This window comes from Homo sapiens, chromosome 2 (assembly GCF_000001405.40).
Source record: "Homo sapiens chromosome 2, GRCh38.p14 Primary Assembly".
In the NCBI taxonomy this organism is placed as follows: domain Eukaryota; kingdom Metazoa; phylum Chordata; class Mammalia; order Primates; family Hominidae; genus Homo; species Homo sapiens.
In genome coordinates, this window is record NC_000002.12 from 166,568,664 (window position 1) to 166,640,752 (window position 72,089).

The following is a 72,089-nucleotide window of genomic DNA, read 5'->3' on the forward strand; positions in this document are numbered from 1 at the left end:
GATAGTGGTGATGTTAATGTACTCAATGCCACTGAACTACACACATTAAAATAATAAGTTTTGCATTATGTATATTTTACTACAATAAAAAAGTTTCCAATAAAAAAGGAACTCTCAACATTTTATTTTTTATTACTAGATAAATGTGAAATTTATGTTTGTTAACATCATAAAACATTTAGAAAAGTATAAATCAGAATATGTGGCTCATTTTTAATGTAACATTGGTTCATTAATTAAATTTATTGTAAATATTCCAGATTTCACTGAAATTTAAATTAAAACCACATTACTGGAGTTTAAGACATATGTGTGGCTGCATTTCTTTTACAAGAGCTATCATTTTTCTTTTCCTTTGTATTATAAAGATTCCAATATGATTTATGTTATTTGTAACAATAGCTAAGAATATTGTATTCTCTTGCAGAAGTCTAAAAAAAAGCTTAAATAAAATTAACATATGTCTTAAGTGTTTGTTCTTCAATCTACCCACGGACTGTCATCGACAAGTTATTAAATGAAAAAGAAAAATAACTCCAGGCAAAAGAAGTGGGATTCTTGAGACAATGGTGAGAAAAAGATCATAAAATATATTGATAAACTTAATTAAAGGACTCTAAAATAAAAAATATGTGTGTACATATTTGGGACAAATATGTATTTGTTTGGGACAAAATGTGAGAGTTCAAAAAAGATTAAAGTTTGTTAAGATCCCTTTCTTCAGAAAAGAAATGTATATGCAGATTTACTTTAGAATGTATTACTATTACTGTATATTAATTAAATTTGGCTGTTTATTATTGGTAACTATTAGAAGAACAGAAAAAAATCTAACCTATATCTTTGCATATGTTAGAAATATATCAATTTTTAAATATTCTTGTATAAAATATGTATTATTCATGTATATGTTTATGTTAAAATACAAAATATTATCCAGAAACATGCACACCAAACTCACCATAGGTTGTCTCTGAAGTGGGTGCTATCAGAAAGGGTTGGTGATAGGGCTTGAAGAGAATGCTTCCTCTTACACAGTAGGGCCTTCAGTCACCTCGTTATTTTAGAATAGGGTAAAGTACCATGAACACTTCTTTCCAGCCTGTAGGTGAGGTGGGGAAAGGAAGGAGTTAAAGGGAGGATAGCAAAAAGCCATTAGACTTGCACCTCCTGGATTTTCATCTCCAGGTTTCCACTGTTTGTTGCAGGTCAGGGGAGACAGGGTTACATCAAGCAAAATTAGGTAAGTTGAGAGCAGGGGCTAGCCTATTACTCCAGGTTGATCTATCAAGTCTCAGGTGAGACTCTTTCGAGAGTTGCCTAGTACTAGCTTGGAGCATGATAATAACAAAAGGAACTTGGTAGGCCTTCTTAACTGGGCTGCAGCTGATCTTGACGTTTTTACTTTCCTACTTGGCTCTCCATTCCCATGTGGTGTGAGCTCTGACTTACATGCAGTGGGGCTGCCGTGACAAATCAACGTGACCCCAGAGCTGAGGCTGGGACAAAGGATACAGCTTCTGTTGGGGAAGTAAAATGAGACAACAAATCAGAAAAATACTTTGGCATTTAAAATAAAAATTAAACACATGCCTACCATATCATCCAAATCATTAGGTATCTGCCCCAAACAAATGAAAGCATACATCAACAGAAAGACACATACAGAATATTAATAGCAACTTTATTTGTAATAGCCAAACTTGAAAACAGCCCAAATGTCTATTAATCAATGAATAGTTAAACAAACTGTAGAATATTAACAATAACGAGAAAAATTATTGGACATTCATCCACTTAAATGGGTCTTAAAACAATAGTGACAAGTGTAAGAAACCAGATTTTAAAAAAGAGTGCAAATATATTCTTAAATTTATATATAATTCTAGAAATTGAAAAACAATCTATAGTGAGAGAAGGAAAATAAATGTTTTCCTGTGAAATTGGTGGGAAATGTCATGAGGGATGGATCTCAAAGGGCAAAAGGAAACTTGGAGATAGAAGAATTTATTATTTTGACTATGGTAATAGTAACTTGGGGTTGTACAAATGTCACAACTTTATCAAATTTTATAGTTAAATATGTACAGTTTATTATACATCAATTATATCTTCATAAGGCTGCAAAAGTATTTTTAATGAGCCAAACCCTCAGCAAAAGATAACTGAAATTTTGAGCACTGCAGATATAAGAAAGTACACTACACTTCTAGCCTCCAATGAGAAAATGTATTCCCTTTGTTTTTCTTTTATAATTCTTTTCTTGGGTGAACCTAAGTACCATCATAATGTGTATACCATCTATATTTAAAATACAACATAATTATGCTAATACAAAAATTAATCATATCAAACATTAATCAGTGGCAATAACTAGAGTTGATGAGTATTTGAAGAAATGGCTACTCTCATCCAATGCTGATGGTAATAACCTAGTAGAAAAAATAATGACAACACTGATCACAATTCTAGAATTCTACATTGTTGTTAACTGACTTTTGAGGTTAGACTTATGAAATTATTTTTATTTTTTATTTTTTTGAGAGGGAGTCTCATTCTTGTTGATCAGGCTGGAGTGCAATGGCACGATCTTGGCTCACTGCAACCTCCACCTATCGGGTTCAAGTGATTTTCCTGCCTCAGCCTCCCAAGCAGCTGGGAATACAGGTGCCCGCCACCAAGCTAGGCTATTTTTTTGTATTTTTAGTAGAGATGGGGTTTCACCAGGTTGGCCAGGCTGATCTCGAATTTCTGACCTCAGGTGATCCACCCACCTCGGCCTCCCAAAATGCTGGGATTACAGGCATGAGCCACTGCGCCCAGCCAACTAATGAAATAATTGTAGATGTTCATTGTAATTAAATACAAGAATGTCCATATCATTTTGTACACACTAGTAAAATGCTGGGGGAAAATTCCATAACATAGATGGTCATTTATATGGCATTTTAAATAAATTACATACACAGTGAAATAATATACAGACAGAAAAAATAGTATTGTAGAAAAATATATAATTATTGTCCATTTCTGTGAATGTTTCCTAACACTAGTAAAAAGTATACATAAAAGTATATTTTTTCAGACTTGTTCATAATTATAAAATTTAGATACACCCTACATTTACAAGAATAGTAAAAGAAATATTGTTACAGTCAGACCATGGAATGCCAAGTCACAACTAAAAGAAAAGCAGTTTATCATCTACATTTGTACCGACTTGGAAAGATGCCCATGATGTAAAACAATACCCACACACAAACACATGAGCACATCATTCCCAAAATATTATGTATGATCCTATGATTCTATTTTACAAATGTGTGTGTATGTATCAAAGTAAGGGAAAGAGAAAGGAGACGGCTCCTATACTCACAGAAGTACATGTTGTAAACTGTTAATATTATCCCTGGGACTGGCTAGGTTTGGGCAAGTTTAGAGAGGTGTAAGAAATTTCACTTTTAACTTCACTCATTTAGGTTAAGTTTGAAAACTTTTATAAAATACATGTTATTTATGATTTAAAACACAAGGAAATTAATTGGTAAAGAAGATAGCACTAGTCATGCTATTTTTTATATAGAAAATCCACTAAACTAAATATAACATTATGGTTTTGTTTTTGTTTTGTTTTTTTGGGGGGAGTGGGAGATCCTATGTTTCCCAGGCTGGTATCAAACTCCTAGGCTTAAGTAATCTTCCTGCCTTAGCCTTCTGAGTAGCTGGGATTATAGGTGCCCACCACCATGCCCAGAAAAACATTATGTATTGTATGACTTCATTTCTGAAAATTATATTTGCATATATCTTACTCATCTTTTACTAGATTATCATACATTAACACAATCTCTATGAGTAGCAATAATTGTGTTTGATGACTGGTCAAGGTGGTTTTAATTTCAGAACCCAGTAGGAAAGTGAGCCCACATGTGGGATATGTTCCTCTCTTGGTAGACGAGTATGCAGAATTGCTGGTAGAAACAAGTAAGGCTCTTCAAGCTTCTGCTCAAAACCAGCATGAATCTTTTCTGCTCATATTTTATTAGTCAAAACAGGTCAGTCGCCAAGCCTGACAATGGAGCAAGAAAGTGCTCTCTGCCCATAGTTAGAAACTTTAAGTAACAGGGCAATTAATGAAAAAACAGAATCATCTTATTGGAAGGCATATATTAAACACTTCAAACAATAAAACAACATACCACAGTTTAAAAAATATTGTGAAAAGAACTAGCATAAAATGTTGGCATAGGCTATCTATCTCTGGATCATGAAATAGATCATATTTCAGTTTTTTATTTTGTTCACCTTTATTTGTTAAAATTTTCTACAATTAGCATGCATTTTTCTTGAGACAAGTCAGTTTCCCTGACTACCTCAATGAAATTAACTTCCCACTAACACCTCATTCTCTATGCCCTTCACATGCTTTATTTCTCTTCATAGTACTTACATCATCTGACATGCTCATTTTTTTCAGTCATGTGTTTGTTTATTCTATACTTTTCCAGCTAGAATTTAAGCTGCATGAATGTGGAGAATTTCTCTGCTTTGTTCATTTCTCCACTCAGAGTAGTTTCTGGCATATAACAGACACTCAATAAATATTTCCAAATCAAAGAAAAATAGTAATAAAGGCAATTTCAAAGTTGAAATAATCAGTTGGGAGGCAAACTCTTTTGGATGTTGAATTGATTTAAGGAAATGAATGATTGTGAATTATTCTGGTTTTTTTTTCCCTTTTGAATCTTAAAGTACAGAAGAAGCTTCCTCAATACAAATCCTCTCTCTCTTTCTCTGTTTTTGTTTGTCTGTTATTCAGAGGATTACTCTTCTCTTACAGTCAGTTGCTGGCTGACACTTCCCTGCAAGCCTTTTGTCCCATCCCCCTCCTCTTTCCGTCCTGTCACTTGATTACTTTCCTTTGCTCTGATGTGAGTCAGGAAATAGCATCCAGTATAGGAGATCCTACCAAAAGGGAGGACAGTCAACAACACATCCATTGCTCATTCTTCTCCTCCTCTTCTCCTGGGAACCGTGAGGTAATCCCGGAAGGAATGCTGGGGAAAGAATTTGAGAAAGAGTAAATACAAAACTTGCTATTAAAAAAAAATTGAACTTAAGCAAAAAGGAATTTGTTTTTATTGAACTATGTGAAAAGAAGGTAAGCTCAAAGTATAAGATTCCTAGTTGGGAACAGCTAAAATACCCATGGGCTCTGCATCAGGGCTGTGTCCCAACTTAATAGAAGTTATCCCGAGATAACCAGTGGTTCTGGGCTGCACTAAAAGCAAGTGCACATGGAAAACCCAGGGTCCCCACACCTAGTAAACATATAAAATCTGTCCATAGGATATGAATTCACACAAAATTAGACTCTCAGGATATCAGAGAATTGTAAAGATGACTCTACACATTAATCATGAAAATGTAGGGGAACTCTATGTCTCTAGATAAACTGGGTCTCTTATTTATAAATCTCCCACGAGGCTATTGAAAACATGAAACTACTAAACAAAGCATGACAGTGAAATAGAAGAGTTCATTTAAGCCTTTTATAACTATTACTTTTTTCTTTCGGTACAGAATATCTTTTGTTAAACTATATCATATTCACATTCATAACTTCAAAACAGTATGCTGCTATAAAATAAGCCACATAGAATAGTACTCATAATTATTAAGTGTAAGAAATGACTCAAATGTCATAGTTCCAATACCTGTAATAATTTGGGAAAGAATAAACAACTAATAAATGTATAATTATTGAAGTAAAAATGTGGTCACTTGCATATCTATTTAATAATTTTCATAACTTTTCTTAATTCTGATTATAAATTATCAAGTGAGGCAAGCAACAATCTAGAAATCTTAAGTATTTATGTCAGAGTTGAAAAAGATAGAAGGAACACCACCACAAAGGAAAAGAAAACCTTAGAAGATCAATTTTTTGTTATGGTATACAGATTAAGATTCTAGATAGGTGACCAGACTGTATCTCCACTTACACTAGTACATTTCTGGTCAATCCTTTGGAAAAATATTAAGTAATTAAAGGACAGATTGTGGTGGTGGTAGCTAATAAATATGTATTAAATAAGTGCATTTATGGCCCGGCGCAGTGGCTCACGCCTGTAATCCCAGCACTTTGGGAGGCCAAGGCGGGTGAATCACCTGAGGTCAGGAGTTTGAGACCAGCCTGGCCAATATGGTGAAACCCCATCTTTATTAAAAATATGGGGGTGGTGGTGCATGTCTGTAATTCCAGCAACTCAGGAGGCTGAGGCAGGAGAATTGCTTGAACCCAGAAGGCAGAGGTTGCAGTGAGCCAAGATTGCACCACTGCACTCCAGGCCTGGGCAACAGAGTGAGACTCCATCTCAAAAAAAAAAAAAAAGTGCATTTATAATTGATATATGTATTTACCTATTTAAATAATCTAACTTTCCAGATGTCTTTACATAACAATATATACAATAGAATTGGTATTTATATGGCAAAGAGTTACACAATTTTGATATATAGAATCTTCTTGCTATATTTCTTTATAATTTTACTATATATAACCTTAGCCATGTGTTGGGCAGCATGAATGTGCAGCATTTGCATTATATTTACCACAATATGTACTTGATCTATCATTTTGTTTTTCTAATATATTAACAATTGAGATAAATCTATAAAATTAAATTTTTCTTGGTCTGAAGACACGTAATCAATTCACAGGAACGTCTTAAGAGTATGTATTTTGATTCACTGCAACAACCATTTTAGAGCTTTCAATACCAATAAACTACCAACTAATGCACTGTGGTATTATTAGAACTTGAATGCTGCAAGAGAAATTTAAGACTAAGCTGTTTTTCCAGAAAAATCAGTTGAGAAAAAAAAGCAAATTGGAGGATTTCTTGTTTGTTTTTTTGCTTGCTGAAATGTTGCTTAACAGAACATTATATGAAAACAATTACCATGTCTTTCTTTCTAGTCAGCCATGTGGAGTATGGGCTCTGAAACCAGACTGATGGGTTTCATCTTGACACTAATTCTCAACAGAGGACAGCTTTGGTCAGTTGCCTACCTTTTCTGTTCTTCAGTTTCTGGTTTGTTAAAATGGAGATAACTAGAACACTTTTTTTTTTAATGGAGTCTCACTCTATTGCCCAGGCTGGAGTACAGTGGTGCTACCTTGGCTCACTGCAACCTCCGCCTCCCGGGTTCAAGCGATTCTCCTGCCTCAGCCTCCCAAGCAGCTGGGACTACAGGGGCTTGCCACGACGCCAGGCTAATATTTTTGTATTTTCAGTAGAGACAGGGGTTTCACCATATTCGTCAGGCTGGTCTCAAACGATCTCCTGACCTCAGGTGATCTGCCTGCCTCGGCCTCCCAAAGAGCTGGGATTACAGGCGTGAGCCACGGCGCCCGGCTAACTACAGCATTTAACTCAATAACATGATGGGAGGAGCAGAAACCTTAGAACACTAACCAGCACATAGTGAACACTAATTTTTAGCCATTTTTAGGTAAGAATAGTAAGGAAAACAATTATCACAACACGGAAGATCTATTGCATGAAATGGACTCAAAGACTCGAAAGGGTACTGAGATGTCTGCAAATTATCCAGAAAAGAGATTCATAGAAATCCTTAAGGCAATTTAACATGTCTAAGAAAACTCTTTTAAACAGCTTTACTGTTATATATTTTTTTCAGTACTTTAAAACTGTCATTTCACTGTCTCTTGTGCTCTATCGATTATAAGTCAGAGGTCATTTAAACAAACTCTTATTCTATAATGTGTTGTATACTGTATTGTTTTTCAGCTGCTTTCAAGATTTTCTCCTTATTTTTCTTTTACTCTGGTAAGTTAAACTCTAGTGTACTTAGGTATAGTTTTATTACTATTTACCTCTTTTAGGCTGATTTAACTTCTTCCATCTGTACATTTCCACCTTTTACCAAATTTAGGGAAACTTTGGCCACTATTTCTTGGAAAATATTTTCTACCCAATTTTCTTCCTCCTTCTTCTAAGATTCAAAATGCATGTATGCCAGACCTTTTGATATTTCCCCATGAGACACCAAAGACCTGTTCATATTTTCTTCAATTTTTTTCTCCCTGTTTTTAAATTAAATTTTTCAAAATTTGTTTTTATTGATATATAATGCTTTCAGAGTACATGTGGTAATTTAATACATTCACAATTTGTAAAGCTCAAATCAGTGTAATTAGCATGTTTATCACCTTAAATATTTGTTTTTTCTTTACGGTAGAAACACTCAAATTATTCTTTTCTAGCTATTTTGAAATACACAATCAATTATTGTAAACTATAGCCACCCTACTGATCTATCATACTGTATGTTCTATTTCTTCTTTCAAACTGTATATTTTATCCATTAGTCAACCTCTCTTCATCCCCTACTTCCTGGCTTCCGGTAACCACCAATCTACTTTCTATTCTCATTAGATCCACTTTTTAAGCTCCCACATATGAGTGAGAAAGTGCAATATTTGTCTTTCTGTGCTTGGCTTATTTCACTTAACATAATGCCCTCCAGTTCCATCCATGTTGCTGCAAATGACAGGATTTTATTCTTTTTTTAACTTCTTAATTATACTTAATTATGAATATATACCACTCTTTAAACCATTCATCTATTGATAGGCACTTAGATTGATTCCATATCTTGACTATGGGGAATAGTGCTGTAACAAACATGGGAGTGCAGCTATCTCTTTGACATAGCAATTGTATTTCCTTTGGCTAAATCCCAGTAGTGGGATTGCTGGATCATATGATAGTTCTATTTTTAGTTTTTTGAGGAACCTCCAAACTATTCTCCATGGTGATTGTACCAATTTACGTTCCCATCAATAGTGTACTGGGCTCCTCTTCCTCCACATCCTCGCCAAAATATTTTACTCCCTGTCTTTTTGATAACAATGATTCTAACTGGAGTGAGATGATATCTCAAGGTGACTTTGATTTGCATTTTCCTGATGATAAGTGATATCGAGCATTTTGTCATATACCCACTGGCCACTTGTATGTCTTCTTTTGAGGAATGTCTATTGAAGTCTTTTGCCCATTTTTAAATCAAATTGTTTGTTTTCTGGATATTGAGTTGTTTGAGTTCATCATATTTTCTGATTATGAATCCCTTGTCAGATGAACACTTGGCAAATATTTTCTCCCATTCTATGGGATGTCTATTCAATTGGTTGATTGTTTCCTTTAATTTGCAGAAGCTTCCTAATTTGATGTAATTGATGTAATACCAATCGTCTATTTTTGCTTTGGTTGCCTCTGCTTTTGAGGTCTTACAAAAATCTTTGCCTACATCAATGTCCCGTAGCATTTCCTCAATATTTTCTTCTAGTAGTTTCATAGTCTTAGGTCTTAGATCCAAGTCTTTAATCCATTTTGATTTGACTTTTGTATATGGGTGAGGCAGAGGGGTCTAGTTTCATTCTTTTGCATATGGTTATCCAGTTTTCCCAGCATCATCTATTGAAAAGACTCTTTTCCCCACTAAATATTCTTGTTGTCTTTGTCAGAAATGAGTTTCCTGTAAATGCATGGATTTATATCTGGGTCTTCTATTTTGTTCCACTGATTCCTCTGTCTGTTTTTAATGTTGTTACTACACTGATTTGGCTACTTTTGCTTTGTAGCATATTTTGAAGAACTAGCATGTCCCTCTAGTTTAGTTGGGTGGTTTTGTTTTGCTCAGGATTTCTATGGCAAGTTAGGTCTTTCGTGGTTCCACATAAATTTTAGAATCTTTTTTTCCATTTCTGTGAAAAGCATCATTGGCATTTTGATAGAGACTGGATTTAATCTATAAGTTGCTTTGAGTAGCATTGTCATTTAATAATATTAATATTTTCAATTCAAGAGTATGGAATACCTTTCAATAATTTTTTGTTTTCTTCAATTTCTTTCACCTGTGTTTTATAGTTTTGCTTGTATAGATCTTTCACTCCTTCAGGTAAATTAATTCCTAGCTATTTTATATTATTTGTAACAGTTGTAAATTAATTTGCTCTCTTTCTTTTTAGATTGTTCACTGTTGGCATATACAAATGCTATTGATTCTTGTATGTTGATTTTTTTATCCTGAAACTTTACTGAGTTTGTTAATGAGTTTTAACAGGTTTTTTTTGGTGGCATCTTTAGGTTTTGCTAAATATAAATGTTATCTGTGAACAAAGCTAGTTTGACTTCTTTCTTTCCAATTTAGATACCCTTTATTTCTCTTGATTAATTGTTCTGGCTAGGATTTCCAGTATTATGCAAAATAAAAGTTGTGAAAATGGGCATCCTTTTCTTATTCTAGATCTTAGGGGACAAGCTTTCCATTTTACCCTGTTCAATAGATATTAGCTGTAGGTTTGTTGTATATGGTTATCATTATTTTGAGGTGTGTTCCTTCTATACTCAGTTTGTTGAGGGTTTTTATCATAAAGAAATGTTGAGTTTTATCAAAAGATTTTTCATCATCTACAGAAATGACCATATACTTTCTATTCTTGGTTTTGTTAATGTGATGTATGTTTATTGATTTGCATATTTTGAAACATCCTTGCATCCGTGGGATGAATCCACTTCATCATAATGAATTATCTTTTTAATGGATTGTTGAATTTGGTCTCATGGTATTTTTTTAAAATTTTTGCATCTATGTTTACCAAAGATATTGACCTATAGTTCTTTTCTTATTGTCTTCTTGTCTGATTTTTGTATGAGGATAATGCTGGCCTTGTAAATATGTTTGGAAGTACTCTATCCTGTTCAATTTTTAAAAATAGTTTGAGTAGAATTGGTATTAGTTCTCCTGTAAATGTTTGGTAAAACTTGGTAGTAAAGGCATCAGATCCGAGGCTTTTCTTTGATGGAAGAGTTTTTATTACAGCATCAATCTCATTAATCATTATTGGTTGGATGAAATATTATATTTTTTCATGGTTTAATCCTGGTAGGTAATATGTGTCCAGGAACATATTCATTTCTTCTAGTTTTTTCAACTTATTGGTATATAGTTGTTCATAATAGTCTGTAATGATTTGTATTTTTGTGATATCAGTTGCTATGTCTCCTTTTTCATCTCTGATTTATTTGGGTTTTCTTTTTTTCTCAGCCTAATTAAAGATTCATTGATTTTGTTTATCTTTTAAAAAACTAACTTTTTTTTCACTGATTTTCCATACTGTTTTAGTCTAAGTTTCATTTATTTCTGCTCTCATCTTTATCATTTATTTCCTTCTACTAATTTGGGATTTGGTTTATTCTGGGTTTTCTAATTCCTTGGAGTGTATCATTGGGTTATTTAAAATCTTTCTACTTTGTTTTCAATAGGTGCTTGATATGATTAGGCTGTGTCCTCACCCAAATCTAATCTTGAATTGCAGCTCCTATAATTCCCACGTGTTGTGGGAGGGACTGCAGGGGAGATAAGTGAACCATTGGGGTAGGTTTTTCTTTCTTGTGCTATTCTCATGACAGTGAATTAGTCTCACAGAGCTGATTTTTTTTTTTTTTTTTTGAGTCTCGCTCTGTCACCTAGGCTGTAGTGTAATGGTATGATCTCGGCTCACTGCAACCTTTGCCTCTTGGGTTCAAGTGATTCTCTTGCCTCAGCCTCCCAAGTGGCTGCAATTACAGGCACCTGCCATCATGCCTGGCTAATTTTTGTAGCTACAGGGTTTTACCATGCTGGCCAGGCTAGTCTTGAACTCCTGATCTCAGGTGATCTGCCCATCTTGGACTCCCTAAGTGCTGGGATTACAGGCATGACCCACCACACCTGGCTAATCTGATGGTTTTATAAAGGGAAGTACCCCTGCATAGGGTCTCTCTTGCCTGCTGCCATGTAAGATGATGTGATTTGCTGCTCATTCGCCTTCCACCATGATTGTGAGGCCTCCACAGCCATGTGGAACTGTGAGTCCATTAAATCTCTTTTTCTTTATAAATTACCTGGTCTTGAGTTTTATTTTCTTCATAATTTTTAATTTTCTTTATAAATTACCTGGCCATCAACAAGCATAAATATATTCAAAAGTATTGAAATCATGCAAAGTATTTTTCCAGTTACTTTGGAATTAAATCTGAAATTAATAGTAAAAGGACATTTTAGGAAAATCACAAATAAGTGGAAATTAACAAAATACTCATAAATAACTGATGAGTTGGGCCAGGTACGGTGGCTCACGCCTGTAATCCCAGCACTTTGGGAGGCCGAGGTGGGCAGATCACGAGTTCTGGAGTTTGAGACCACCCTGGCCAACATGGTGAAACCCCATGTCTACTAAAAGTACAAAAATTAGCTGGGTGTGGTGGCGCATGCCTCTAGTCCCAGCTACTTGGGAGGCTGAGGCAGGAGAATCACTTGAACCCGGGAGGTGGAGATTGCAGTGAGCCAAGATCGTGCCACTGCACTCCAGTCTGGGAGACAGAGTGAGACTTCAAAAAAAAAAAAAAAAAAAAAAAAGGTTTAATAACTGATGAGTCAAAGAGAATACTAAAAGGAAGTTTAGAAACTAACTGGAGATGGGAGGGGTTCCAAGATGGCCAAATAGGAACAGCTCCAGTCTGCAGCTCCCAGCAGGATCGACGCAGAAGACGGGTGATTTCTGCATTTCCAACTTAGGTACCTGGTTCATTTCACTGGGACTGGTTAGACAGTGGGTGCAGGCCATGGAGGGCAAGCTGAAACAGGGCGGGGCATCGCCTCACCCAAGAAGCACTAGGGGTCAGAGGATTTCCCTTTCCTAGCCAAGGGAAGCCATGACAGACTGTACCTGGGAAAAATGGGATACTCCCCCCTCCAAATACTGCGCTTTTCCAAAGGTCTTAGCAAATGGCAGACCAGGAGTTACTATCCCATGCCTGGCTCAGTGGGTCCCACACCCACAGAGCCTTACTCACTGCTAGCACAGCAGTCTGAGATCTAACTGCGAGGCAACAGCCTGGTGGGGGGAGGGGCATCTGCCATTGCTGAGGCTTGAGTAGGTAAACAAAGCTGCCTGGAAGCTAGAACTGGGCAGAGCCCACCGCAGCTCAGCTAGGCCTGCTGCCTCTGTAGACTCCACCTGTGGGGGCAGGGCATAGCTGAACAAAAGGCAGCAGAATCTTCTGCAGACTTAAACGTCCCTGTCCAACAGCTCTGAAAAGAGCAGTCATTCTCCCAGCACAGTACGTGAGCTCTGAGAATGGACAGACTGCCTCCTCAAGTGGGTCCCTGATCCCTGTGTAGCCTAACTGGGAGACACCTCCCAGTAGGGGATGACTTACACCTCATACAGGCGAGTGCCCCTCTGGGACAAAGCTTCCAGAGGAAGAATCAGGGAGTAATATTTGCTGTTCTGCAATATTTGCTGTTCTGCAGCTTCCGCTGATGATGCCCAGGCAAACAGGGTCTGGAGTGGAACCCCAGCAAACTCCAACAGACTGGCAGCTGAGGGACCTGACTGTTAGAAGGAAAACTAACAAACAGAAAAGAATAGCATCAACATCAACAAAAGGGACATCCACACCAAAACCCCATCTGTAGGTCACTAACATCAAAAAGACCAAAGGTAGCTAAAACAATAAAGATGGGGAGAAACTACAGTAGAAAAGCTGAAAATTCTAAAAACCAGAGCGCCTCTTCTCCTCCAAAGGATCGCAGCTCCTTGCCAGCAATGGAACAAAACTGGACAGAGAATGACATTGACAAGTTGACAGAAGTAGGCTTCAGAAAGTCAGTAATAACAAACTTCTCCAAGCTAAAGGAGGATGTTTCGAACCCATTGCAAGGAAGATAAAAACCTTGAAAAAAGATTAGATGAATGGCTAACTAGAACAAACAGTGTAGAGAAGACCTTAAATGACCTGATGGAGCTGAAAACCATGGCACAAGAATTTGTGATCCATGCACAAGCTTCTATAGCCAATGTGATCAAGTGGAAGAAAGGGTATCAGTGATTGAAAATCAAATTAATGAAATAAAGTGAGAAGAAAAGTTTAGAGAAAAAAGAGTAAAAAGAAAGGAACAAAGCCTCCAAGAAATATGGGACTATGTGAAAAGACCAAATCTACATTTGACTGGTGTACCTGAAAGTGACAGGGAGAATGGAACCAAGTTGGAAAACACTCTGCAGAATACTATCCAGGAGAACTTCCCCAACCTAGCAAGGCAGGCCAACATTCAAATTCAGGAAATACAGAGAACACCACAAAGATTCTCCTCGAGAAGAGCAACCCCAAGACACATAATTGTCAGATTCACCAAGGTGGAAATGAAGGAAAAAATGCTAAGGGCAGCCAGAGAGAAAGTTTGGGTTACCCAGAAAGGGAAGCCCATCAGATTAACAGTGGATATCTCAGCAAAAACTCTCCAAGCCAGAAGAGACTGGGGGCCAATATTCAACATTCTTAAAGAAAAGAATTTTCAACCCAGAATTTCATATCCAGCCAAACTAAGCTTCATAAGTGAAGGAGAAATAAAATCCTTTACAGACAAGAAAATGCTGAGAGATTTTGTCACCCCAGGCCTGCCTTACAAGAGCTCCAGAAGGAAACACTAGACATGGAAAGGAACAATCAGTACCAGTGATGGCAAAAACACGCCAAATTGTAAAGACCATCAATGCTATGAAGAAACTGCATCAATTAATGGGCAAAATAACTAGCCAAAATCATAATGACAGGATCAAACTCACACATAACAATATTAACCTTAAATGTAAATGGGCTAAATGCCCCAATTAAAAGACACAGACTGGCAAATTGGAAGACTGGCAAATTGGATAATGAGTCAAGACCCATCAGTGTGCTGTATTCAGGGGACCCATCTTATGTGAAGAGACACACACAGGCTCAAAATCAAGGGATGAAGGGAGATCTACCAAGAAAATGGAAAGCAAAAAAAAGCATGGGTTGCAATCCCAGTTTCTGATAAAACAGACTTTAAACCAACAAAGATCAAAAGAGACAAAGAAGGCCATTACATAATGGTAAAGGGATCAATTCAACAAGAAGTGCTAACTATCCTAAATATATATGCACCCAATACAGGAGCACCCAGATTCATAAAGCAAGTCCTTAGAGACCTACAAAGAGGCTTAGACTCCCACACAATAATAATGGGAGACTTTAACACCCCACTGTCAACATTAGATCAACGAGACAGAAAGTTAACAAGGCTATCCAGGAATTGAACTCAGCTCTGCACCAAGCGGACCTAATAGACATCTACAGAACTCTCCACCACAAATCAACAGAATATACATTCTTCTCAGCACCACATCACACTTATTCCAAAATTGACCACATAGTTGGAAGTAAAGCACTCCCCAGCAAATGTAAAAGAACAGAAATTATAACCAACTGTCTCTCAGACCACAGTGCAATCAAACTAGAACTCAGGATTAAGAAACCCACTCAAAACCACTCAACTACATGGAAACTGAACAACCTGCTCCTGAATGACTACTGAGTACATAATGAAATGAAGGCAGAAATAAAGATGTTCTTTAAAACCAATGAGAACAAAGACACAACATACCAGAATCTGCGGTGTGTAGAGGGAAATTTATAGCACTAAATGACCACAAGGGAAAGCAGGAAAGATCTAAAATTCACACCCTAACATCACAATGAAAAGAACTAGAGAAGCAAAAGCAAACAAATTCAAACTCTAGCAGAAGGCAAGAAATAACTAAGATCAGAGCAGAACTGAAGGAGATAGAGACACAAAAAAAACCTTCAAAAAATCAATGAATCCAGGAACTGGTTTTTTGAAAGGATCAACAAAATTGATAGACTGCTAGCAAGACTAATAAAGAAGAAAATAGAGAGGATCAAATAGATGCCTTAAAAAATGATAAAGGGGATATCACCACCGATCCCACAGAAATACAAACTACCGTTGGAGAATACTATAAACACCTCTACACAAATAAGCTAGAAAATATAGAAAAAATGGATAAATTCCTGGACACATATACCCATCTAAGAATAAACCAGGAAGAAGCTGAATCTCTGAATAGACCAATAACACGCTCTGAAATTCAGGCAATAATTAAGAGCATACCAACCAAAAAAAGTCCAGGACCAGATGGATTTACAGCTGAATTCTACCAAAGGTACAAAGAGGAGTTGGTACCATTCCTTCTGAAACTATTCCAATCAATAGAAAAAGATGGAATCCTCCCTAACTCATTTTATGAGGCCAGCAACATCCTGATACCAAAACCTGGCAGAGACACAACAAAAAAAGAGAATTTTAGACCAACATCCCCGAAGAACATCGATGCAAAAATCCTTAATAAAATACTGGCAAACAGAAGCCAGCAGCACATCAAAAAGCTTATCCACCATGATAGAGTCGGCTTCATCCCTGGGATGCAAGGCTGGTTCAACATACGCAAATCAATAAGTGTAATCCAGCATATAAACAGAACCAAAGATAAAAACCACATGATTATCTCAATAGATGCAGAAAAGGCCTTTGACAAAATTCAACAGCCCTTCATGCAAAAAACTTTCAATAAACTAGGTATTGATGGAACGTATCTGAAAATAATACCAGCTATTTATGACAAACCCACAGCCAATATCATATTGAATGGGCAAAACCTGGAAGCATTCCCTTTGAAAACTGGCACAAGACAGGGGTGCCCTCTCTCACAACTCCTATTCAACACAGTGTTGGAAGTGCTGGCCAGGGCAATCAGGCAAGAGAAAGAAAGGGTATTCAATTAGGAAAAGAGGAAGTCAAATTGTCTCTGCTTGCAGATGACATGATTGTATATTTAGAAAACCTCATAGTCTCAGCCCAAAATCTCTTTAAGCTGATAAGTAACTTCAGCAATGTCTCAGGATACGAAGTCAATGTGGAAAAATCACAAGCATTCCTATATACCAATAACAGACAGAGAGCCAAATCATGAGTGAACTCTCATTCACAATTGCTACAAAGAGAAAAAATGCCAAAGAATCCAACTTACAAGGGATGTGAAGGAACTCTTCATGGAGAACTACAAACCTCTTCCTCAAGGAAATAAAAGGGGTCACAAACAAATGGAAGAACATTCCATGCTCATGGATAGGAAGAATCAATATCGTGAAAATGGCCATACTCCCCAAGGTTATTTATAGATTCAATGCCATTCCCATCAAGCTAACAATGTCTTTCTTCACAGAATTGGAAAACACTACTTTAAAGTTCATATGGAACGAAAAAAGAGCCCACATTGCCAAAGCAATCCTAAGCACAAGGAACAAAGCTGGAGGCATCATGCTACCTGACTTCAAATTATACTACAAGGCCACAGTAACCAAAACAGCATGGTACTGGTACCAAAACAGATATATAGACCAATGGATCAGCACAGAGGCCTCAGAAATAACACCACACATCTACAACCATCTGATCTTTGACAAACCTGACAAAAACAAGAAATGGGGAAAGGATTCCCTATTTAATAAATGGTGCTGGGAAAACTGACTAGCCATATGTAGAAAGCTGAAACTGGATCCCTTCCTTACACCTTATACAAAAATTAATTCGAGATGGGTTAAAGACTTAAATATTAGACCTAAAACCATAAAAACCCTAGAAGGAAACCTAGGCAATACCTTTCAGGACACAGGCATGGGCAAGGACTTCATGATTAAAACACCAAAAACAATGGCAACAAAAGCCAAAATAGACCAATGGGATCTAATTAAAGTAAAGAGCTTCTGCACAGCAAAAGAAACTACCAACAGAGTGAAGAGGCAACCTACAGAATGGGAGAAAATTTTTGCAATCTACACATCTGACAAAGGGCTAATATCCAGAATCTACAAAGAACTTAAACAAATTTACAAGAAAAAATCAAACAACCCCATCAAAAAGTGGGCACAGGATATGAACAGACACTTCTCAAAAGAAGACATTTATGCAGCCAACAGACACATGAAAAAATGCTCATCATCACTGGTCATCAGAGAAATGCAAATCAAAACCACAATGAGCTACCATCTCACACCAATTAGAATGGCGATCATTAAAAAGTCAGAAAACAACAGATGCTGGAGAGGATGTGGAGAAATAGGAATGCTTTTACACTATTGGTGAGAGTGTAAATTAGTTCAACCATTGTGGAAGACAGTGTGGCGATTCCTCAAGGATCTAGAATTAGAAATACCATTTGACCCAGGGATCCAATTACTGGGTATATACCCAAAAGATTATAAATCATGCTACTATAAAGACACATGCACACATATGTTTATTGTGACACTATTCACAATTGCAAAGACTTGGATCCAACCCAAATGTCCATCAATGATAGACTGGATTAAGAAAATGTGGCACATATACACCATGGAATACCATGCAGCCATAAAAACAATGAGTTCATGTCCTTTGCGGGGACATGGATGAAACTGGAAACCATCATTCTCAGCAAACTATCACAAGGACAGAAAACCAAACACTGCATGTTCTCACTCATAGGTGGGAATTTAACAATGAGAACACTTGGACACAGGGCAGGGAACATCACCGAGGCCTGTTGTGGGGTGGGGGCCTGGGGGAGGGATAACATTAGGAGAAATACCTAATGTAAACGACGAGTTGATGGGTGCCCAAACCACCATGGCACATGTATACCTATGTAACAAACCTGCACATTCTGCATATGTACCCTAGAACTTAAAGTATGATTTAAAAAAAAGAGAAAAAAAGGAACTGGAGATCGATAAAATAAAACCACATACAAAATTATAGGATGTAGCTAAGGCAGAGCAATTTATATCTATAAACACATATATTAAAAAGAAAAAATCTTAAATCACTGCCTTAAATTTGTTCTTTAAAGAACTAGAAGAGCAAACCCAACCAAAAATCAAAAAGAGGAACAAAATAATAAAGTTTAAAGTTAAAATAAGTGACATAGAAATATTTAAGTAAATCAGAAGTTAGATTTTTTTGAACAGATCAAAAAAATTGACAACCTGTTTATAGGCTAACCAAGAAAAAAGAGAGAAGCTTCAAGTTGCTAAAATAAAGAACAATATAGGGGTTATTAGCACTGTAGAGATTACTACCATAGACCTCACAGAAATGAAAAAGATTTTAAAAGAATGCTATTAACAACTACATGTCAAAAAATAGATAGCGTATATAAAATTGACACATTCCTAAACAGGCACAAACTACTGAAATTAAACCACGTGGAAATAGAAAAAATGAATACATCTGGAACAAGTAAAAAGTCTAAATTTATCATTTTATAACTTTCTACAGAGAAAAGCTTAGGCCTGTGTGGTTTCACAGGCCAATTCTGCCAAACATTTAATGTAGAATTAACATCAATCCTTTACTAATTCTGCCAAAAAAAGAGTGAGCCCTTCCTTCATTCTGTGAAGCTAGTGTTATAACATTATACCAAAACCAGATAAAGACATCACAAAAAAGAAAACTGCACAGCAATATCTCTAAGAATATAGATACAATAATCTACAACGTAATAGGAAACCAAATCCAGCAACATATAAATATGTTTGTCCACCACATGCAAGTGGGATTTACCTCATGGACAATTGATTTAACATACAAAAATCAATTAGTGTAATACAGCATATAGAGTAAAAACAACAAGTTTACCTCAATGCATACACAAAAAGCATTTGACAAAATAAAGTTCCCCTTCATGATAAAAATAGTCAGGCAAGTAGGAATATACAAGAAAGCTTATTCAATCTGATAAAAGATATCTATCAAAAAACAAAGCAAAAAAAAAAAAACTCTCATGTAACATAAAAAAGTAAAAAGCATCAACATCGGAAAGTAAGAAATAAATGTATCTCTATTCACAGATGACAAAATTCTATATATAGAAAATCCCAAAGAATCCACAAGAAAATTACTAAAGCTAACAAATAATTCAGCAAAGTTCCAGGGTACATGATAAACACACAAACATTGATTATGTCTTTATACCCCTACAATGAACAATCTAAAATGTAATTAAGACATAATTCAATTTATAGAAGCATCTAAAAGAATAAAACACCTTGAAATAAATAACCAAGAAAGTTAGACTTTCAAAGTGAAAACTATAAAACATTGTTGAAGACATAAAAGATGTTCTACATAAATGTGTTACTTCACCAATATCGTGCAGCCTTGATCACTGTAGCCTATATAATATCTTTAAATTTGTTACAGTAATTTGTCCCCCTTTATTTTTCTTTTTAAAATGGTTTTGAGTTCTCAGGTATTTCTATGTAAAACTAAGAACTAAATTCTATATAAATTTTAGAATAATCTCAGTGTTTCCAAAAATTGTGCTACAATGTTGACAAAAATTGCCTTAAGTCTGTATATCACTTTGGAAATAATTGTTGTATTTACAATGTTGAATTTTTCAACTCATTAACTATATGTTCCATTCATTTAACTTTAGATTTTTTCATCACTTTTTTGTAGTTTTCAGCCTAAAAGTTCTCTAATGTTTAGCTAGATTTATACCAAACTATTTCTCTTTTCTTGAGCAGATCTAAAGACTATTGTATGTTTAATTTTGATATATATATGTGGTCATTGTAAAGACAGTTTAAATAAATATTTATCTTGTATTCTGTGATGTCCCTGAATTCACTTTTTAATTTTAGGATTTGTGGGGGGGTACATTCCTTCGGAGTTTCTACATAGACAATTATGTCATCTGCAAATAAGAACATTTTTATTTTGTTCTAGTCTATATGCCCCCTTCTCCACTACAAAAAAAAAAAAAATTCTTGTTACATTCGGTAGTTTCTAGTGCCATATCAAATAAGAGTGTTGAGAACAGATATCCTTGCCCTGTTCTTGATATTAGACAGAAAACATTCTGTAGTCTCCCCCATTAAGTATAATGTTAGCTGTAGGCTTTTTGTAGATGTTAAAAAAAGAAAGAACAACAACAACAATAATAAAAAACTTTTATTTTCAGGGGTACTTGTGCAGTTTCGTTGTATAGATAAACCACGTGTCATGGGGGCTTGGTGTTCAGATAGTTTTGTCACCTGAGCAATAAGAATAGTGCCCGATGGGCCACTTGCAGTGGCTCATGCCTGTTATCCCAGCACTTTGGGAGGCCGAGGCGGGCGGATCACGAGGTCAGGAGATTGAGACCAGCCTGGCCAACATGGTGAAACCCTGTCTCTAATAAAGACACAAAAATTAGTTGGGCATGGTGGCGCATGCCTGTAATCCCAGCTATTTGGGAGTCTGAGGCAGGAGAATCGCTTGAGCCAGTAAGTCAGAGGTTGCAATGAGCCGAGATCATGCCACTGCACTCAGCCTGACAATAGAGTGAGACTCTGTCTCAAAACAACAACAACAAAACAACAAAGAATAGTATCCAATGGATATTTTTTCTTGGAAAGGGTCCCTTTGATTTCTATTTTTCTGAGAGCTTTTATCACGAATTGACGGTGAATCAATCTCTGTCCATTTGCTTTCCCTTATCAAAGTCATTTTCAGCACCAATTATTATGATCATGTAGTTTTTCTTCTGTAGGCTGTTGTTAATGGTGAATTATATTTATTGATTTTTGAATACTGAACTAGCTTTTGATCCTCAGCATAAACTCCACTTAGTCATGATGTATAATTGTTTATCTATATGCAGACTTTCATTTGCTAATTTTTAAAAGAATTTTTGCATTTATATTTATTAGGAATACTGATCTGTACTTTTTTTTTCCTTTTTGTACTGTGTCTGTCTAGTTTTGGTAATAAGGTATTATTGGCTTTATAAAATTGAGAAGTTTTCCCTTCTTGTATATTCTGGAAGAGCTTGTATAGAATTAGCATTAATTCTTCTTTAAAAACATGGTAGCATTCTCCAGTGAATTCATCTGGCCCTGGAAATTTATTGTTTGATTGTTTAAAAATAATAAATTGAATTACCTTAATAGTTTTTGAGCCTATTGATATGATCAATTTCCTCTTGGGTGAGTTATGGCAGATTGCATTTTTTGAGGAATTGGTCCACTTGTTCTAAGTTGTCAAATTTATGTGTGTAAAGTTGTTTCTAGTATTCCCCCTTAGTATGCTTTGGATGTCTGCAAGGTCTGTAATAGTATTTTCTCTTTCATTCCTAAAACTGGTAATTTGTGTCTTCTTTTATTTTCTTTGTCAGTCTTGCTAGAGGTTTGTCAATTTCATTGATCTTTTTCAAGTTCCAGATGTTTCTTCTGTTAATTTTTTCTATCATTTTTCTGTTTCCAATCACATTGTTTAATTTTCTCGTCTTATTTACTTCGTTCCACTTGGTTTGAATTTATTTTGCTCTGCTTTTTCTAGTTCCTTAAGTCCTTAGACTACTGATTTGACACTTTCCTACTTTCCTAATATGAGAAATTAGTGTTATAACTTTCCCTCAACAATGAGTTTCATCTTTTCAAATTTGATATTAGATTATCATTTTTACTCAGTTAAATTTTATTTCCCTTGAGACTCCCTCTTTGATCTAGTATTATTTACAAGTGTGATGTTGTTTTCTTTTCAACCGTTGGATATTTTTCCCTTGTCTTTGTTATTCCTAGTTTTATTCATTATGATTGGAGAATACACTATGTATGATTTAGTTTTCTGAAGTTTATTTATGACATTTCTTGGCCTGGATATTTCAAAGTTTATCTTGTTTTGCTTTTCCTCTTATTCTTTCATCTGTAAGCTTACATTATTGCCTAATTTCAGAAATTTTCAGCTATTATGTCTGTGAAAATTTTCAGTTCTCCTTTCTCTCTTCTCAACTTCCAGAATTGTAATGGACCACAAAAGTTAGCTCTCTTTTTATACTATGACAGGCCAGTGAGACTTCAGAAATTTTCAGCTATTATGTCTGTGAAAATTTTCAGTTCTCCTCTCTCTCTTCTCACCTTCTGGAATTGTAATGGCACAAAAGTTAACTCTCTTTTTATAGTATGACGGGCCAGTGAGACTTCATTTTCTTTCTTCTCATAGTTTTCAATTATTATTATCTTCATTTTTGTGGACTATTTCTTCTCTGTCCATTCTGCTGTTGAGCCCATCAGCTAAGGTTATTGTATTGGTTATTGTAATTTTCAGTTCTAAAATTTATACTTGATTATTGTTTACATCTTATGTTTATCTACTGAGACTTTCCACTCCTTTTCAGAGACTCCTTATTTCAAGTGTTTTTGTAATTACTCATTGAAGTTTTTTGTGATGGCTCCACTAAAATCCTTGTCAGATATGTCTAATATGTCTGTAATCTCAGTGTTGGTGTCTGTTGGTTCTCATTTTTCATTCAATTTGAGATTTTCCTGCTCCTTGGTATAAAAAATGATTTCTGATAGGAAACTGGATATATTGGTTATTACACTATGACATTCTGAATCTTACTTAAACATTTTGTTTTAGCTTTGTTCTTCCGACACTTCTCCAAAAAGAAAATGGTGGTACTCACTAGTTACTGCCAGGTGAGAGTCAAGATCCAGGTACCTTATTCAGCCTCTGTTAACTCTTGAAGGGAGGGGCACCCCTTTTCTGCTTAATGGAAGTGAAAGTTCCAGCTCCCCAGTGGGCCTCCACTGATAACACCCTGGCTGGGAGGAGCAAACATATCCATTTTTTTGCCCCATACATGGCTTCCATTGACATGGAGTTCGGGGACAGGGAAACTCATTACTGCTGAATAATGAAAGTTTTATGTTTAGGCCTCCTGTTATATCACTACACAGGAAAAGGGAAGTTGCCTCTCTAATGTGGAATGAGAGTGTAAGTTCAGATTCCTCACAAGGTCTCCACTGACATTTCAGGGATCTGGGGGTGCTCATTAGTGCCCAATGAGGATCTAAGTCCTGGCATCCTACTCAATGTTCATTGGCACTATCCCAACCCCCAGTAGTGGGTTCGGGGTGCATTGTTATAGTCTATGGGGATGGAAGTTTAAGCGTCTTACTTGTCCTTTGTTGGTATATTTGGAGGTATAACCACAGCCCTTCATGTGGTATTTGGCTTGAATACACAGATTATTGTCTAAAAGCTTTCTGTCTTGCTATAGAAACTATTCTTTTCTTTCTTTCTCTCTCTGTTTGTTCAAAAGAGCATGCTTTTTTGTTGTAGTTGCTCACATTTATATTCCAGGATTCTGCCTTCTCCAGCTACAGAATATATGATAAACAAAACCAATCGATAATATTTGGCTCTGTATCCTCACCCAAATCTCCTGTAGAATTGTAAGTCTCAATGTTGGAGGTGAGGTGTGGTGAGAGGTGATTGCATCATGGGGGTGGTTTCCAATGATTTAGCACCATCCCCTTAGTGCTATCTTGTGATAGAGTTCTCCCAAGATCCGCTGTTTAAAACTCCTGCTCCCTTTCTCTCCAGATGGCCATGTGAAAATACGCAGGCTTCTTCTTTACCTTCCACCATAATAGTGTTTCCTAAGGCCTCCTCAAAAGAAGAAGACTGTGTAGCACACAGAACCATGAGCTGATTAAACCTCTTTTCATTAATAAATTAACTGGTCTTGAGTATGTCTTTATAGCAGTGTGAGAACAGAATAATACACCATGGACTCATTCTTATGTCATTCCTCAGGTTCCAAGCTCCCTCACTCATCTGCTTTCTTCTCCCCACCATTTAATATTTCTTGTTTATTTTATATATAATTTCAAAGTTTTAGTTTCACATAGAAGATGCAGTAGGTGAAGTACTTCTCATCTACATTGTAGGAAGCAGAAGTAAAAATGCAATCCTTTTTTAATGCAACTTTTTATACAATTCAGTATTTCACTGACTTTATCTCTGCTGTTTTATCTGCCTGAGATACTTACCCAGCCATGCCTCTCTGGCAAAATGGCAAACTCCTCATCATTCTTCATGACTCACCTCAAGTATTTCCATTTTTAAAGCCTTCTGTAACCTCCATTTCTATGACTGTATTCATTTTTTTATAGTGACACTATGACTACCACCATGTGAATGCACTTACATTCATTTACATTAACTCACTGTCAAACTATCACTTTTAAACTATTTAAAAATACTTTAATAGTCTGATAAGAGCTATCTCTCTTACTACACTTTCAAGGGAGGAATCATATCCTGTTCACATTATGTACTCGAAAGGTATAGTGCCTCACAATAGAAAAGCTCAATGTTGTTAAATGAGTGAATGGGTATAAGGATGAAGGAATGGCAGGCTTTAATTGAAAATGAAGACTAAGTATTTCTGCAGGAACACAGAGGTGTAACAATGAAAAAATCTTTTAAAAAGTATGAGGAGGAAGATAAATAGATAACTAATAATTTGATTTTATTTTATAGTTAATGGGTAGCTTCCTGGAAGACAGAGAGAGAGAGATAGGTAAAATAAATTAACTTTTATGTGAAATAAGATGTAATAATCCTGATTTTTTCACCTCTGTACTAGTGTCATTACAAACAGATCCATTTACTTGACATATCTTATTATCACAATTAAGCATGAAATACCCATTTGAAATGTTGATTTAAAAAGTTGATATGAGACAACAGGACATTAAGTGCTATGTACATTAAAATTCGTTATTATTTGTTTAATTTTATGTTCATTGTTGCCTACAAAAAACACACTTCACTGTTTATAAAGATAAGCATGTATTGAAAATAAAAGAATGAAAAAAGATATTCTGTGCAAATAGACACCAAAAAAGAACAGGAGTAGCTACACTTATACAAACAAAATAGATTTCAAGACAGAAACTATTTCTAAAAAAAGACAATGAATGTCATTACATAAGAATACAGTGGTCAATTCGGCAAGAGGATATAACAATTATAAATATATATGCACCCAATACAATACTGAAGCACCCAGAAATGCAAAGCAAATATTGTTAGTGTTAAAGAGAGAGATAGACCCTAATACAATAAGAGCTGGAGACTTCAACCCCCCGCTTTCAGCACTGGACAGATTATACTGACAGAAAATCAACAAAGAGTCTGGGCTTGGTGGCTCAAGCCTGTAATCCCAGCACTTTGGAAGGCCAAGGGGGATGGATTACCTGAGGTCAGGAGTTTGAGACCAGATTGGCCAACATAGCAAAACCTTGTCTGTATTAAAAATCAAAGAAAAAAACAAAAAAGCCAGGCATTGTGGCGTATGAGTGTAATCCCAAATAGTTGGAAGGCTGAGGCAGAAAAATTGCTTTAACGCAGGAGGCAGAGGTTGCAGTGAGCCAACATTGTGCCACTGCACTCCAGCTTGGGCAACAGGGCAAGATTCCATCTCAAAAAGAAAAAAAAAAAAAAAGAAAGAAAATCAACAAAGAAACATTGGATTTAATCTCCATTACAGACCAAATAATGTTTATAGAACATTTCACTCAACATCTGTAGAAAACACATTCTTCTCCTCAGCACATGAATCATTAATAATGATAGATCGTATGTTAGGCTACACTAAAAAATAAGACTTAAAAAATTCAAAATTTAAAATCATATTAAATGTCTTTTCTTCCCACATGTAATAAAACTAGAAATCACTAACAAGAGGAACTTTGGAAACAATATGAACACATGGAAATTAAACAATATGCTCCTGAATGACCAGTGAGTCAATAAAGAAATTAATAAGAACACTGATAGATTTCTTGAAACATATGAAAATGGAAAAAAACCCACACCAAAAACTATGGGGTATGGCAAAAGCAATACCAAGGAAAATTTACAGTACTAAGTGCCTATTTCAAGAAAGTTAAAAAAAATCAAATAAACAATCTAATAATGCATCTTAAAGAACTAGAAAAGCAAGAGCAAACCAAATCCAAAATTAGTAGTAGAAAAGACATAATAAATAATGGAGCAGAAATAAATAAAATTGACATTTTAAAAAATATAAAAGATCAATGAAATGTTTTAAAAAGATACACAAAATCAACAAACTTTTAGACACATTAAGAGCAAGACTTGTATAAATAAAATCAGAGATGAAAAGGACAATACAACTTCTACTATAGAAATTCAAAAGATTATTAGAAACTGCTATGAGTAATTATATGCCAATAAATTGGAAAACCTAGAAGAAATGGATAAATTTCTAGGAACATACAACCTACCAAAACTGAACCATGAAGAAATTCAAAAACTGAATAGACCAATACGAGTAATGAGATTGAAGACCTGCTAATGTCTCCAACCAAAGAAAACCTGGGACTCAGTGGCCTCACTGGGGCATTTTACTGAACATTTAAAGTAGAACTAATACCAATCATACTCAAACTATTTTGAAAAATAGAGAATGAGATAATACTTCCAAACTCATTCTATAAAATCTCTATTATCCTTATAGCAACACCAGACAAAGACACATAAAAAAAGAAAGAAAACTATAGGCCACTATCTCTGATGCACATTCATGTAAATATCTTCAAAAAATACAAGCAAACTAAATGGAACAACACATTCAAAAGATCATTCATCATAACTGTATTAGTTCATTCTCACGCTGCTATGACAAAATACCCAAGGTTGGGTAATTTATAAAGGAAGGAGTTTTAATTGACTCATAGTTCCTCATGGCTGGGGAGTCCTCAGGAAACTTACAGTCATGGCAGAAGGCACCTCTTCACAGGGCAGCAGGGAGAAAATGAGTGCAAGCAGGAGAAATGCCAGATGCTTATAAAACCATCAGTTTTCATGAGAACTCACTAACACGAGCACAGCATAGAGAAAACTGCTCCCATGATCCAATCACTTTCTACTGGGTCCCTTCCATGACATGTGGGGATTATGGGAACTACAATTCAAAATGAGATTTGGGTGGGGACATGGCCACACCATATTATTCCACTCATGGCTCCTCCCAAATTTCATGTCCTCACATTTCAAAACACAGTCATACCTTCCAAATAGTCCCCAAAGTCTTAGCTCATTCCAGCATTAACTCAAAAGTCCAAGTCCAAAATCTCATCTGAGACAAGGCCAGTCCCTTTTGCCTATAAGTTGATAAAATGAAATATAAGTTAATTCCTTCCAAGTTACAATGGGGGTAGAGGCATTGGGTAAATACACCTGATACAAGTAGGAGAAATTGGCCAAAACAAAAGCACTATAGGCCCCATGCAAGGCCAAAATCCAATAGGGCAGTCATTAAACCTTAAAGTTCCAAAATGATCTCCTTTGATTCCATGTCTCACATCCAGGTCATGCTGATGCATGAGGTAGGCTCCCATGGCCTTAAGCAATAAGCAAATGGGATTCATCCAGGGATGCAAGGATGGTCCAATGTATGCAAATCTATCAATGTGCTACATCATAACAACTGTATTAGTTTGTTCTCACACTGCTATAAAGAACAAACAGAGACTGGGTAACTTAGAAAAAAAAGAGGTTTAATAAACTCAGTTCCACAGGCTGTACAGAAAGCATGGCTGAGAGGCCTCAGGAAACTTACAATCATGGCAGAAGGGTGAAGGGAGAGCAAGCATGTCTTCACATGGGGGCAAGAGAAAGAGTGAAGGGGGAAGTGGCACACATTTTAAGCAACCACACCTCCTGAGAACTCATTCACTATAATGAGAACAGGAAGGGGGAAGTTAGGCCCCATAATTCAATCACCTCAAACCAGACCACTCCTCCAACATGTGGGGATTACAATTCAACATGAGATTTGTGTGGGAAAAAAATCCAAACCATATCACTCTGCCCCTGGCCCCTCTCAAATCTCATGTCCTTCTCACATATCAAAACACAATAATACCTTACCAACAGTCCCCTAAAGTCTTAACTCATTCCAGCATTACCTTAAATGTCCAAGTACAAAGTCTCATCTGAGACAAGGCAAGTCTCTTTGGCCTATGAGCCTGTAAAATCAAAAACAAGTTAGTTACTTCCAAGACACAATTCACGTATAGGCAGTGGGTAAATATTCCCTTTCCAAAAGGGAAAAATTGACCAAAACAAAGTGGCTTCAGGCCAAAACCCAGCAGGGTGGTTATTAAATCTTAAAGCTCCAAAATAATTTCCTTTGACTTCATGTCTTGCATCCAGGATGCACTGAAGCAAGTGATGGATTCCCAAGGCCTTGGGCAGCTCTGCTGCTGTGGCTCTGCAGGTTACAGCACCCATGACTGCTTTCATGGGCTGGTGTTGTGTGCCTGTGGCTTTTCCAGGTGAATGATGCAAGCTGTCAGTGGATGTACCATTCTGTGGTCTGGAAGACAGTGGCCCTCTTCTCACAGCTCCACTAGGCAGTGCCCCAGTGGGGACTCCAACCTCACATTTTCCTTCTGCACTGCCCTAGCAGAGTTTCTTCATGAGGGCTCCACCCTTGCTGCAGACTTCTGACTGGACATCCAGGCGTTTCAATACATCCTCTGAAATCTATGTGGAGGCTTCCCAAACTTTAACACCTGCCTTCTGCACACCTCAGGCCCAACCACATGTGGAAGCTGCCAAGGTTTGGGGCTTGCATGCTCTGAAGCAATAGTCCAACATGTAATTTGTCCTCTTTTAGTCATTGCTGGAGCTGGAGCAGCTGGGATGCAAAGCACCATGTCCTGAGATGGCATGGAGCAGCAGGGCCCTGTGCCTGGCCCACTAAACCAGTTCTCTCTCCTAGGCCTCCAGGCCTGTGATGGAAGGGGCTGCTATGAAGGACTCTGAAATGCCTTGGGGGCATTTTCCCCATTATCTTGGCTATTAACATTCAATTCTCCTTTACTTATGCAAATTTCTGCACCCTTGAAATCCTTCCTAGAAAATTGAGTTTTCTTTTCTACCACATGGTCACGCTACACATTTTCCAAAGTTTTATGCTCTGGTTTCCTTTTAAATATAAGTTATCTTTGCTTATGCAAATGACAGTAGGCTTTGAGAAGCAGCCAGGTCTGAATGCTTTGCTGCTTAGAAATTTCTTCTACCAGGTAACCTAAATAATTTCTCTTAATTTCAAAGTTCCACAGATCCCTAGGGAAGGGGCACAATGCTGCCAGTTTCTTTTCTAAAGCATAGCAACACTGATCTTTGCTCCAGTTCCCAGTAAGTTCCTCATCTCCGTCTGAGATCACCTCATCCTGGATTTCATTGTCCATATCGCTATCAGTGTTTTGGACAAAATTATTAAACAAGTCTCTAGGAAGTTCCAAAATTTTCCTCATTGTCTTATCTTCTTGTGAGCCCTCCAAACTGTTTTAACTTCTGCATATTACCCAGTTCCAAAGTCACTTTCATATTTTTCAGTATCCTTATAGCAATATCCAACTCCTGTTACCAATTTTCCATATTAGTCTGTTCTCACACTGCTATAAAGAAATACCTAGGACTGGGTGACTTATAAAGAAAAAAAAAGAGGTTTAATTGATTCAAAGTTTCACAGGCTATTCAGGAGTCATGGCTGGTGAGGCCTCAGAAAACTTACAATCATGGCAGAAAGGCAAAGAGAAAGCAAGCACATCTTCACATGGTGGCAGGAGAACGAGTGAAGGAGAAAGTAGTGCAGACCTTTAAACGACCAGATCTTGTGAGAACTCATTCATTATCATGAGAACAGCAAGTGAGAAATCCACCCCCATGATTCAATTGCTTTCCACCAGGCCCTCCTCCACCACATGGGAATTACAATTCAACATGAGATTTTCCTGGGGACACAGAGCCAAACCATATCACCAAGAGAATGAAGGACAAAAACCATATGATCATCTTCATTGATGATGAAAAAGCATTTGATAAAATTCATCATTTCTTCCTGATAAAAACCCTCAAAAATTAGGTTTAGAAGGAGCATACCTCAACATAATAAATTCCATATATGACAGACCCACAGCTAGTACACTAAATGGGAAAAATTGAAAGCCTTTCCTCTAAGATCTGGAACACGACAAGGATGCCCACTTTCACAAGTGCTATTCAACAGAGTACTGTAAGTCCTAGTTAGAGCAATCAGACAAGAGAAAGAAATAAAGGACATCCAAATTGGAAAGGAAGAAGTCAAATTATCCTTGTTTGCAGATGATACAATCTTACATTTGGAAAAACCTAAAGATTCCATTAAAAAACTATTAAAACTGCTAAACAAATTCAATAAAGTTGCAGGGTACAAAATCAACATCCAAAATTCAGTAGCATATTTACATGCCAACAGCAAACAATCTGAAAAAGAAATCCAGGAAGTAATCTTATTTACAATAGCCACAAATTAAACTAAATTTGCAGGAATAAACTTACACAAGAAGTGAAAGATCTCCACAATAAAAACTATAAAGCATTGATGCAAGAAATTGTAGAGGACAAAAACATGGACAGATATTTTGTGTTCCTGGATTGGAAGAAACAATATCGTTTCAATGTCTATACTACCCAAAGAAATCTATAAATTTAATGCAATCTCTACGAAAATATCAATGACCTGCTTCAAAGCACTAAAGACACAAAATAGGCAATGCTATCATGAGCAATAGAACAAAACTGGAGGAATCACATTATCTGACTTCAAATTATACTACAGAGCTACAGTAACCAAAACATTGTAATACTGGCATACAAACAGACACATTGACCAATGTAACAGAACAGAGAACCCAAAAATCAATCCATACATCTACAGTAAACTCATTTTCGTCAAGGGTGCCAAGAACATTCATCAGGGAAAGTACTGTCTCTTCAATAAATGGTGCTGGAAAACCTGGATATCCATATGCAGAAAATGAAACTAGACTTCTATCTCTCACCATATCAAAAATCAAATCAAAATGGATTAAAAACTAAAATCTAAGACATGAAACTGTTAAAAGTAAACATGGTGGAAATTCTCTAGTACATTGTCTAGGCAAAGATTTGTTGTATAATACCCCAAAAGCACATGTAACCAAAGCAAAAATGAACAACCAGGATCACACCAAGTTAAAAAGCTTCTGCACAGCAAAGGAAACATCAACAAAGTGAAGTGACAATGTACAATATGAGAGAAAATATATCCAACCTATCCATCAGACAAGGGATTAATGGCCAGTATATAGAAGGAGCTCAAACAACTCAATAGGAAAAATTCTAATAAACTTATTTAAAAATGGGCCAAATATCTGAATAGATTTTTTTTTTTGAAAAAAAAAAAAAAAGACACATAATGGGCAAACAGGCATATAAAAACCTTCTCAACACCATTGGTCATCAGAGAAATGAAATTAAAATGACAATGAAATATCATCTCACCCCAGTTAAAATGGCTTTTATCAGAAACACAGGAAATAACGTATGCTGGCAAGGATGTAAAGAAGAGGAAACCCTCAAACACTGTTGATGGGAATGTGAATTAGTACAACTACTATGGAGAACAGCATGCGGGTTCCTCAAAAAACTAAAAATAGAACCACCAGGTGATCCAACAATCTCACTCCTAGGTATATACCAAAAAGAAAGAAAATGTGTATACTGAAGAGATATCTGCATTCCCATGTTTATTGTAGCACTGTTCACAATGGCCACAATGTGGAATTAATCTAATTGTCCATCATCAGATGAATGGAAAGGAAAATGTGGAACATGTACACAATAGAGTCCTAGTCACCCATAAAAAAGAATGATATCCTGTTATTTGCATCATTGCAGCATTGTGGATGAAACTGGAGGATATAATGTTAAGTGAAATAAGACAGGGACAGAAAACAAACTTCTTATGTTCTTACTCATATTTGGGAGCTAAAAGTTAAGACAATTAAACTCATGGAGATAGAGAATAGAATGCTGGATACCAGAGGCTGGGATAGGGAGAGTGAGGGGCTTGTGGGGATGGTTAATCAGTACAAAAATATGGTTATGTAGAATAAATAAGATCTAGTATTTGATAGCACAACAGGATGACTATACTCGACAGTAACTTATAGTACACTTCAAAATAACCAAAAGATTGTAACTGGAATGTTTGTAATATAAAGAAATGATACATGCTTGAAGTAATGAATACCCCCATTTACCCTGATGTGATTATGTATTCTATGTCTGTATCAAAATATCTCATGTACCCCATAAATATATACACCTACTATGTACTCATAAAACTTAAAAATGTAATAAAAAAGTCAGTGACTTCATATTGTGAATAAAATACAATCCCAGAAAATCAATAAACATATACTAAATTAGAAAAATAAAATTTAAAATAATGTGTATATATATATGTTATATATTTTTCTACTATGCATCCAGTAGAATATCAATAGCAGTAAATAATCAGGCTAATATTAAATAGCTGTTGCTAAATGACAAATTCTGCTGATTAAAACGAAATGGGTGACTTGTTAAACAGAGGTATTAGTCAAGGTTCTCTGCAAAATCAGAACCCAGAGAGTACAGACAGATAGATATGGAGGTAACAGGAGATTTGTTATGGAATTGGCTCCTGCAATTATGGAAGCTGAGAGGTCCCGTGACACGATGTCTGTAAGCTGGAGAACCAGGAAAGCAACTGATATAATACAGTCCCAGTCCAAAGGCCTGAGAACCAGGGGACTAAAAAGTATAACTAACTCCCAGTCTGTGGGTTGGAGTTGGGGGTGCTGATATAAGTCCCACGTTCAAACCTGAAAACAGGAGCACTAATGTTGACGGCAGAAAAAGACAGATGCCCAGCTCAAGGAGAAAGAGAGAGAGTTAATTCACCATTTCTCTGCCTTTTTTTTCTATCTGGGCCCAAAACAGATTGTATAATGCCACTCACATTGGTGAGTGGGTAGCTTCTTTACTCAGTCTTCTGGTTCAAATACTGATCTCTTACAGACACACACAGAAATCATTCCTTACCAGCTATCAAGGCTTCCCTTAACCCATTGAAGTTGACACATAAAATTAACCATCATAAATTTACCCCTTGTCAATTTGACACCTTATGCATCGCCTTGAACCTTAATTAATCCCCAAATAAAAAATAATGAATGATTACATCTAACATGATACAACTGTCCTGCCTACAACCAGAAATACACTAATTCCTTCTCCAGAATAGGAGGTAAAGTTCTTCAGTGATCTTTACTCTTTCCATGATATGCCATAACAAATACAATGTAAAATTGACAGTAGTTAATATTGATCTAAAGATAATACATCTTATGTTACATAAGGGAATGAGAGAAAATAAAAGTATTTGCTCAATATATGTATATGCACACATACTTGTAACAAGGAGGAAATACTCATGACAATTACAATTTTCATTATTGTAACTAGTTTTGTGGTCTTGTATTTGTGATTATCTTCTACTTCCCATTCTGTATTCCCTTTGCCTTCAGCAAGAACCTCTGCTGGTTGTGGCTTTTGACTTTGTGGAGTAAAATCTTCATTCCTGAATCTGGGTATTTGTAGTCCCACCAGGATTGGGTTGTTGTAGTGTTCCACTAACATTAATTTACAGGGCATGATAACACTAAGTGATGCACTAAGCCATCACCTATATTTCAGACATACTCATCCTTACCTCCATTGTAGAGTGGCAGTCCAGTTTTCTCTTAGTAGTCTGGATCACTCAATCCAGCCAATATATGTAACTCCCTTACTGGCCTGTTGACTCAGAGCATAAGGACCGCAAGAGGCCATGTGGCAGTCTTAACTTCTAGTTCAGTGGAATCATTTTTTGTGTCTCCTGATAGAAGTACTTCTCCCTAGAGAACTAAAACTTCTAGGCCAGTGGAGCATAAAGTGATAGGACAAGGAAGCAAAATATTTGCTAGTGGATTACTAGGGCTAACGATTATGGTACCTCTTCCATTTTCACTTCTTGATTCCAGAACCAATGAATCCTTGCTATCAGAGAAACAAATATATTGGATGCTGATTAAAAACATACACAGCCTTCTAGAGAATCTTTCTGCAGGGCTGCAGGTATTGTGACCTAGCTGACACTGGAATTGAATATCCAAAAGGCCATTTCTTCATTCCATCAGGACAGCTGCTTCAGGGTGAGAAACATGGTAACTAGGGAATTTCATGAGCATAGACTAATTACTGCTTTTCTTTGGCTGCAAAGTGAGTTCCTTGGTCAGAAGCGACGTTATGTAGAATACCACGATGATGGATAAGGTATTCTGTAAGTCCTCCAATGGTAGTTTTGGTAGAAGCACCGGGTGGAGGAAAGATAAATCCATATCCAGAGTGTCCATGGCAGTAAAGACAAAACGTTGCCTCTTCCATGATGGAAGTAGTCCAGTGTAATCAACCTGACATGAGATAGCTAGCTGATCACCTTAGAGAATGGTGCCATATTGGAGGCGCTGATCACCTTAGAGAATGGTGCCATATTGGAGGCACCATGTTGGTATCTGCTGCTGGCAGATTGGGCACTCTTTGGTGGTGGTAGCTAGGTTATTTCCTTCGTGAGTGAAAGTCCATGTTGCTGAGCTTATGTATAACCTCCATGCCTGCCACCATTTCCACTTTGCTCATGAGCATATTGGGCATTACTCAGTCTACTGATTCAAAGGGTGATCTCCTCTGGAAATACCCAGAAATGATATTTTATCAACTATCTGGGAATCTCTTAGTCCAGTCAAGATGACATACAAAATTAATCATCACAATAGATTTTTTCAAGTCTCACTATGGATCTATTAAGTTATAATTAATGAAATTAAATACTCAAGGGTTTACATGTTTATAACGCTCCCAAGTGAAGCATCCAGATTTGCATATGACATTGGTATGTTGATCCATTGAGTGAGTAGTGGAATAATACTGAGGCAGTTAACAGTAAACATCATAATAAAGTCATAAATTTTTTTTTGAGACAAAGTCTCATTTTGTCACCCAGGCTGGAGTGCAGTGGTATGATCTCAGCTCACTGCAGCCTCCACCTCCCAGGTTCAAGCGATTCTCATGCCTCAGCCTTCTGAGTAGCTAGAATTACAGGTGTGTACCACCACACCCGGTTAATTTTTGTATTTTTACTAGAGATGGTGTTTCACCATGTTGGCCAGGCTGGTCTTGAACTCCTGACCTCAAGTGATCTGCCCACCTCGGCCTCCCAAAGTGTTGGGATTACAGGCATGAGCTACCACGCCCAGCCAAATATTTTCTTACAACAGAGATTGAGAAAAAATTTACACACACAAAACACAAATGAAAATTAAACAAAATGAAAACCAAACACAACTTTGTCCCTTATTTTGAATTTTTTTGGTCCATATTTGCTTTCAGTCTTCACTAATCTACTATCTTTTTTGTTGGCAAGGACTTTGTCTTATTCTCATTTCTTCATACACTTCCCTATGTAACAAATCTCTTATTCACCAGTACAGAGGAGACTACTTTGTATTTTAGTATTTCAATAAGCAGATATTTTACTTTTAAATTCACGGTCAAGTTTCTGTGGTGCACAGATTGATGTATTATGAAGACAATAAAGGACTGTCTCATAATGAACAATATATCAATAGCCTGTGACATCTAGATCAGTAATTCAAATTAATGCCAAAATAGACCATGATATATTGGTTTTCCAACAGTACTTTATCTTATTAATAGGAATTTAACTGTGCAGTGTAGATAATGGTTAGAACCCTTTGAGCTCTCAAATTCAAGTGACTTGTATACATAAAATCCATGGCAACACCTGGGATTGAAAAACAAAATTATGTTACCTTTTTTTTTTTTTTTTTGCGACAAAAGGATCTGTTTAGGAAACAGCAACATAAGTAGTAAAAAGCTATTAGAAATTTTCTTTAGTTGAAGTGATAACATTTCTCCTTTCAAGTTTTGAGATATAAAAGTGCAAAGTTCAATTTCTAGCAGAAATTAATTTTTCACATGCTGGCATCAAGAATACACGTCGTCTTGATAACTGTCTGTGATTAGAGGGAAAGCCACAAGACAAAGGCAAGCTCTAGAATAATTTAAAAGACCTACTCTCTGATCTTTCAGATACTTGAGAGAAAAAAAATAGAAAGTAATACTTGTTTGGGAAAACTTGTCATATTTAGAAAAATTACTTTCAGTCTACCATTTATATACCCTCAGGAACAATTAATATAAAACTAGCTTAAACAAAAAACTTGATATTTACTGTAGACTAAAATAAATCACAGTAAATCCAGTATCTCTCACTCCTTTCCTAGTAACTTTTTCGGCTCTTGCTCTTTTCATGTGTTGGTTTCATCCTGAGATTGTTATGTTTGCAGAACCAATTCCAGGATTCACATCAATTCATGGTAATCACCTAGAACAGACTAAGTGTCACTTAAATTATTTTTAGAAGATAACAGATTAATTGTGGCATGAATTCCCAGTAAACGTCTCCTCATATCTCATTGTTTCAAAGTGGGTCACATGATTCTTAAACCAGTCACTACAAGGGAAGGTGGGGTTATTATTTCAATCAGGTCCAACCTAGCATTTGGAGGTGAGGTCAGCTTTTCCTGACCCACAGGGGAATATAGGAAGAGTGGATACCCATACAAAGAAAAAAAGCAAAGCAGGAGGAAGAGAAACTTCGCTAGAAATAAAATGAAAGGCAGGAATAGATACATCAGTAATACACACTGTAACCATATGTGTATATATATTTTAATGCAAACCTCTAAACAAAACATCTTTATATTCTTGATGAAAACAAATCAATATATAATTAGTTGAGAACTGAGCCTTGTTGATCAAGTTTCAACTTATATTGGGTTGCTACAGACAAAAATTTTATTCCCTTTACAGAATTAGATCACTATAAAGGTAACAAAATTTTGTATTATTACAAAGAAAATGGAAAGATGGCTGAAAAGTTAATTAAGCTAGTATATAAAGTGATTAACTGAAATATGATTCCTTATATGTGTTCTTCACATATAATGAAGCTCCACTTAGCTCTCCAAAGATTAAGTGTATATGCATCCATGTTCATTCTCAATCCACTTCCATTCTGCAGTGAAGATGAAAATCTTTCATCTTACAGATTTGACTTTTCTGTCTCCAATCCATTAATATATCAAAAGACCATCTATTTTAGCAAGTAAGATTTAGAATACAAGATGAATGCTTCATGTAAGTAATATGTTGTGTTTAGACCCAACTTATAGTGTCTAAAGGCATATTTGGTTAAAAAGAGACATTATTTGGGCTCATAAACTCCAACTCCCCTCACATCCAACTGAGCACACCACATATTTTCCATTTGATCTGAAGAGAGCACAGGCATTTCAGCCATGAACTCCCAGTTAAGCACAGAATATGATAATTTGTAATGGGATATGTGATGTAATCTTGCCCTCTAGTGCCTTCTATGCCTAGATGGCAGTTTCATGATCACCTATGACAAAGAAAAAAAAAAAGGAAATTGTAATTCTATTTTTTTAAACTCTTTCCTAAATTAATTTGAAAACTTTCTCTAGTACTAATACTGCCAGAGTTTTGACAATAGGCAGTCCCGGACTCACCTCTCATAATACTATTTGTTACATGTTTCTTGCCGATTTGTTACAACCACCTAATGTGTGAAGGCAGTAGCCATTTTGAATATTCAAAAATTGGTCACTTACTTTGGGAGACTAAATGTGACACAAATTGTGTCTTCCTACATTCTTTAAGAATATAGTCCCATGAGAAATGGAAGCTTGAAAAATTTAGTCCCTGGTGAGGCAGTCCCTTCCTAGCAACCAGCCTATTCTATGAAGAGAGACCACAAATTCTTGGTGAACAGAATATCTTGGGCAAAAATCAGTGTTATTAACTAGAGAGATCGGTTTAGTAATCGTTCCAGAAAACAATAAAGAGCCAACAATTCATCTTGGAAAATGATTCATGACGTTGCATGAACTTGGACACTTCCATTTTTATTGCAAGCCAAAGAAAAAAAGGATTCTGTTGAAATCTATTCTACCGAGAACCTACTTAAAAACAAAAACCTCAGACTTCTTGCCATGCTGGCCGAAAGTGGTCCAGTGAACCCTTCTAAAAATAATTATAAAAATTGAAAAAATATTTTAAACTGTTTGAAACAAGACATTTAAAAAGGAGACAGATACAATAGGAAAGGTTGCCTTTGAAAGATGACTATGATAAAGAATTATATGTATATGGCTTTTTTTTTTGGTCTGAGGATGGTCCCCACCTATCAGCTCCAGTAGCAAAAAGTCATAGCCTTACCAGTTCAAGGTAACATTGGACAAAGTTCAAAGTTAACAGCTTCAAAAATTAAATTCAAAAGTTAAATCTGGAGATGTAGGTGGAAAATCATGGGAACAATGGAGCCACATAAAGGCCAACCTTCTAGATCTCATAAACTACATTTGCACTGGAGTTGTGACAGTTACTATTTATTGCCTGTTAGCTTCAAGTTCATTCTTCATTGCCTGCTCTGCAAAAAATGCACATGGGCCCTATAAATATTATTTTTCTGTTGTTGGCTGACAGTGAGCATTGTTATTAGAGGGTGTTGAAGAGACATTGTAAGAGGTTAGGAGATGGGCTTCTTGGTTCTGGTGTGCTCTCTGGGTAGGCTCTTGCAGCTTAGCCTCTGCAGCTCATTCTCCTGGGAGATCGGTTTAGTAATCGTTCCAGTAGAAAATAAAGAGGCAACAATTCATCTTGGAAAATGATTTATGCATGGCTTCTCTAGCACCTATCTCCTGCAGTGTACAGCACCCAGCATTTACCTGAGCACTTCCCTTGGGCAGTTTTGTAGTAGAGTGTTTGCAGTGAAACATCTCCCCTTGAACAACTTTCTCTGGTGTTCTACAGGATGGATGTCCAGCAAGTTCTACCTACAGAGCATCAAAGTGACTATTCTGCCATCCAACCAGCCATAGCCACGTCCTCTCTAGCATGGCCTGGGCCTCAGCCCTGGAACCTCTTTCTTAGACGTGGGGGCACTTGGGCTGTTAATATATGCCTTCTAGTTGAAGTTTGCCTACTTCTGCCCCAAAAACCTGTAATGTTTTTTACACATTCTGTCTTTAGGAAAGTGAAACAAGTTGGAATAATGTATAGGAAGCTGATGCTGAGGAGCTTGTAATGCAAGTTTTCAGGGGATCTTTGAAACGTTAGAATGCTACGAGATGTTTTTAAAAGAAAGCATGTAGGTCAAGTCACAGACTGTTCGTTAAAATGGAAAGATTTTAGAAGCAGCCATACAAGGGAGGGAGTTCTTAATTTACATCTTTTTCTTATCTTTTACAGATGATACCTAAAATAAAATTTTAGAATTTGATTTCCTGTGAAACAGTTTGTAATAAATGGTATATTCTCTGTATTTTAACTAATAAGGCTATGATGATACTTGATTAGTTATTTAGTCTGATTAGATTCAACTGCCTTTAGTAAAATCCATTAAAAGTGCTCACCTCATCTCCAGCACAATGGGAGCAATGTTGGAGTTCAGCTAGTGTTGAGGGTAGGACTGGAAGTAGGAGTAAGATACACGTGAGTGACCTTACCGACCTCTCTGTAACAGGTGAGATTCCTATTCAAATCTGCGGAAAAAATTTGCCTGTCCAACAGAGAAACCTGTTGGCATTCACTCAGGATGGTGGCAGAAATATTAAAGGGAAATATTAGGGAAAGTTATAGGGAATAGTCACAAACCTTTTTGGAAGGCCAAAAGGTTGCATAACCTGTAATAATTGAACAGGCTGAAGGCAGCCAGTTCTTACCTTAGAGCTTAGGTCATAGGGTAAATACTAGAGACAATAGCCGCTTCCCCAGTTCTGTTTACCCTACCTCCATTAACTAACCTTTCAGCCTGATAGCCCTCTCAGGGTTGGGGGGAGGTCGACTGCGGATATTGCCCCCTAATGGTATTTACTTTAAACTGCGGTACCTGAGCTTTAATCATTCGTAGAACTACTCTCTTAACCATGTTAATTATCCTCAATGTGTTGACTCAGAGCTTCTGTTAATTGTATACTAAATAAATGCCTGGAGTGCGAGCTGCTCAGGGCCGGCCACAGTGACAAACTTCTCTTGGTGTACAGGCAGGCGGACACTCGGCAGGACTGGCAAAGCAGACTATCTGTGTCAGTGTACGTTTCATTCATCCATCGTTTAGGTCAGGGTCTGCGGGTAGACACCCGCAGCTAATGCCCTCTCGTGAGGAGCAATACCTCAACTGGTGCCCCGTGTGAGGCCAGTCAGGGGTCTGCAGAAACAGATTCCCCGCAATTGGAGCCCCTCGTGAGGCAAGCTACAAAGGAAGTGTGAGGAACACCCTCGTGAGGAAAGCTGCGAAGGAAGCGTGCAGGAAACACGATGGACCCCCGGAAAACGAAGGTGAAGAAAGGAACGTGGTCAAGTCAGTGAGTAATCAGTAATGTCAGTGGTGCCCACTAGAGGTTACTAAGTTCTGGGGGAAGTTAGGTCAAGCTGAGTTTTCATCATGGGACAACAGTTATCAGCACAACAGAAACAGTATATAACAGTATTAAAACAATTGTCTAAGGCTAGCGGAGCCTGTTTCGCAGACTCAATTAAAGGACCTAATCATCCATGCTAAACAAACTGCTGTAATGCGAACTGTTAAATCCCAAAGCCCATCGTTTCCGGAAAGAATGTTAGATGTAGAACTCTGGGAACAAGTAGGGAGAAACCGTAACATCAGGCGCAAAGGCGACAGGTCCCAGTAACAGTTTTAACGTTATGGACTTTAAGTAGAGCTGCCGTGGCTCAGTTACACACAGAAGAGCCTAAAAAAGAGGAAGGAGAAAATTGTCACCTGCCTTATCACCTCCTCTTCCCTGGCCCCTAATATCACCAGGCTAACATAAAAAAGAGGAAACGGAGGTTTTTACCTGAGCTGCCTCCTCCGATAGATGAGAAAAAAGAGGATACGCTACAGCAATCAGTTCCTGTCTTAAGCAGGCAGCATTAAAAGGAGAGCTCTTAACCTGCCCAGTAATGCAAGATTGGCAAAGCAGTCAGGTACATAAAGATATAAGAAAAAGCATTAGAGGCCGGAGCCTTGCGGCCAGGCAGGCAGTAGATGGAAGGAAAGACTCAGCAGCAAGGAAGCTTGCAAACACAGAGCTGGTAAATGCCCCGGGGAACTTGGCCTGCGCGGCGGCAGTAGCAATGGGGAGGCAGGCCCAGCGCCACGGAGTTAGCCTACTGTGGAGAAGCAGAAGTGTGCGCGCCAGAGTCCGCCCAGCCGGCAACAGCTCCCCTTAGGCAGGGGGAGGGGGCAGCACACGCGAAAGAAGCGGCACAAGTGTGACAACCCCCGCCCCGGGACCCACCTGCTCAGCTCTGTAGCTCTGCAGGCGGCCCACAGCAAAATCTCATGTGCTCCTTGTTTACTAACGACATCCGTGATTATAATTCTCTGCTAAGATTTAAGTAAAATGTAAGAAGTAAAATAAAAGAAAAACCTCTTTTCTAATGGCTTCTGTTGTTCTCCCTCCCCTACCCCTGACGTAGCTCTCCAAATCCAATTTAAGTAAAACAGTAACCTCTGAAGGGAGAGATATTACAGAGGGCCATGAATTAGTTAGAAAGTAATATAAAAGCTAGGCATGTAAAACCACACATTACCCTTTAAAGGAGAAGTTTAAGCCTAATCAAGTTGTGTCCGGAATTGGTGGGTTCTTGCTCTCACTGACTTCAAGAATGAAGCTGCAGACTCTCGCAGTGAGTGTTACAGTTCTTAAAGGTGGTGCGTCTGGAGTTTGTTCCTTCTGATGTTCAGACATGTTCGGAGTTTCTTCCTTCTGGTGGGTTCGTGGTCTCGCTGGCTTCAGGAGTGAGGCTGCGGACCTTCGAGGTGAGTGTTACAGCTCATAAAGGCAGTGCGGACCCAAAGAGTGAGCAGCAGCAAGACTTAGTGCAAAGAGCTAAAGAACAAACCTTTCAAGGTGTGGAAGGAGACCCAAGCAGGTTGCCACTGCTGGCTGGGGCAGCCTGCTTTTATTCCCTTATCTGGCCCCATCCACATCCTGCTGATTGGTTCATTTTACAGAGAGCTGATTGGTCTGTTTTACAGAGAGTGGATTGGTCCGTTTTGACAGGGTGCTGATTGGTGCATTTACAATCCCCGAGCTAGACACAAAAGTTCTCTAAATCCCCACTAGATTAGCTAGACACAGAGCACTGATTGGTGCATTTACAAACCTTGAGCTAGACACAGGGTGCTGATTGGTGCATTCACAAACCTTGAGCTAGACACAGAGTGCTGATTGGTGTATTCACAATCCCTGTGGTAGACATAAAGGTTCTCCAAGTCCCCACTAGATTAGCTAGACACAGAGCACTGATTGGTGCATTTACAAACCTTGAGCTAGACACAGGGTGTACGCTGTCACCTCTCAAAATGATATATGTTAAATTAGAAGGTAAAAATGCTGTGCCCTTCTCAGAAAGTGAAGAAAAGTTTTATGTAAGTGTAGTGAAAACATATGCATGAATGACTGTCTTAACCCACTGATTACAGATAGTCTTTGATTTGTACTTGCTAAAAGAGTCCTGAATTGAGTTCCCCAGCTAGTGAGTCCCTGTTTTCAAGACTGTTTGCCACATTAGAGTCCATAAACTTGGTCAGCCTGAAAACTCGATTACAAGATGTAAGCTATTCTGCCTGTGGCTTTAAGCACATGGTTAAAATATATTTAAGTCTCTGCTTCTAGAAATGCTTTCAGATTTTCTTTTTAAACTTCATGTTACTTATTTCAGCTTGCCAGCTTAGTGATTAATGCGGTAAATTGCTAAGTTATGACCCTGATATCACCAGGATTCATTTAAGTAAAAGGCAATTCGAAGCGGTATTGCACTCCCCCATACCTAATGCTTTAACGCTGTTTAATGATGGGTCTGGTAAACATGGACAAGCGGCAGTTTGGTAGAGACCACATAATCCAGTCACTCAATCTAAGTTTACTATCACTCAGAGCTGAGATTACTCTGTATTTTATTAAAGCACTTTTACAGCCTCAATTAAGTTCGCTCTGGAGCCCACTCTGTGTGCTCTTTTTCTCCAGCCTCAGCAATTGCTAGACCAATGTACACATCTTATTTTTATTACACACATTGGAGCCCACAGCTCACTGCCTGGCCCATTGGCTTATAGCAATGATGATCAAGCAGACCTTCAAGTTATGACATTACTACTTGACTAAGCCACTCAATCGCATCTGTTTTTCCACCAAAATTGAAAAAACTTATCTAAACAACTTCAACTTACCCAGAGGCTGGCTAAACAAATTATCTACAATATCCAGATTGCCAGCTCACAGGCACATCCCCTCCTTCAACAAGTGTTAACCCTAGAGGATTGGAACCCAATCAGTTATGGCAAACAGATATTACACACATCCCTGAATTTGGAAAACTAAGATATGTGCATGTATCCATTGATACCAACACTCATTTAATTAATGCACATGCTTTGCCTGGAAAGTCTACTCAATATGTCATTAAACATCTTCTTTTAACTTTTGCATTTATAGGACAGCCCACAAAAATTAAGACTGATAATGGTCCAGCTTATACCAGCTCACTTTCAACAATTTTGTCACATGTGGAATATCGAACATTCCACAGGCATCCCGTATAAGCCCAAGGACAGGCAATAGTAGAAGGAGCACAGTTCACCCTTAAAAATTTGCTCAAAAAACAGAAAAAAAAAAAAAAAAGGAATATAGGTAAGGACCCTGCAACACTACTGGCACAAGCCTTATTTACCCTTTTTTTTTTTAATTTAGATGACAAATTTCAATCAGCTGTAGAAAAGCGCTTTGCTAAAACCTCTCAAGGCATAAAACCTGCAGTTGTATGGAAAGATGTGAACAATAATAAATGGTGTGGTCCAAGTGAATGATTAACATGAGGAAGAAAGTATGCTTGTGTCCATACCTAGAGAGAGAAATAAAGGGAAAGAATGAGTAAGACTAGAAAAATACAGATCAGAAAGTGATGCAAAAAGAAAGACTTAAGGAAAGAAACTAGGAAGAAGGGAAAGGAAATATTAAGCAAGTTATAAATATATAGGAATGTACCTTTAGTAATGAAGATTATGAAACACAGCCAGAAAGTTAAGGCATGTTGAAGATTGTCTGTGAAAGTCATGAAGAAATTTAGGCAGGAAATGTATAATTTTTGTTTTGAAGGTCTAAAGTTTTAAAATGTTAATTATGAAAAAATTCTATGTGTAAACATATTGGCTACGGTTAAAAAGGTATCATTCAGGTTTTCTGTAAACTAAACATTAAAATAAAGCACAACAAGTCTTTCTTAAAGCACTAACCTGCTCTTTAAAGATTGTAAAAATCTTAGCACAGGCACCACCTCTAGAATTTCGAGCACCAGCCTGGAGACTATGTCCTCATCAAAGGAAGGAAAGAAGAAAAAACTCAAGCCAGCCTAAGAAAAACCCTACAGGACCCACAGCCTCAACAATGTGGCTTCCATGAACAACACAGACCCCAGACATTATGCTGAAGAAGCCGAAGGCTAAGCCAAATAATTTATTCATTTTTAATTCTCTCGTTTTGCCTACTACCTATACCTGCTACACTCTATTAAGCTCGTCTCTTAAATCTGTCCTTTTCAGCCCTGTTACTTAAGCAAACACTCTCTTTCCAGCTTCTAGTAAGTAACTGCTTGGCTGGAAGGAGTTAACATACCCCCAGTAGGGTTCCTTAGTAACAGCACTCATCAAACTGAAGTGTCAAGTAACACTACAGCTCACTCTTTGACTAGAAAAGAATGTTGCTGATTGTACTCATAATTGTCTTATGTTATTTGCTAATTCTAGGATGGAAAGCTGGAATAAGAGCAGTGACCACCTCACCTGACAAACGTGTGGCTGCACATATCTGCACTCTGCAATTAAAAAAACTTAATACGGAAAACAAAAGGGAGTTGTTGGGATTCACTCAGGATGGTGGCAGAAATATTGAAGGGAAATATTAGGGAAAGTTATTATTATTAGGGAATAGTCACAAATCTTTTTGGAAGGTGGAAAGTTTACATAGCTTGTAATAATTGAACAGGCTGAAGGCAGCCAGTTCTTACCTTAGAGCATTAGGTCACAGGGTAAATACTAGGGACAATAGAGGCTTCCCCAGTTAAGTCTGTGTACCCTACCTCCATTAACTATCCTTTGAGCTAGATGGCCCTCTGAGGGGTTGAGGGGAGGTCAACCAGGGATATTGCCCCCTAATGGTATTTACTTTAGACCATGGTACCTGAGCTGTAATCATTCCTAGAACTCTCTTAACCATGTTAATTATCCTCAAGTGTGTTGACTCAGAGCTTCTGTTGTTAATTGTATACTAAATAAATGACTGGAGTGTGAGCTGCTCAGGGCCCGCTGCAGTGACAAACCTCTCTTTGTGTGCAGGCAGTCGGACACTTAGCTGGACTGGCAAAGCAGAATATCTGTGGTTCAGTGTGTTTTATTCATCCGTCATTTAGGTCAGGGTCTGTGGGCAGGCCCCCGCAGCTAATGTCCTCTTATGAGGTGCAATACCTCAGAAACCCATGAAACAGAAATCTATGCATCCTCATGGCTGTTAAGTTTCTTGGGAAGAGTTTTCAGGAGATGGTAATAGAAGCCATTATAGCTAATTTTATCCAAATGTACCTTTCCTCTTTTTATTTTCTCTGCAGCCAAGATGTGTGGAAACCTCGGGATAGGAGATTGTCCAATCTGAATGCAAGTTACCTTTCTTCTATATAGCTATTTAAGTCACTTAATAAAACACTGTTTTAAGTTCCAGGATACATGTGCAGTTTATGCAGGTTTGTACATAGGTAAAGGTATACCATCACGGTTTGCTGCACCTATCAACCCATCACCTAGATATTAAGTTCTTCATGAATCAACTATTTATTTTGATGCTCTCCCTTTCCCCAACCCCACAACAGGCCCCAGTGTGTGTTGTTCCCCTCCCTGTGTCCATGTGTTCTCATTGTTCAGCTCGCACTTATAAGTGAGAACATGTGGTGTTTGGTTTTCTTTTCCTGTGTTAGTTTGCTGGGAATAATGGCTTCCAGCTCCATCCATGTCCCTGGAAAGAACATGATCTCATTCCTTTATATGGCTGCATGCTATACAGTTTTTTTTTTTTTTTAAAAGAATGCTATTTGAAGATCTGATCTGTAGACAGTTTTAGGATCAAATTATAACAAATTTTATTTTTAACTCTAAAAGTTCTAATTTTTAATTGATTTATCAAATATGTCAAAGCTTTAGGAAAAAACATTGTCTTGTGTTACTAATGGGTTTTATAATAATCAGCTAAATTATATTTCATTAGAAAAAGACCATGTATACTGGCATTCAACAAATAAGTAAACGTATGGTTGATAACAGCCAGGTTGGTCACTCTTGGAAAGGGAGAGTTCCAGGCTAAAGTTAATCATGTGTTACTGGGTTATGGTCAGAGACATCAGTATATGCTGATGCTTAATTTAGTATAGATGAATATTTACAGAAATAATTACACATATGTGTTTTTTATTGCCTCTTTCTGTTTGCCCAGGGTGTCTTGGAGCAAGCATAGCACAGTAGGAGTGAGCACACTCAGTACCCAGATCTTGGCTTCTAATACCATTCTCTTAAAAAAAAATCATCTTTTTGAAGAAATGATTAATTCAGAAATGGGATAGGGAAAATGCAAGATAAAACTGGAGCACCTTATAGTGCCAGAAAGTAAGGGAGTACTCAAAAAAATAATAATAAATAAATAAAAAGTTTAGGGCATAAAAATAGGACTCAGGAAAGCTCACAATGGTCAATGCTGGAACAATTTAAGCAACAAAATAAATAACAGTATATCATGCTGTTGTTGAATAAATATACTATACATGTTAATCAGATCCATTAGATTGATAGTGATGTTCAGTTTAATTATAGTTGCTGATTTTCTGCCTGCTGGATCTATTACTGATACAAAGGTGTATATTTCCAACTATAAGAGTGGATTTGCCCGTCTCCTTTAAATTATGTCAATTATTGTATAGTGTATCTTAGTGCTCTGTTGTGTTACACACATAGATTACTATTCCTCAAAATATTGATCCTTTCATCATCATATACTGTATCTTTTATCCTAGGTAATTTTTCTTGTTCCAAAGACTTCTTTGGATGAAATAAATATAACTACTCCAATTTCCTTCCTGGCATTCTCTGTATTTAATTGGGCATTTTATGTGAATTTATCTTCTCTCCTCTTAGCATATAAATAAGTGTCTTTGAAATATTATTTTAGTGGTTGCCCAAAAGTTTGCAATATATATTTAAGACTAATATTTAATACATCCACTTTCAAATAATGCTATACTACTTCACAGTAGTGCAAGTACCTTAAAACCAAGTATTCTCAAGTTATTTTCTGCCGTTCTTTATAATATTGCTGTCATTCATTTTACTTTTTCTTGAGCTATAATCAGAATAGATTTTTGCCATTTTTATTTGAACAGTTATTTATATAGCAAAGCAATTAAGAATAAGAAAAACTAAAGATTTTATTTTACCTTGATTTATTTTTTCTCTGACACTTCATCATTCTCAATGTAGATCTGAGTTTCTGACCTATATCATTTTATTCACTGGATAAATAATTCTAGGATGGTATTTTTTGTTGTTCTTTCAATAATTTAAATATTTTACTCCACTTCTTTGCTTTTAGTTTCTGAAGACAAGTCTCCTGTAATTCTCATCCTTATTCCTTTACAAGTAAGATTATTTTAAAAGCTCCAGGGTTTTTTCAAGAATTCCTCTTTGTCTTTATTTTCCTGTAGTTTGAATATGATATTCTCAGTGTATAACTTTGCATTTATTCTGCTTTGTATTTTCTGTGGTTTCTGCATTTGTGGTTTGGTGTCTGTCATTAATTTTGGACAATTGCCAGCCATATTGCTTCAAATATTTCTTCTGTTCCTTTCTATCTTCTCCTTTGATTATTTCCATTAGGCATATATTAGACCTTTGAAATTGTTTCACAGTTCCTGTGTATTCTATGCCTGGTTGTATTGGTATTCTTTTTCTCTTTGCATATCAGTTTTGAAAGTTTCTTTTGACATACCTTCAAGCTCACTGATTCTTCCTCAGTCATGTCCGGAAGACTGGTGAGCCTGTCAAATGTCTTTAACTCCGTTATGGTGTTTATTATTTCTAGCATTTTCTTTTTATTTCCTGTTAGAGTTTTTTCCCCTCTGATAACATTACCCATTTGTTCTTGCATGTTATCTGCTTTTTCCTTTAGAGCCCTTAACATATTAATAATCATAGTTATTTTGAGTTATCTATTTGATAATTACAACACCTATATCATACCAGACCCTGATGCTTGTTTTGCCTCTTCAACCTGTGTTTCTTCTTGCCTTTTAAAGATTTCTTGCCTGTTTTCTTGTAACTTCTTGTTGAAAGTCAGACATATTGCCTGATATGGTTTGGCTCTGTCCCCACCCAGGAGAAATTCAAGCTGGCTGCAAAAATTTGCGTAAGTAATGAGGAGACAAATGTTAATCCCCAAGACAATGGGGGAAATGTCTCCAGGGCATGTCAGAGACCTTTGTGGGAGCCCTTCCCATCACAGGCTCAGAGGCCTAGGGGGGAAAAAATAGTTTTGTGGGTGGGGCACAGGGCCCCCCCTGCTGTGTGCAGCCTTGCGATTTGCTGCCCTGAGTCTCAACCACTCCAGTCATGACTTAAAAAAGCCATGGTACAGCTCAGGCCATGACATCAGATGGTACAAGTCCCAGGCTTTGGCAGCTTCACAAAAGTCAAGAATTGAGGTTTGAGAACCTCCACCCAGATTTCAGAGGATGTATGAAAATGCCTGGATGTTCAGGTAGAAGTTTGCTTCAGGGACAGGACCCTCATGGAAAACCTCTGCTAGGGTAGTACAGAAGGAAAATGTGGGGTTGAAGATCCCACACAGAGTCCCCCACTGGGGCACTGTCTAGTGGAGCTGTGAGAAGAAGGCCACTGTCCTCTAGAACCCAGAACAGCAGATCCACTGACAGCTTGCACCATGCACCTGGTAAAGTCTCAAACTCAATGCCAGACCATGAAAGCAGCCAGGAGGGAAGATGTACCCTGCAAAGCCACATGGACCGAGCTCCCCAAAACCATGAGAACCCACCTCTTGCATCAGCATGACCTGGATGTGAGACATGGAGTCGAAGCAAATCATTTTGGAACTCAAAATGATCTCAAGCAGTCTACCTGCCTCCCAAAGTGATAGGATTATTGGCATGAGCCACTGCACCTGGCATGGGGCTATTTTAACATGGCTTTTTCCTTTTCTGAAGCATAAGAAAAGTTTCCTCCAATCTTTCTGAGAACCTAGTGGACTTCCTGAAGGTAACGAGCATACCTCAATACCATAAAAGCCATAAATAACAGACTCACTCTCAATCCATCAGTGTTTGAGGTATTCCCCTAAGACTAGGCCCCCAGGAACTTTTAATTCTGAAGCAAGTTCATACTCACCTCCTGTAGTCAATTACCATGTCAGTGTTCCTATCAATGACTGGCTCCCTCTGGTGAGCTCACCTCAGCTGTGATTCTCTGTATTCACCTGTATCTCCAGGTATCAGAACCATGGTGTGCCCTGTGATTTCAATTCTTTGATGGATCTAAGAAAAGTTGTTGGTTTTCAGTTTGTTTAGTCTTTTCCTTGTGAGGGCAGGAGTGATGACTCCCAAAGTCTTTGTGTGTCAGAGCTGAAAACATAAATCCTGATTACTTTTTATTAGTAAATGAAAAATGCTTTGTAGCTTCCCTGACAACACTAATACTCTACACTCGAAATGTAAAATACATGAATGAGGCCTTTTCTTACAAATTCTTGATCTTTTTCCACCTTAATCTAAGATGAGATAGATAAGATTTTTTGCTCTCCTTTTCTTGGCTGAAACATACGCTCTAGCTTTGTTCTCTAAGTGTGTTATTTTTTACAATCCTCGTTTTATTCAGAGTTCTTAATTCCAATATCTTATGTTGTTCTAGCCCAGGGCCTATCTTTATCCTCTGGAAGTAACAAAGAGCAGCAAAAGCTCTCAGTTATCTGGTTGTTGCACCAAGTGATCACTCTGGTTTTCTGTTTCTACTTCACTCTTGGCCCCTTGCATTGTTTCAAGTTCAAATGAGAATTTAAAAGCTTGTTATATTTTTTATTTTAAAAAATCGTGTATTTTTATTTGCAAGCATGTTTTCACTTTTTATCTGTTTACTTGTTTTGGATATCTAGTCTAAAAGGTCTTTTCTAGTTCATAACTGTATTGTGGAAAGTTCAGACCATAAAATAAGTGGTCCCTGTGTCAAAGATGTATAGCTATCATTGTACATAAATGGGAGTAGTTATTTACTCTGTGTATCAGGAACATAGAATGTAAGAATGAGTCAAATTTCCTAAGATAAATTCCATTTTCTTTCAAATGTTTCTATGAAAAAAAAAAAGACAAATTTAAAAGTATGTCTAGAAAAACAAAGTGCTAGTGTGGTAAGAGAGCAGAGTGAAGAGAGAGTGCTTAAATATGCCTTGTTATGGTGAACATTGTTGGGGGATGTGTGCAGGAAAACCAAATGGAAAAGGTGACAATTGAGCAGAAACATGAAGAGTAACTAGAAATGATCTGAATCTAAAAGGCTAGGTAAAATTTTCCAATAATCAGAACCAACATATACATAGGCAACTAGGGAAAGTAAATGAGTTTCAGTGTGGCTAGAATGCTGTATTGGTGGGTAATGAGTGTCAATAAGAAATATGTGAGTCAGTCTACATGATGCCTTTTGTGCTAAGATGGGTCAAGATTGCATTTTCAAGATAAAATAGGAAATGTTGAAGTATTTTATTTTATTTATAAAATTGTTATGGGTACATATTAGATGTATATAAATAGAGGATATATGAAGTATTGTGATACAGGCATATAGTGCATAATAATCCATCAGTGTAAATGGAGTATCCATCACCTCAAGCATTTTTCATTTCTTTTTGTTACAAACATTCCAATTATACTTTTATTTATTTTAAAATGTACAATTAAATTATTATTGACTATAGTCACCCTGATTAAATACTACATCTTATTCATTATTTCTAACTATTTGTTGTACCCATTAGCCATTCCCACTCCCCTGCTTCAACACACCCTCACTATGCTTCTAGCCTCTGGTAACTATCACTCTATTCTCTATCTTCATGAAAAAATTATTTTAATTTTTAGCTCCCACAAATAAGTGAGAAGTTGTGAAGTTTGTCTTTCTATGCCTGGCTTATTTCATGTAACATAATGATTTCCAGTTTCACCCATGTTGTTGCAAATGGTAAATTCATTTTTTTCTTTGGCTGCATAGTACTCCATTGTGTATATATTGTGTATATGTACCACATTTTCTTTCTTTTCTTTTCTTTTCTTCTTTTCTTTTCTCCCTCCCCTCTCCTCCCCTCTCCCAGGCTGGAGTACAGTGGCACAATCTCAGCTCACTGCAACCTCTGCCTCCTGGCTTCAAGCAATTCTCATGCCTCAGCCTCCCAAGTAGCTGGTACTACAGGCGCCCACCACCACACCCAGCTATTTTTTCTATTTTAGTAGAGACAGAGTTGCTCAGAGTGGTCTCAAACTCCTGAGCTCAATCCACCCACCTGAGCCTCCCAAAGTAGTAGGAGTACAGGGGTTAGCTGCCACACCCAGCCACATTTTCTTTATCCATTTGTCTGTTTATGGACACATAGCTTGTTTCCAAATCTTCAGTGTTGTGAATAGTGCTGCAATAAACATGACAGTGCAGACATCTCTTCAGTATACTAATTTATTTTCTTGTGGGTATATACCTGGGATTGCTGCTCTTGTATTAGTTTTTGGAGGAACCTCCAAACTCTTCTGCATAGCGATCGTACTAATTGACTTTCCCACCAACAGATAGGGGTGTAGTACAAGGATTTCCTTTTCTTCACATCCTTGCCAGCATTTGTGGTTTCCTGTCTAGTGGATAAAAGCAATTTTAACTGGGGTGAGATGAATCTTATCGTAGTTTTGATTTTCATTTCTCTGATGATTAATGATGTTGAGCACCATTTCATATACCTGTTTGCCGTTTGCATGTCTTCTTTTGGGAAATGTCTATTCAGATCTTTTGTCCATTTTTAATAGGTTTATTATATTTTTCCTATTGAGTTTTTTGAGCTCCTTATATATTCTGATCTTTAATCCCTTGTCTGATGGATAGTTTGTACACATTTTCTCCCATATTGTGCATTGTGTCTTCACTTTGTTGTTTGCTGTGCAGAAGCTTTTTAACTTGGTGTCACCTCAGTTGTTCATTTTTGCTTTGGTTTCATGTGCTTTTGGGGTATTACTCAAGAAATCTTTGCCTGGACCAATGTACTAGAGATTTTCCAGCATGTTTTATGTCTTAGATTTTAGTTTTTAGTCCATTTTGATTTGATTTTTGATATAGTGAGAGATAGAAGTCTAGTTTCATTTTTTTGCATATGGATATCCAGGTTTTCCAGCACCATTTATTGAAGAGACAGTACTTTCCCTGATGTATGTTCTTGGCACCTTTGTTGAAAATGAGTTCACTGTAGATGTATGAATTTGTTTCTGGGTTCTCTATTCTGTTCCACTGACCTATGTGTCTGTTTATATGTCAGTACTATACTGTTTTGGTTACTGTAGTTCTGTAGTACAATTTGAAGTCAGGTAATGTGATTCCTCCAGTTTTGTTCTTTTGCTCAGAATGGTTCTGGTTATTCCATGTCTTCTGTGGTTCCATATAAATTTGAGGATTTTTTTTCTCTTTCTGTGAAGAATGTCATTGGTATTTTGATAGAGACTGCGTTGAATTTGTAGATTGCTTTTAGTATGGACATTGGAACAATATTTTTCCAATCCAGGAACATGAAGTATTTTTCCATATTTTTGTGTATCCTCCATAATTTCTTACATCAATGTTTTATGCTTTTCATTGAAGAGATCTTTCACTTCTTTGGTTTAAGTTTATTCCTAGGTTTTTAATTTTATTTGTGACTATTGTAAATGGGATTACTTTCTTGATTTCTGTTTTAGATTGTTTGCCATTGGCATTTAAAATTGCTATTGATTTTTTAGGCCGGGCGCGGTGGCTCATGCCTGTAATCCCAGCACTTTGGGAGGCCGAGGGGGGCGGATCACGAGGTCAGGAGATTGAGACCATCCTGGCTAACATGGTGAAACCCCGTCTCTACTAAAAATACAAAAAAATTAGCCAGGCGTGGTGGTGGGCACCTGTAGTCCCAGCTACTCGGGAGGCTGAGGCAGGAGAATGGCCAGAACCTAGGAGGTGGAGCTTGCAGTGAGCCAAGATCATGCCACTGCACTCCAGCCTGGGTCACAGAGCAAGACTCTGTGTCAAAAAAAATAATAATTATAATAAATAAAAATAAATAAATAAATAATAAAAATGCTACTGATTTTTATATGTTGATTTTGTATCCTGTAACTTTACTAAATTTGTTTATCAGCTCTAGTAGTTTTTTGGTGGAGTCTTGAAGTTTTTCCAAATATAAGATCATATCATCTGCAAGCAATGATAATTTCACTTCCCCCTTTCCAATTTGGATGACCTTTATTTCTTACTCTTGACTGACTGCTCTAGCTAGGACTTGTAGTACTCTGTTTAATAACAGTAGAGACAGTGGGCATCCTTGTTTTCCAGATCTCAGAGGAAAGGCTTTCAGTTTTTCCCCATTCAGTATGATACTAGCTGGGAGTCTGTTGTTTATGGCTTTTATTGTGTTGAGGTATGTTCCTTCTATACCTAGTTTTTTAAGGGTTTTTATCATGAAGGGATGTTAAACTTTATCAAATGTTTTTTCAGCACCAAATGAGATGATCATATTGTTTTCATCCTTTATTCTGTTGATACAATGCATCACATTAATTGATATGCATATGTTAAACTATCCTTGCATCCCTGGGATGATGCCCACTTGGTCATGATGGTCTTGTTTTTTTCTTTTTGTTTTGGATTTTAGGTTCAGGAGTACATGTGCAACTTTGTTCTATAGGCAAACTCATGTAATAGGGATTTGGTTTATAGATTATTTCATCACCCAGTTACTAAGCATAGTACCCAAAAGTCGTTTTTTCTAATCCACTCCCTCCTTCCAATTTCCACCCTCAAGTAGGCCCCAGTATCTGTTGTTCCCTATTTGTGGCCATATGTTCTCTTTATTTACCTCCCACATATAAGTGAGAACGTGTGGTATTTGGTTTTCTGTTCCTGCATTAGTTTGCTAAAGATAATGGCTGCCAGCTCCATGCACATTCTTGCAAATGACATAAGCTCATTCCTTTTTTATGAATGTATACTATTCCATTGTGTATATATACCACATTTTTTTACCCAGTCTATTACTGATGGGCATTTAATTTGATTCCATGTCTTTGCTATTGTGAGTAGTGCTGCAAAGTACTTATGTGTGCATGTGTCTTTATGGTAGAGCAATCTATATTCCTTTGGGCATATACCCATTAATGGGGTTGCTGGGTTGAATGGTAGTCCTGTTTCTAGCTCTTTGAGAAATTGCCACACAGCTTTCCACCATGGTTGAACTAATTTACTTTCCTATTAGCAGCGTATAAGCCTTCCCTTTTCTTCATAACCTCACAGCATCTGTTATTTTTTGACTTTTTATAAATAGCCACTTTAACTGGTGTGAGATGAGTACCTCATTGTAATTTTGATTTGCATTTCTCTCATGATTAGTGATGTTGAGCATTTTTTCATATGCTTGTTGGCTGCATGTATGTCTTCTTTTGAAAAGTGTCTGTTGATGCTATTTGCTTACTTTTTAAAGGAGTTGTTTGGTTTTATTTCTTGTAAATTTGTTTAAGTTCCTTATAGATGCTGGATATTATATCTCTGACAGATACATAGCTTGCAAAAATTTTCTCCCATTCTTCCATTTGTCTATTTTCCCTGTTGATAGTTTTTTTTCCCCTTGTGCAGAAGTCTTTAGTTTTATTAGATCCCAATAGTCAATTTTTGGTTTTGTTGCAATTGTTTTTAGCATCTTTGTCCTGAAATATTTGTGAGTTCCTATGTCCAGTATAATATTCCCTAGGTTATCTTTCAGGGCTTTCATAGTTTTTGGTTTTACACTGAAGTCTTTAACGTGTCTTGAGCTGATTTTCATATATGGTATAAGGAAAGGGTCCAGTTTCAATCTACTGCATATGGCTACCCAGTTATCCCAACACCATTTACTGACTAGAGAATTCTTTCCCCCTTGCTTGTTTTTGTCAACTTTGTTGAAGATCAAATGGTTGTAGGTGTGCAACCTTATTACTAGCATCTCTGTTCTGGTCCATTGTTCTATGTGTCTGTTTTTGTACCAGTACCATGCTGTGTTGATTACTGTAGCCCTGTAGTATAGTTTGAAGTCAGGTAACATAACGGCTCCAGCATGGTTCTTTTTGCTTAGGCTTGCCTTGGCTACTCACGTTCTTTTTCTGGTTTCATATAAATTTTTGAATAGTTTTTCTTCTGGTTCTGTAAGAATGTAATTGGGTAGTTAGATAGGAATAGCATTGAATCTCTAAGTTGCTTTGGGCCATATGGGCATTTTACCAATATTACTCTTCCTATCCATGAACACAGAATGTTTTTCCATTTGTTTGTGTCATCTCTTATTTCTTTAATCAATGTCTTGTAATTCTCAGTGTAGAGATTTTTCACTTCCCTGGTTAGCTGTATTCCTAGGTATTTTGTTCTTTTTGTGGCAATTGTGAATGAGATTGCTTTCCTGATATGGCACTCAGCCAGGATATTGTTGGTGTGTAGAAATTCTAGTGTTTTTGCACATTGATTTTGTATTTGGAAACTCTGCGGAAGTTGTTTATCAGCTCAAGCATCTCTTGGGCAGAGACTATGGTGTTTCCTAGACATAGAATCATGTTGTGTGCAAACACGGATAGTTTGACTTCCTCTCATGGATATCTTTAATTTCTTTCTCTTGCCTAATTGCTCTGGCCAGGATTTCCAATACTGTGTTGAATATGAGTGGTGAAAGAAGGCATCTTTATCTTGTTCTAGTTTTCAAGGGGTAATGCTTTCAGGTTTTACCCATTCATTATGATGTTGGCTGTGAGTTTTTCATAGACGACTCTTATTATTTTGAAGTGGTTCCTTCAATACCTAGTTTCTTGAGGGATTTTAACAGCAAGGAATGTGAATTTTATTAAGCACCTCTTTTGAATCTATTGATATAATCATGTGGTTTTTGTATTTAGTTCTGTTTACATAATGAATCACATTTATGGGTTTGTGCATGTTGAACCAGACTTGCATCCCAGAAATAAAGCCTATTCAATTGTGATAGATAAGCTTTTGGATGTGCTGCTGGATTTGATTTACCAGTATTTCTTAAGTATTTTTGCATCTGTATTCATCAAGATTATTGGACTGAAGTTTTCTTTTTTGGTTGTGTATCTGCCAGGTTTTGATATCAGGATGATGCTGGCCAGATAGAATGAGTTGGGAAGGAGTCTTTCCTCTTGCATTTTTTGGCATTGTTTCAATAGGAATGGTACCAGCTCTTCTTTGTACCTCTAGTAGAATATGGCTGTGAATCTATCTGGTCCTGGACTTTTTTTTTTTTTTTTTTTGGTTGTTTGATAGGCTGTTTATTATTTATTCAATTTCAGAGCTTGTTACTGGTCTGTTCAGGGATTCAATTTCTTCCTGGTTCAGTCTTCAGAGGGTGTATGCATGCAGGAATTTATTCATTTCTTCTAGATTTTCTAGTTTGTGTGCATGGAGGTATTTATAGTAGTCTGTGGTGGATATTTGTATTTCTTTGGGGTCAGTGGTAATTTCCCATTTGTCATTTCTAACTTTGTTTATTTGGATCTTCTTTCTTTTTTTCTTTATTAGTCTAGCTAGCAGCCTATCAATCTTATTAATTTTTTGAAAAAAAAAACAAATTTTAGATTTGTTGATATTTTCTAGCATTTTTCATGGCTCGATCTCCTTCAGTTCAGCTCTGTTCTTGGTTATTTATTGTCATCTGCTACCTTTTGGCTTGCTTTGCTTCTGTTTCTCTAGTTCTTCTATTTGTGGTGTTAGGTTGCTAATTTGAGATCTTTCTAATTTTTTGATATGGGCATTTAGTGCTATAAATTTCCCTCTTAAAACTATCTTAGCCGTGCCCTGGAGATTCTTGTATGTTGTATCTTTGTTCTCATTATCTATCTAATACTATCAGTGTGGTGTTGAAGTCTCCTACTATTATTATGTGGGAATCTATATCTCTTCATAGATCATGAAGGACTTTCTTTATGAATCTGGGTGCTCCTGTGTTGGGTACATATATATTTAGGATAGTTAGGTCTTCTTGTTTAATTGAACTCTTTACCATTATGTAACAACTTTCTTTGTATTTTTTTATCTTTGTTGGTTTAAAGTCTGGTTTTTTTTTTTTTGAATTTTTTTTCTTTTAGGATGTTGAATATAGCCCCCAGTGTCTTCTGGCATATAGAGTTTCTGCTGAAAGTTCTGCTGTTAGCCTGATGGGTACGCCCTTTGTAGGTAACCTGCCCTTTCTCTCTAGCTGCCTTTAACACTTTTTCTTTTATTTTGACCTTGGAGAATATGAAGATTATGTGTCTTGAGGATGATCTTGCATAGTGTCTTGCAGGGGTTCTCTGTATTATCTGAATTTGAATGTTAGTCTTTCCAGTGAACTAGAAAACTCTTGAGAATGTTCTCATGAACGATATCCTCAGATACATTTTTCAAGTTGCTTGCTTTCTCCCCATCTCTTTCAAGGACACCAATAATTTGTAGATTTGGCCTTTTTACAGAATCCCATATTTCTTGGAGGTTTTGTTCATTTCTATTCATTCTTTTTTTTCTTTGTGTCTGACTGTATTATTTCAGAAATCCAGTCCTCAAGCTCTGAGATACTTTCCTCTGCATGGTCTATTCTGCTATTAATACTTGTGATTGCATTAGGAAATTTTTGTAGTGTATTTTTTAGCTCTATCAGGTCTGTTAGTTTTTTTATAGTAGCTATTTTGTTTGTCAGCTGCTGTATCATTTTATTGTGATTCATAGATTCTTTGGATTGGTTTTGGATGTACTCTTGAATCTCACTGATCTTTATTTCTATCCATATTCTGAATTCTATTTCTGTCATTTTAGCTATATCTGCCTGGTTAGCAACCCTTTCTGGAGAACTGATGTAGTCATTTGGAGGACAGAAGAAGTCTGGCCTTTTGAGTTTTTGTATTGTTTTTTTCTCTTCTGCATGTTTGGGTGTTCGTTTAACTGCAGTGTAAATCAGGTACAGTGAGTAGGCTTCTTTTGCGGATGTTTTCAGAGGCCTGAGGCTTTATGCAAAGTCTTTATTTGTAGCTGACTTCTTGTCATTGGTTTCACTGAGAACTGTGTTAGTGAAGTATTTTTGGTGTTGAAGTTGTGGGGTGTGATCCAGTAGGTGGCACTTAAGCATAATGGTCAGTAGATAGGCTCTTGCTCAGTTATATGGCTCTTCTGTATTTCCTCACAGTTGCACTTCTGCTCTCTCTTAAAGGTCTGAATGTGTGGGCTACTCCCCCACTTGAGTGCTGGCTGCAGATTACTACTTTAGTACTCCTGGGCTACACAGCGCAGTTGTGAGGTGATGTCAGGGTTTCTGTTCCCTCCCCAAATTGGAGGCAGCACAGGAAGGGGCTTTAGCAGTGGTTGTGCCCCAGAAAGATGCAGAGCTGCAATCAGTCAGTATGATTGGCCTGGGATGGTGGGCTGCACTGTGGGTCCCAGCTAGGTAGTGGGGAGCAGGTGCCTGGTAATGGGCAGTGGGGTGGGACCTGTGAGAGACAGGCCTTTTTTCCTTAGGGAAACTGCAGCTTGCTGGAAGGGTGGATAAGGAACTTAGAGTCTTGGTTCTTTGCCCAGTGGGAGGGAAGCAGGGGCAGTACCACTGCAGAGGCAGTGGCCAAGGGGCTTTCAGTTGCCCCTTGGAGCTCCACCTCCAAGAAACACAGTCACTGGTACTGAAAGTATTCAGCTAGAGGGCAGGGCAGCTGCACTGCTAGCCTGAGCTGGGAGGTCAGCTTGATAAGGGGGGTGGGGCTTGACGGCTCCAGGAAGAAAAACTGGTCTCTCCTCTTTATGGTGACTGTGGCATGCTGTATGCTTGGTGTAGCCCTCAGGCTCTTTATTTCTTCCCCAGACTGAGGGCAGCAGGGGCAAAACTGCTGCTGTGGCAGTGGCAGAGGGGCTACTGATTGCCTCTGGGAGCCTCTCCCCAGGGAAACTCAGAATCACTACCATTGGGTATGCTCAGCTGTGGGTGGGGTAGCTGTTCTGTGGTTCTGAACCAGGATTCCTGCTTGATAAAGAGTGGGGGATGGGCATTCCCAGGGTAGAGGGACTGTATTGGTCTCTGTATGGTGGTTGCTGTGTGCTGGAGGTGCTAGTGACTAGGTTCTTTGTTTCTTCCACAGCTTGAGGGCAGTTATGGCAGTACCACTGCAGCTGCAGTGGCAGGGGAGTTGTGGGTTGACTCTAGGATTTCCTCCTTAGAGAAATGTGGAGCTGCCTCTGATTGAAGTGATCAGTTGGTAGCAGAGTGGTTGTGCTGGAGTCCCAGGTTGGGTGGCCCTGCCCGTGAGATGTGAGGACAGGAAACTGTATGGAAGGCAATTTGGCCCCTTTTCCATCGGGTGACTGCACTGTGCTAAAGGTCTGTGCCAGTCCCTAGTCACCTCTCCAGAACCTGTAGGCAACAATAATGAATGCTATGAGTGATTATTGTGCTGAGGAAAAGATGTATATTCTGCAGCCATTGTATGAAATGTTCTGTGAACATCTATTAGGTCCATTTGGTCTATTGTGCAGATTAAGTCTGATGTTTCTGTGTTTATTTTCTGTCTGGCTGATCTGTTCAATGCTGAAAGTGGAGTGTTAAAGTCTCCAGCTATTATTATATTGAGGTCCATCTCTTTCTTTAGCTCTAATAATATCTGCTTTATACATCCGGGTGCTTCAGTGTTGGATGCATATATATTTACAATTATTATATCCTCTTGCTGAATTGACTTATCATTATATAATGACCTTCATCTCCTATAGGTTTTGTTTTGACATCTATTTTGTGTAATATAAGGTATAGCTAGTACTACTCTTTTCCTGCACCCATTTGCATAGAATATTTTTTCTATCCTTTTATTTTCAGTTAATGTGTGCCTCCATAGGTTGTATGTTTCTTGTAGACAACAAATTGTTGGGTCTTGTTTTTTTATCCATTCAGCCACTATTTCCCTACATTGGAGGGCTTAGTCCATTTACATTCAATGACATTATTAATAAATAGAGACTTACTCCTGCCATTTTGTTATTTGTTTTCTAGTTGTTTTGTGGTCTTCTTTTCCTTCTTTCTTTCTTGTCATTTTTAGTGAAGGTAATTTTCTGTGGTGTTATGGTTTAATTCCTTGCTTTTTATTTTTCGTTTATCTGTTATATGTGTTTAGATTTGAGGTTACCATAAGGCTTGCAAATAATATCTTATAATTCATTATTTTAAACTGATGACAACACTGATTACATAAACTAACAAACATGGAAAAATAAACTAATAAAAACTCTACACTTTAACTTCATTCCCCCACTTTTTAACTTTCGTTGTTTCTATGTATATCTTAATGTACTGTCTATGTCTTAAAAAGTTATTGTAGTTTTTATTCCTTATCAGTTCATCTTTTTGTCTTTCTACTTAAGATACAGGTAGCTCAAACACCATAAATACAGTTTAATAATGTTCTGTTTGTTTTTATACTTACTAATTCCTCATTAAAGTCCTTTTCTTCCTGATCAAATAACTCCTTTTAGCATTTGATAGGATAGGCCTGGTATTGATGAAATCCCTCAGCTTTTGGAAAGTCTTTATTTCTCCTTCAGATCTGAGGGATTCTCCTTCCCCTGCCAAACCCCCACTGGCTATACTATTCTAGGGTAAAAGTTTGTTCCTTCAGGACTTTAAGTATGTCATGCCACTCTCTCATAGCCTGTATCATTTCCACTGAAAAGTCTGCTGCAAGATGTAGTGGAGTTCCATTGTATGTTGTTTCTTTTCTTTTTTTACTTTTAGGATCCTTTCTTTATCCTTGCCTTTTGGGAGTTTGATTATTAAATGCCTTGAGATAGTATTCTTTGGGTTAAATCTCCTTTGTGTTTTATAACCTTCTTGTACTTGCCTATTGATATCTTTCTCTAGGTTTGGGAAATTCTCTGCTATTATCCCTTTGAGTAAACTTTCTACTCCTTTATCTTTTTTTTAATGCCAATAACTCTTAGATTTACCCTTTTGAGGCTATTTTCTAGATCTAGTAAGTGTGCTTCATTCTTTTTAACTCTTTTTCTTTTGTCTTCTCTGTGTATTTTTAAATAGACTGTTTTCAAGCTCACTAATTCTTTCTTCTGCTTAATCAATTCTGCTCTTAAGAGACTCTGATTCATTCTTCAATATGTCCATTATATTTTTCAGTTTGAGAATTTCTGCTTGTTTTTAATTATTTCAATTTCTTTGTAAAATTTATCTGGTAAGATTCTGAATTCCTTCTCTTTGTTATCATAAATTTCCTTGAGTTTCAGCTATTTTGAATTCTCCGTTTGGAAGGTCACATAGCTCTGTCTCTCCAGGATCAGTCACTGGTGCCTTATTTAGTTCATTTGGTAAGTTCATGTTTTCTTGGAGGTCTTGATGCTGAGGATGTCTGTTGGTGTCTGGGCATTGAAGATATAGGTGTTTATCGTAGTTTTTGCAGTCTGAGCTTGTTTGTACTTGTCCTTCTTGGAAAGGTTTTCCTGGTATTCAAAAGAACTTGGGTGTTCTGATGGAAGCTTCATATCACTGCAGCTTTATCTGCATTAGGGGGCACCCCAAGCCCACTAACAATGTGGTTCTTGTGGACTCATAAAAATACCTTTTTGGTGGTCTTGGATAAGATCTGCAAGAATTCTCTGGAGAACCAGGCAGAGATTCCTCTCTTTCCTTATTTTGTTCCAGTGAATATCTCTCTCTCTGTGTGTGCTGAGATGCCTGGAGCTGAGGGAGAGGTAACCTAAGCATCCCTGTGGCCACCATCACTGGAACTATGCCAGGCCAGACATGAAGCCATTGCAGTACTCTGTCTTACCCAAGGCCTGCTCTATCTATTACCTGGCTACTGCCTATGTTTGCTCTAGGACCTAGGGCAGTACAATTGCAGGTCACAAAGCCAGCCAGGCATATATCCTTCCCTTCAGGGCAACAAATTTCCCTAGGCCCCAGATGGATCCGCAGATATTATCTGGGAGCCAGAGTCTGGAGTCAGAAACCTTAGAAATCTACCTGGTACTCTATTCTACTGCAGCTGAGCTGGCACCCAAACCACAAGACAAAGTCCTTCCCATTCTTCCCTCCCCTTTCCCCAGGCAGAGGAGTCTGTCTCCATGTTTATCCCCACCACAGGCCCATAGGGAGTACTGCCAGCCTATCACTGATATTTACTTCAGGCCCAAGGGCTTTTTAGTCAGCTTGTCATGAATGCTGCCAAGCCTGGGACTCACCCTTCAGAGCAGTGGGCTCCCTTCTGGCTGTCCAAGAACCAAGGGCTGGAATTGGGGACCGCAAGAGTCCATTTACTAGTCTAGTCCACTGTGGCCTCACTGGTACCTAATCAGCAAGACAAAGTCCCATTTACTCTTTCCTCTGCTTTTCTCAAGCAGAAGTCTCTCCTCATATTCTACCATAGCTCTGTGCTGGGTCACACCTGAAGCCAGCATGTCTGAGTCTCACCCAAGTCCCACAGCATGTACTACCTGGTTCTGTTGCTGATTTTGCAGGGCCCAAGGGCTCTTTACTCAGCAGATGATGAATCCTGCCCAGACTGTATTTTTCCCTGCAAGTCAGTGAGTTCCCTTCTGGCCGAGCATGTGTCTAGAAATATCATCTCAGATCTAGGGCCTCACAACTCTGCCCAGTACCCTATCCTACTATGGATAAGCTGGTATACAAACTGCAAGACAAAGTCCTCTTTATTCTTCTTTCTTCTCCTCAAGTGGAAAGAAAGGTTCTCTTTTGGAGCTGCAAGCTGCACTGACTGGGGCTGGGGGGAGGGGTGTTGCAAGCAGTCCCTTAGCTGCGCTGGCTGGTTTCTTATTAGGTCACATGCCTCCAAGTCCACTGGCTCCAAGCCCAGAACAGCAATAGGTCTTGCCCAGGAATTGCAGTCCTTGTGGTCTAGACTGCCTTTTAAGTTTATTTAGGACCTCATAGCGCATTAGCCTTCGCTGGTGAGGCATGAGAAAACTCAAGTTCTGACCACTGGGATGGGCAATTCCCTGCTGGCTCATCTAAGTTCCCCCTTGAAGGCCATGGGCTGATTTGTTCCCAGTGTTGCTTTCTGCTATGACAGGGCAGCACTGAGTTCCAATGCAAAGTCCCAGAATTGCTGGGCTCTCCCTTCCTCGAGCACACAGATTCTTCTTCCACATGTAGCTACTATTGGGGGATTGGGGAGGAGATGTATCAGCAAGTCAAAACTGTCTTTCCTATTCCCTTCAGTGCCTCTTTTAGCAGTATGAAGTTAAAACCAGGTATTGTAAATCGCCTGATTTTTGGCTCTTATGAAGGTGCTTTTCTGTGCGGATAGCTGTTAAATTTAGAGATCCAGGAAGACAATTGGTGGAAGCTTCTATTCAGGAGCTCCACCTCCCTCCAGAAAAATGCTTTGTGTAAGTACTTTAAGCAGAGGATCAGGAGCATGGTGAAAATTTTGCTTTTACAAAAGTCGCTCAAAAAGATGTATAGAGCAGTGGTTCTCAAATTTTAGTGTATGTCAGAATCTCCTGTAGATCTTTTTGAGACCAGATTGCAAGACACCCTCTTCTCCCAAAGTTTCTGGTTCTAAGTCTGAGGCAGAGCATAAGAATTTGCATTTCTAACAAGTTCCCCAGTGATACTCATACTGCTGGTCTGAGGATCATGCTTTAAAAAATCACCGTAGAGGATAAGTATACCAAGGGGAAAAAAAACAGGCAAGGTAACAAGACCAGTTAAGTAGTGTGAAAGCAATAAAATCCATGAACAAGGTGAAAACAAAACAAAAGCAGTAACAACCAAATTAGATTCAATTTATTTATGTTGTTGGTAAAAAGACAATTTAAAACATCGATGGTAGATATATATTCCTAATTGATCATTGGGATCCCCCTTTTTTCTCCCTTTTATTTTTCTTAATTCTCTTTGTTATTCTCTTGTCTATCATCATGTAAAATGAAGAGCCTAGGTGGAGGTCCAGGAGGAAGTAAAGTTCAAATATACAAAAGAAATGGAAGAGACTGCTAAATAATTATTGTGGTTCAGTTTTAATGCTTCTGTATTTTATGGTGCAACTGTTTTTACATTTGTTGGAGTGGGGGGGCATCATAAATTTAGGTGTCGAAGGCCTCTGACATCTTAATCTGGCTTTGAGTAAATGATTTGAGAAAAGACAAAGAAAAAAATATCAAAGAATTTGGGAGTAGATAAAGCATGTCTGCCAGGTAATAGAACATGAACATGAAAAGGGCAAGAATGAAAGCGGAAACACCAAAAGAATTTTTAGCTAAGATAATTTATCACTAGTCAAGTAAGCATCAATAAGAATGAGATTTAGGCATTTATGCCACATATTCTCACAGCACCTTCTTGACACCGTTTTATAGAACTTTTGTCTGATCTGTATATCTTGTGTTCAAAATAAAATGTCCACCATGATAAGGTGATAAAATCTGAGTTAACTGCAAAAATGCAGTTGGTGTGATTGAAATCACAATTTATCATTGATACTAAAAATACAGAACTGTGTTTTTCCTTTTGTAAAACAGAATTATATATAAAACTAAGCATTGAATGAAAAGGTTCAATGTCCTCATAGGATCTGGCTAAACATAAAATATTTAGAGGTATGTATCTTAAAGAACATTGCTATAGTAAAACCTGAAATACAAATATGTATATCTTTATACCACTTATTATTCTATTGCCCAAAATTGTCATTAAAATAATTTTTGTTTACTTCTTCTCTGTACATCCTAAGTGAATAAAATGATTAAAAGTATTTTGTACAAGTACAATCCGCAGTGTCTTACTGAAGCATGGCCTTTTCAAAACATCACAGCTTGAGTGTGTGGCATATTCTAATGTACTCATAATTAGCTTGTTAGTGTAACAAAAATAATAGAATATACGTAATAGCTGAATATGGAGTTTCATCAAGACTTTGTACCTACATCGGATGTCTTAACTTCTGGAATGCGCCGCTTGTCTTATAGATTTATGATGCAATCTCCTATTTTTAGTTCTTGAATAATGCAAAAATCCATCAAGTTACTTTAAAAAGAGTTTTGCCTTTTCTTTTTACAGCAGCTGCTGTAATCATTGTCATGCATGTACAAGAATATAGCTGAAAAGACTAATTCATCATCAAGCAAGAATAACTGTGAATCAGAAAGGTGTTATTGGGGAAATTAAGCAAATGAAAAAAATTCTTCTTGAAAGTCAATGAAATCTATCTTTTCAACATTTATTCTGGAATGCATATACTATACTATGTATTGAAATATTAATTTTTATCTTGGCATTTTCTCTTTTCTCAGCTATTATGATTTTACTAAAAATAAATATGAAAACAATAAAAAGCCTGTAGCTGATGAGGTGAAATTGTAAGGCACTGAGAAAACAACAACCACACTTCTTGAAGCAGATAGCATAACAGTGAGCAAACACATTCCCTTATTAGCTGGATTCTGGATAATAGTACACCACAGATGGCCGGGTGTGGTGGCTCACACCTGTAATCCCAGCACTTTGGGAGGCTGAGGTGGGTGGATCACGAGGTCAGGAGATTGAGACCATCCTGGCCAACATGGTGAAACTCCATCTCTACTAAAAATACAAAAATTAGCTGGGCGTGGTGGTGGGAGCCTGTAATCCCAGCTACTTGGGAGGCTGAGGCAGGAGAATGGCTTCAACCCAGGAGGCTGAGGTTGCAGTGAGCCAAGATGGCGCCACTGCACTCCAGCCTGGTGACAGAGCAAGACGCTGTCTCAAAAACACAAAACAAAACAAAACAAACAAACAAAAAATACACTGCAGACCTATTGTGATGAAAACAGATGTGGAAGGACTTGGCCCATTTCTCAACGTCTCTCAATGAACAGATTAGTTTTAGTTAACTTGAATCATTATGAAAGAAAGAGGCAAAAATATAGAGTGGTTTCCAGATACAGAATGGTGATCAAACATAAAGCAAATGGATAAACTATCTCTTGTGTGTGTCTTTTTTTTTCACAATTGTAACCGCAATGTAGGTAGCGTGCACCCTTAAACTGTGGCATAGAATTTGTCTCATCTGTTAGAAGCATAGTCATCCATCTAGTTTTTACCTTGTACAAGATCATGCTCAGTAACATTCACTTTCCACAAAATGTTTCAGGGGAGAATTTTACCATTGATACTATCAATTACATCTAAAATAAGAATCGTAAGAAAATTAAGATGTACTGTGTAAATAAATTACTTCAATGTGCTTTAGAACAGAAAATCCGTGGATTAGAAAAAAGCAGTAACATGGTACATTAAATATATCTATGTGACCATCAGCGTCAAAATAGGAAAAAAATGACAACATTTCTGTGGGTAAATTTGACACAATGTGTGGCACATGGTTTGTATTTACTGTAGTCAAATCTCCTGAAAGTAAAAAATAAAATTGCCAAAATCTTGAATGACATTTTCTGCAGTTAGTTGTACTCATGTGTTTTGAGATGACAGAAGGGATTTTAGATCCCATTTTATAAAATTCTATGTACATATTAAGATACATTTAAGGGTATTTAATGTAATACATTCTGTTATTTATTTTGGGAGAATGGAGGAATAGGATAATTAATACAGAATTTCTGTTTCCTATATGCAATCATATGTTATAAAATTAGTGATCAGAGTCAACAATATTGAGCATTGCATATATCCTCAGAGTTTATATCATCTCCTCATTTTACATTTGAGATGGCAAAACTGTGTTTTAATCCTGGGTACATATCTCATTCATGATAAGATTTATAATAGGCCATCTTTTATTGAGTATAATTATTATTTGTAATATTTATAATAGGCTACCTTTTATTGAGTATTATTATTATTTATAATATTTATAATAGGCCACCTTTTATTGAGTATTATTATTATTATTTTGACTGCTTTATACTTTCTGACTTTTTTACAGATTAGTAATTTGGAAGGAACAAGGAAATTTAGTGACCTGCATGTGTTTATACAACCATGTAATGTCTGAGCTAGACTATTTCACCCTGCGCCCATGTGACACATGGCAGTTCATTCCATCACACCTTGGCTCTTCTCATGGTGATGTCTTTATACAGAAAGCAGAAAGGTGATCAGCCATTTTCCATGTTTACATAGATTGCTGTCTAAAGAAGAATTTGAAAGTAAGAAAAACTGTGAGGTAAACAAATTTTTACTTTATAGTTCTGATCTCTACCTTCTATGGCCATTTCAAGACACATTTTCTGCATTTTTTCTCCTACTGTAGTCATCCTGGTCCCATATGGAGGCTCTGGTGACCCAGGCTCCTTGACTTCATGGCGTCATCATGATGAAATCTCTTGGCAATAACATTTAAGGCTTCCCTTTTATGGCTCCAAAAGAATGACTTCCTTGTTTAATTTCACCTTTTTTATGACAAGAGATTGTGGGGATTGCACTCCAATTTCTCCAAAGGGATAGTTGACAAACTAATCTTCAAACAAGGGCTCATATCTGTTACAGCTTTCCACAGGCATATTTATTCAACAGAGAAATGCAGTTATTTAAAAAATGGGGTAATCTTTTGATGACAGGCTCCTTGAGACCATAGCAAGCATTTAAGAGAAAGATTTGCAGGGAGGGGACATATTTATCAGACACCTCTGATCTTACTACATTAGCAAGCAAAGCTGATTTTGTTGTAGGTGTTTACTTGTTTGTTTGGTGTTTTGTTCCTAAACTGGTCTTGAGATCATTTTCATAAGACTGTTTATAAATTCCAGCCCTACCCTGAATGAGAATCCAAGGGATGTGGTTGTAGATGTTTACAGTGTATTTCACTGGCTTATTCTTAATTCCTAAATTTCTGACCTATAACCAAGTGTCTCTCTCACAGGAAACTTGTTTATATTGGAAGACGCCCTTGTGATTCTTTTTTTTTTTTTTAAGACGGAGTCTCGCTCTGTCACCCAGGCTGGAGTGCAGTGGCGTGATGTCACTGCAAGCTCTACCTCCTGGGTTCACGCCATTCTCCTGCCTCAGCCTCCCGAGTAGCTGGGACTACAGGCGCCTGGCTAATTTTTTGTATTTTTAGTAGAGACGGGGTTTCACCATGTTAGCCAGGATGGTCTCGATCTCCTGACCTCATGATCCGCCCGACTCGGCCTCCCAAAGTGCTGGGATTACAGGTGTGAGCCACTGCGCCCGGCCCACCCTTGTGATTATTATCTGATCTGTGTCCAGTTTATTCCTACCCTAACAGCCCCTCTCTAGGACAGCCCTTGACTGGGTAGAAGTGAGGTGTCAGTCAGGTGAGACACAGAGGAGACAACTCAACAAAACACATGAAATAACAGAAGCAGTTTATTACTTACAGATTCCATAGAGAAGAGGGCAGCACCCTTCACAGAGCCCATGGGAAGGGGAAGCTCTTCAGCACATACACACTTAACCAGTGGATGTAGGGCAAGAGAGAGGTGGTGCGGGTACTCTGTGAACCTGGGTCTTTATTAGGGTCCAGAGTATTGCTTAGGTGAGTTTCTTGTGGGGAGTTCTAATTCATGAGTTTAAAACAAGCTCCTGTGAGTTCTGTGGAGTCACACTGTGGCTGAGAAATGGTTACTGTAGCATATCTGGGCAGTCCATGTATGAGGTGGGGATAAGTGCGACAAATTCAAGTAGCTTGTATCTAGCTGCAACATAGGGAGGTGGTCACTAGGAGGTGGTTGTGTGAGACAAATGTCTGTACCAACCACACTGAAAATCTGGGAGGAGGTGAAGAACTGGAAACCCTGTCAAGAGCAACTAATCACTGCTTCTGGGATAGAAAAGGTAAACCTATATTGAAAATGCGTGTCAAGACAACATACAATTATGAAAATTCACTACAAAAGCTATTGTTTATTTTTAATATTAATGGCAAATCAATCTTATATACAATATTGTTTCCAAAGCAAATGATGATCAAAAGCAAAGTGTCTTAAGATAACAAGCAGCAGGTTAAAGTTGTTTAAATATGTATTTGATATTGCAGTATATCGAAATATATAATCAATAAGATCTTTTACTTACACGTGTATCTGACAAATGGGTCAAAAGTAGAACAGCAAAAGAACAACATTTCCATTAGCATCAATTAAGAAAGATAAGAAGTGATTGGAAGGAAATAGGACTGTATTTTAATTTTAGGGAAGTAGCTTTATGGAATGATAAGGATGAAAATTCTTTCTCTTTTGTTTTTATAATTGACATTTTTAATTGCATAGTCTCATATTGATTTAACAACCTACAATTAATTTATTACACGTAATTAATAATCTGGAGATAAAAATACTGTCATTATAAACCAGGTGACTGAAATTAGGCTGTCATGGTTAATGACTACTTCGAAGAAAAGAAACATAAATTCTGGAGTAGTCTGCAAGAAAGTGATTCTCAGTTACAGGTGCTCTATCCAAGAAAATTTAAAGCAGACTCTCTGGTCATGGACCTCAACACTGATTTTTTTTTAAAGGTTTCCAAGTTGATTGTAATGGGATGTCACAGTTGTCAAACTGGTCTAGAATTTTTTTAGATGATAGGATATGTAGAAGGATTGACCGAGAGCTAGAACCTATTGCTTGGTAACTTATTTTCAGATATTTTCCTAGTCCTTGACATATAGGAGGATTGTATGTTGAATTGAATCAACACTAACTGACACTTCAGTCAACAAAATAGGAATAGAGACATTCAGGATCATAATTGTACCTTATTCCTTGTCCCGGCTTGAGTGAATCCTGAAGCATTGTGTGAAAAAAGAGGTGTCATAAGAATGCCTAGAATTCCAAATTAGCTCACAATATGTTAACCATCTATTCACTTTTGCATGCCTGAAAAATAAACCTTCATAACGTTCAACCTCTGAGATTTAGGTGTTTTTTTGCTAATGCGACATTAACAGTCTATCCTGACTGATACATGGCTCCAGGTGTCCTTAACTCTCTTCCTCCAAACTTCTTTTTTTCTTTTCTACAATTATAATAGAGAGTGGTTTTCTTATCTCCAAGAGCAATCTGTCAGTTTTTACACTGTAAGTTACATGATGGAAAGGAGATTTTCTTCTTTTTACTTTTTTGTTTTGTTTCTTTGTTTCACTTATATATACCAAATATTGGGGCAGAATTGGATCTCACTAAATATTTTTGAGCAAATGAATCTTTTTTGCCTCTCCCTTCATTATCCTCAGGAATTTATCTCTTTCATTAGCATTTGAAATTGATATACGTCTTTCACCCAAGCTGTTACACCATTTCTTTCCTCCATTTATAGCTAGATGCAGATGTCAGGTCTTTATCTTTCACTATTTTTACAACCCATTAAAAACTGACTTCCATCCCCTATCACTGTATTAAACTTTAAAACGCATATCAGTAATGACTTCCTTATCTCTAAAATCAATGGGCACTTTGTTCAGTCATGTCTTTTTTGGTCTTTACGATCAGCAATCACTACTAACAGTCACCCTTGAAACACTCTCTAGTTTTGACTGCCAGGGTACTAGCCTAGTTATCATCCTCACCCTCTGGAGGCTATCCTCTTCTTCATTTCCAGGTGTCTTCTTCTCTACCAGTCATTAAATGTCAGAATTCCTCAAAATTCAGCTCCCAGCTTTCCTCTCTTTCCAGGTTATATTCTCTTGACAGGAAATTATCCTATAGCAATTGCTTCAAAATTCATTTTTCCAGGCTACATCTCTCCATGGAGCTCAATATTTACATACTCAGTCATTCGCCCAATGTTTATTGAACTTTGGTTATGTGACAAATACTATCATAAGCACTGGAAGTACACAAAAATAAGACTTTTTATGGGGTCTAG

At 37.4% G+C, this 72,089-nt stretch overlaps 1 long non-coding RNA gene across 1 annotated transcript, besides 3 other annotated features; it reads right to left on the reverse strand.

The window, feature by feature from the left end:
- Nucleotides 1-253: 253 nt before the first annotated feature.
- On the reverse strand, nucleotides 254-42,555 carry LOC107985958 (uncharacterized). Its single transcript, XR_001739762.1, has 4 exons — nucleotides 42,472-42,555; nucleotides 4,970-5,057; nucleotides 1,453-1,520; nucleotides 254-1,102 (listed from the first exon to the last, which is right to left on the reverse strand). It is a non-coding gene; the product is annotated as an uncharacterized LOC107985958 (long non-coding RNA).
- Nucleotides 40,399-40,979: an enhancer, noted in NCBI's record as "OCT4-NANOG hESC enhancer chr2:167465572-167466152 (GRCh37/hg19 assembly coordinates)". NCBI's record gives its function as "activates a minimal SCP1, AML or CMV promoter by ChIP-STARR-seq in primed H9 embryonic stem cells {active_cell/tissue: H9 hESC(primed)}" and the evidence as "EXISTENCE:reporter gene assay evidence [ECO:0000049][PMID:30033119]".
- Nucleotides 42,054-42,576: an enhancer, noted in NCBI's record as "H3K4me1 hESC enhancer chr2:167467227-167467749 (GRCh37/hg19 assembly coordinates)". NCBI's record gives its function as "activates a minimal SCP1, AML or CMV promoter by ChIP-STARR-seq in naive H9 embryonic stem cells {active_cell/tissue: H9 hESC(naive)}" and the evidence as "EXISTENCE:reporter gene assay evidence [ECO:0000049][PMID:30033119]".
- Nucleotides 59,871-60,371: an enhancer, noted in NCBI's record as "H3K4me1 hESC enhancer chr2:167485044-167485544 (GRCh37/hg19 assembly coordinates)". NCBI's record gives its function as "activates a minimal SCP1, AML or CMV promoter by ChIP-STARR-seq in naive H9 embryonic stem cells {active_cell/tissue: H9 hESC(naive)}" and the evidence as "EXISTENCE:reporter gene assay evidence [ECO:0000049][PMID:30033119]".